At 41.2% G+C, this 72,089-nt stretch overlaps 2 long non-coding RNA genes across 2 annotated transcripts; one reads left to right on the forward strand and one right to left on the reverse strand.

The window, feature by feature from the left end:
* The first annotated feature begins 11,254 nt into the window (after positions 1–11,254).
* LOC122459843 lies at positions 11,255–26,465 on the forward strand. The gene is made up of 3 exons (XR_006280797.1): positions 11,255–11,265; positions 12,256–12,266; positions 26,288–26,465. It is a non-coding gene; the product is annotated as an uncharacterized LOC122459843 (long non-coding RNA).
* A 14,543-nt stretch (positions 26,466–41,008) lies between these two features.
* Positions 41,009–50,533, reverse strand: LOC122459973. Its single transcript, XR_006280967.1, has 3 exons — positions 50,406–50,533; positions 49,801–49,857; positions 41,009–41,290 (listed from the first exon to the last, which is right to left on the reverse strand). It is a non-coding gene; the product is annotated as an uncharacterized LOC122459973 (long non-coding RNA).
* Between the last annotated feature and the right edge of the window lie 21,556 nt (positions 50,534–72,089).

Here is a 72,089-nt window from a genome sequence, read left to right on the forward strand (position 1 = left end):
TCCTTTTACACAATCATACAGGGGTCTAGCCCACAGTCCAAATTCCGGGATTCATATCTGACAGAATCCCGCCATGCCCAGGAAGGCTCTGAGGCATTTACGATTACTGGGAATGGGAACCTGGCAGACAGCCTCCTTCCTGTCATTGGAAAGCTGACGCTCCCCCTGCCTTATGTGGAACCCCAGGAATTGTACCATCGGGAGGGCAATTTGAGCCTTGCTTCTCGATACCCGATATCCTCGGAGGCCAATAAAATTCAGGAGACCCACAGTGGCTTTGAGGCATGGGGTTAGGCCCACTGTAGCAATTAACAAATTATCTACATATTGAAGAAGAAGAGCCCCCTTCTCGTTGTTCCACTTTTCCGGATCCCTGGCCAAAGCCTGGTCAAAAAGGGTGGGGGAATTTTTAAATCCCTGAGCCAATACTGTTCAGCATAGTTGCTTTTTAATCCTTTTTGTGTCCTCCCACTCGAAAGAAAAGATTCCTTGGGACGAGGTATTTACGGGAATAGCGAAGAACGCATCTTTCAAATCGAGGACTGAAAAATGGGTATACTGGCCTCCTACAGAAGCGAGCAAGGTATACGGATTCAGAACCGGGGGTGCAGAGTTTTAACCCTGCCCTCAGATCCTGTACCAAGCAATAAATGCCATCAGGTTTTCGTACGGGCAGGATGGGAGTGTTCCAGGCTGACTGGCATTCCCGGAGGATTCCATATGTTAGGAACTGATCTATAGTGTCCTGTAAACCTTCTCTGGCTTCCCTCGCAATTGGATACTGTTTAACTCGCACCAGGCCTTTTCCTGGCAGGAGCTGAACCTTAACAGGGACTTGATGGGTAGCTTTTCCTGGGACCCCCACTGCCCACACTAGAGGGTACACCCGGTCTTCCCACAGGCTCCATTCTGGGGCTTGCATAGCTGAGGGCTCAACTGTAAGGGTCATGATCCATGCATTCTCGGGGAGTAGGGTAAGGGTTATTTCGTCTTGAGTAAACTGCAAGGTGGTGCCTAGGCGACAAAGCAGATCCCGTCCCAGCAGAGGCATCGGGCACTTGGGGAGATAGGACTATATCTCACAAGCTGGTCTATTTCCGCTGGGGCATACACTGGGCACTTGGTGCCTCTGCCTGTGGCGCCCACCACGGTAAGGGAGTCTACTACTGGCAACTGAAGGGGTCGATTCACAGCAGTTTGCCACTCCAGAGTCCACTAAAAAGTCTATTTCCAAACTTCCCACCCACATCTTTACTCGGGGTTCCGGGGGCAGGGCGGTCCGTCCCCCCTGACACCCCTATTCCTGTTCCTCCATTGCCATCATAGGGGCGCCCCCCTTTCCATTCCTCTCTGGGCACTCATTCTTCCAGTGTCCCTCTTGTCTACACAAGGCACACTGGTTGCGACCCAGTCGTCTCTCCTGCGGGCCCAGACGTCTGCATCCACAGCCCTTTCCTTCCCAGCCACTTCCCATAGTGCCGGTCTGTACCGCCGCGACCATCAGTCTAACTTGCTTTTTCTCCTTTTCTGCCTCCCTTAGACTATAAGCTCGGTTTGCAGTCTCTAAGATTTGTGCCATGGTAATGCCCATTAGATCCTCTTTTTTCTGTAACTTTCTCTTAATATCGGGGCTTCTCTGCTCATGAAAATTCCCTTAATGATTGCCTCAGTTTCCTGATCATCGGGGTCTGCATTGGTGTTCTGTCGAATAGCGTCCCGAATACACTGTAGGAAGGCCCCTGGGCTTTCCTTTAGATCCTGCATTACCTCATACGGTTTTGCCCAATTATTATGTCGGACAGCTGAGTGACGGAGTCCATGCAAAAGCGACTGCTTATAGGTGGTAAGCCGGGTCATACCCGCAGGATTATTTGGGTTCCACTTGGGGTCTACTCGGGGGACCTGCTCATCCAGGTCAGGGACATTATTACGATCCTGGTCATATCATCTCTGTGCCTCCTCCTTTGCCTTGGACATGACCTGTTGTCGTTCGACCTCAGACAATAAGGTGCACAGGAGGACGTTGCAATTGTCCCAATCCGGCTTATAGCTGCTAAGGCAGCCCTCAAAAACTGAAATAAACCTACTCGGGTTGGTGGAAAACTCCCCTGCCTGTACTTTGAAAGCAGCCAAATCCATAGGGTTAAAGGGCACATGGGTATAGACCTGCATAGTCGTGGCCGGACGCTCACCCGTGCCAGTACGGGAAATCTTAGTTTCAGTAAGGAAAGGATATAAGCCCACTGTAGGGGCCCTATCAGGTGGGGGCATGGGGGCCGAAGGGGACACCGGACCTGCCATCACAGTTGGGGTGGGGGTCTGGGGACTAACATTAGCCACTACCGAACCAGTCGGAGTCAAATTACATCGCTGTAAGACATCTGATCGATTACACAAAGCCAAAAACAAGTGCGCATTCAGATGTTCATTCCATTTCCACGTTCGCTGACAGAACAAATGTAACTGGAGGATCATATTGTAATTAATTGACCCTCCTGGTGGCCACCGCTCCTGGTCCTCTAGTTGATATTGAGGCCAGTCAACTGTACAGTATTGTTTTAATTTATTCTTAGTCATCAGATCCGATCCAAATACCTTCCAATTTGCTAGGATACACTCTAGGGGCGTACAATGTGCCCTCCCTCCCGGGCTCTGTCCCTGTCCCATGCCTACAGGGTAACTCTGGGCATCCCCAGGTTCAAAACAGAGCAGACAATTCGGATTTCAAAAGGTTCCTACCTTATCCGAAGGTCCGGTTCCCCACCGTCGCACGTGGCACTTCTTCACTTATCAGGTGCGTTGCACCGTTGTGCCCTACGGGGCTGGTTGGGCTATGCCTCTCCGAGGCCCCTGGGAATCACACTGGTATGCACTGGGCATCGATCGGAGTCCTCACCTCCTTCTGATTCCCCTCTCTCATAAGGGAAAGAGAGGGGAGAGGATCTTTTTTGTGTCTGTTTATTTGACCCAAGGAACCCCCCTGTGCTATGAACTGGAGGGGAAGGACAACATAAATGACTGACAGTGGGGTCAGCAGAGGGTGTGTGGTGTGTGTTTGTGTAACATTCACTCAGGTTATAGGAGACCCTGGTGTAAAATCCCCCTCTGCCTATTAAGGAGAAAAGATTTGAACTGGGGTTTCCCACTTTCCAGGTGAGTGCCCTAACCAATAGACTATGGGATATTTTAATGTGGGGCTCTCTCAATCTGTTCTGTTGAGGCCCTTCCACTTTGATTAAATAATTAATTAAATATGCATTAAAGCAGAGACAAAGTGAGAATGATTCTTTAGTCCAGTGGGAGATGAGTTCAAATCCCTGCTTCCCATCAGCCAGAGGGTGGAAATAGATACTGAGTCTCCCACATCCTGAGTGAGTGCTCTAACCACTGGGCTAAAATTTATAAGGTGGAATGGGTACCACCAACACGTCCTCCTCCAGCACTGGTGGCATTTTGTATGGGGCCCAATCTGTTAGGTGGCCTCAGTAGATTGGCTACTGGATTGGCCCCTACAGGCCAAATGGGCAAGGCAACACCTAGTTTAAGGATGCTGCCTGGGCTTAGTTTTAGGCCTAGCTGTGAGAACCATGTGCATGTCTAGTGGCAGATTTTTAGGTAACTAAGTTTCCAGTGATGAAATCCCTTAGGAGGCTGTGGAAGGTTAGGCAATACAGGAGTGGGGCTTTTGAAGATTTAAATGTATATGCCTAAAGTGGCAAAACGCACCTAACTCCCTCCGTAGATCTAGCCCCCAAATTACTAGTTGCTTTTGAAAATCTTGGCAATAACACCAAATGTTAAACTCTGCCCTATTCAGAAATTGACTGTATCTCATCTTTTGCAGCTATCCATAAAACATACGTGTTCCTAAGATTTCTGAGATTGTCATACTGAACACAGAACCATTAACTATAGTTTGTATTTATGTTTCCTTGCTTTCAAGCTTGTACCTGTAAAGCAATTGTGATTCAAGCTATGTTACTGTTAAATATGTCATTAATAATTTCAGTAAGACATTATATCTTACCCAATACAGACTGTAAACATTTTATGTCATTAGGTAATGCAATGAGGCTTTTTTACACCATAACAGCTTTATTTATGTACTGTGATTTGCATAATTAGCTGCTAATGAGGCTCTAATTTTCACTGCTATAAGGTCTAGATATCCATTCCTCTCTCAATGAATTCATTTTTGCTGTCTCATTAACACAGTAAAATAACTGAAAATTGTATATTAATTAAAGGCTAAACTACCTCTAGATGGAGTCATTAAATAGGCTGATAAGCTCCAAGGAAAATACAAGAACTTTCTTTGTCAGTCAAGGGGAAAACATGAAAACTAAAATGGCCCACTCCATATGGTGAAAGAAAGGATGGTATATTATTATTCTCGTTTGTTTTTCCTTCTTAAATTATTTATTTTGTAATTGCCTGGTAGCCTGGAAAGGAACAACCATGAAAAGAGTGCTTTTTCTAAGAAGTTTTTAAAATTGCTTTACTATTGAAATAATTTCATTCAATGTCTTCCGCTTACAAGAACAAATTTGGTGGCAATGAAAAAATGTCCTTTTATCCGGGAAGTGCCAAAGAAACATCTCCAGTTTCAGACTCCTTAAACTTCTCTTTGTGTCCTCAGCAGTGTTGACAACCCCAAGAGTTAAGAAATTGGGTGATGCCCAAAAAAATCATGAGATTAGCTTAAAATCATAAGATTTTTAAAAATAGAGTTTGGGTCTTTTGATTTGCGTCTTTAGGATTCACATTTCCCAGCCTTTCTTCACAACCAAGAGGGCTAGAAGCATACTTTAGATGATTCACAGGTTTTTGGTATTTTTTTTAATACATCACTTCAAGACACATGCAATAAAATCATAAGTTGGCAGGACTGCCCCAGTTTCTGATCTCCACAAACTCTTTAAGAAATCAATCATGTTACACACTTAAATTTATAAATTTGTGGTCTAAAGAGAGATGAGAGAGCAAGCTGTTTTGAAATACATACTCAAGAAGAAAAAGACTTCCACCTTAGTTTTACATGAAAAAGATAAAGAATCATTTTTGCATGGTTTTCCTGTGGGGAAAAAAAATGATTACTTTGGCTGACTTACTTTAAAACCAAGTCTCAAAATAGGGTACTCACTAATAGGAATTGACAAACTGACCATGAAGCCAAAATAAATAATGCATTTAAACAATCAAACGAAACATAACAATAAATATTATTTAATACCAAATGTGCTTTTCATAAGTGAAAGAATCTGTTTGTTTAGGGCTTGTCTACATAGTAACCCCACTAATGCAGTCTACAGGCATGTGATTTCTATCACACTTATTTGTTATGCACTAACTGGTCCATGTAGATCTTGCTGTTGCATGCTACAGGTTCCCTACTGCTCTTTAGTGTACTGTGCACTACATTAAAACATGAGGGAACCATTAGTACACACCAGCAGATTCTAAACTGACCAATTAACACACACTACTTTGCACTTTAGAGGTTGCACCCCCACAATGTACATTGCCACACCGTGTAGCACTTACTTTGCTTCAGCCCCTACTAACATGATTTGGGACCTGCCCTTTTGAGAGATCAGCTCTCTCTCTCCCCCTCTTTCTATGCTGTAGCAGCTCTGATCAGCATAGCACCCAAGCGAGACTCCTCCCCCACATAGTTTAAAAGAAAAGAAGATGGTGGTAGGATGCTCTTTTGTAAGTCTTCATAGATTTTGCTTACCTTTTTCCAAAATGACCCACGTCTTTTACTTTCAGGACACTCTCCATGGCCCATTTCTTTTGCCTAATGATTGATGAGATGTATCATGATCAGTGGAACTGGAATCACACAACCCAAGTTCCCTGGAGGGACTGTTACTAACGGAATGTTAGTGGAACAGGGAACAGGAATTTAGGCTGGAAATAATACAGCCACATGGACAGAGAAGTCCACAGGGTTTAATAAAGTTCCATTTTTATAGTTTCATAGACTCCAAGGCCAGAAGGGATATTATGATCATTTAATCTGATCTCCTGTATCACACAGACCATAAAACTTGCTCCAAAACAAGTCAAAGAGCAGATCTTTTAGAAAAAAATCCAATCTTGATTTTAAAAATTGCCAATGATGGAGAATCCACTATGACCCTTGATAAATTGTTCCAATGATTAAGCGCCATTCAGAATGTGCACCTTATTTCCTGTCTGAATTTGTCTAACTTCAACTTCCAGCCATCAGATCATGTTATATCTTTCTGCAATCCTGAAGAGCCCATTATTAAATATTTGTTTCCCATATAGGTACATGTAAATTTTAATCAAGTCACCTTCTCCTTCTCTTTATTAAACTAAATAGATTGAGCTTAACCATAAGGTACATATTCTAATCTTTAATCATTCTTGTGGGTTTTCTCTGAATCTTCTTGAATTGTGGACACCAGAACTGGACACCATTTTCCAGCAATTGTCACACCAAGGCCAAAAACAGAGGTAAAGATATTCTCTCTACTCCTACTCAAATTATCCTATTTATGCATCCCAGGATTGCAGTAGCTTTCCTGTCCACAGTGTTCCACTGGGAGCTCATGGTCAACTGATTATCCACCCCAGCCCCCAAATCTTTTTCAGAGTCACTGCTTCCTAGAATAGAGTTTCCCACCATGTAAGTGTGCCCTACACTCTTTGATTCTAGTTGTACACATTTACACGTTAGCATATTAAAAACACATATTGTTTTCTGAGCCCTGTTTAACAAGTAATGCAGATTGCTCTGTATTAGTGACCTGTCCTCTTCATTATTTACCACTTCCACAGTTTGTGTCATCTACAAACAATATCAGTGATGATTTTATGTTAAATAGCATAGAGCCAAGAACTGTCCCTGCAGGATCCCAGTAGAACCACCCCTAATTGATTATGATTGCCATTTACAATTACATTTTGGGAACTAGTTATTAATCCATTTGTGCAATTTAATCTGCATTCAGCTTCACTCTTCTGAAATGAAACGTGGTGACAGCATCTGAGCAGGCGAGTTCTCTGCAGTGCAGCAGCTGGCTGAGTGAGCCACAGAACTCTAAGCCACCAGGAGCCCAGGATTCTGCAGACATAAATCTAGTCCCACAATGGAGTCAATGGAAGGAGGAATTCCAGCTATGCACAGGCCTGGCCATGCAGGAAGATGACCACAGCAGGAAAGTAAAACTATTATTTTACCTTACTGTGGAACAAGACAGACAGATCTGCAGCACACTGACACTCACTACTGCTTGAAGCCTCACAGTATTCCTAGGAGCTGTGGGGTCCTATTGTTTCCGCAAAGCAGAATCAAACTGTTGAGCAACACTGTTTTTTCACTATAGCCCAATCTGAAGGGAGGAAATGGATTTGTATGTTACTGCCTTATGCACAGCGACTGCTAAACGACTGTGTTGCATCCAACTGCTCCTTTGGAATTTTTATCCCCCTTCAGACAGGTTTATTTTAAAGGTGAATGGAAACTATTTTACAAGAAGTAAATGTAAGATCCCAAACTTCCCTGTGGGGCAGGGGATATAGATGCATTCCCTTAGTGAGATGCACTTACTGTGGGAGACAGCATGAACAGGTAAAGGAAAAGGGCACCACACTAGGACGGCACTGCAAGGAACGTAGCAAGGTGAACCATTTTAGCAGTTTGTACAAGAGCAGAGGAAGGTCCCAGAAAGATTCAATCAGACTTGTACAAGAGGGGGAGAACACATCAGACAGAAGTAATGACATCATGACTCTCTCCTTATGCTGGAGAGTGTATCAGAATCAGGCTGTCAGGACAGAACAACAAAGGGACAATACCAACCTCCATGCATGCAACAATGTTAATATACCTAGGCCATTTCAGCTGAATAGTGGGGACTTCTGCAGAGGGATTTCTCAGGGGAGCTGGACTCAAAGTTGTTTGTAGTGGTGGAAGGTAAGCATCATGGAAACTTGGCCATGTTTACACGTGCCGGGGATCGACGCTGCTGTGATTGATCCAGTGGGGGGGGGGGGTCGATTTGGCGAGTCTATCTAAATTTTTAGGGATCTAAATACATTTAACATTTTGGCCCATAACACATTAAAATCTGTGTAAATCAGTCAGTGTACTTCTTTTTCACCTTGGCTGATGCTACTAGATTTTTAGCGTTCTATGTAAATTTATGGCTTAAAAAAAAACAAATCAGAAATGTATCATTATAAAATGCTGCAATCACTTGAAATACATATCGAAATCTCCCTTCATATTCATTTTTAGATAGTCTTTTTCCATGTTTATGGTTGGGTTAAACCTCTTTGAAACAGGGATAGAACCACCGCCTTTCATTTAAAATAGTTGTAAGAAGCCATTAAGCTCTTATACATAACTAGATAACTGAAACAATAGGAACCTCCACCTCAAAACATGGGCACCTCACCTCCCAAAACAATGGCCCATGCAAGGCACATGTGGGTGAAGGGGTTTTGCTGGTTTTTGTCCTGTGAAGGTTTGTGTGTCTGAGAGAAATGTCAGGAAGACCAGAGAAGCTGAGAAAGAAGGCAGCATGGAAGCACCAGACAGCCTGAATAAGTGCTGGAGCACAGGCGCCAGCTTCTAAATTTCCCCAGGGATACTCACCCCCACTCAGCCCCAGGCCCCCTCCCTATTCTATCGCTTCCCCCAAGGCCTCACCCCCGCCCTGCCTCTTCCTGGCCCCACTCCACCCTCGACCCACCTCTTTTCGCCTCCTCCTGAGTGTGCCCCATCCCCACTCTCCCCTTCCCTCCCAGCATCTCCTGTACATTGCTGAACAGCTGTTCCGCAGCGTTCCGGAGGCGCTGGGAGGAGTTGATCAGCAGAGTCTGCCGGCATGCAGGAGTAGGGGAGGGACAGAATCTTGGCTGCCGGCAGGTGCTAGCCACTTGCTAATTTTTCTCAGAGTCAGCACTTATGTGCGGGAGCATGGCCCTGAGAAAAGCCTAGAGAAGCGTAAACCCTGGTCTACACTAGGTGTTGAGGTTGAATTTAGCAGCATTAAATCGATGTAACCCTGCACCTAACCACATGATGAAGCTCATTTTTTTTTTGACTTAAAGGGCTCTTAAAATCGATTTCCTTACTCCACCCACAACAAGGGGATTAGCGCTGAAATCGGTTTTGCTGGGTCGAATTTGGGGTACTGTGGATGCAATAAGATGGTATTGGCCTCCAGGAGCTATCCCAGAGTGCTCCGTTGTGACCGCTCTGGACAGCACTCTCAACTCAGATGCACTGACCAGGTAGACAGGAAAAGGTCTGCGAACTTTTGAATTTCAATTTCCTGTTTGGCCAGTGTGGCAAGCTGCAGGTGACCATGCACAGCTCATCAGCAGAGGTGACCATGATGGAGTCCCAGAATCGCAAAAGAGCTCCAGCATGGACCGAACGGGAGGTACGGGATCTGATTGCTGTATGGGGAGAGGAATCCATGCTATCAGAACTACGTTCCAGTTTTCAAAATGCCAGAACATTTGTGAAAATCTCCCAGGGCATGGACAGAGGCCTTAACAGGGACCCAAAGCACTGCCGTGTGAAACTTAAGGACCTGAGGCAAGCCTACCAGAAAACCAGAGAGGCAAACGGCCACTCCGGGTCAGAGCCCCAAACATGCCACTTCTATGGTGAGCGGCATGCCATTTTAGGAGGTTCAGCCACCACTACCCTAGCCGTGTTGTTTGACTCCTTCAATGGAGATGGAGGCAACATGGAAGCAGGTTTTGGGGATGTGGAAGATGATGATGATGAGGTTGTAGATAGCTCACAGCAAATAAGCGGAGAAACCGGTTTTCCCGACAGCCAGGAACTATTTCTCACCCTGGACTTGGAGCCAGTACCCCCCAAATCCACTCAAGGCTGCCTCCCGGACCCACCAGGTGGAGAAGGGACCTCTGGTGAGGGTACCTTTTAAAATACTATATAAGGTTTAAAAGCCAGCACGTTTAATGATTAATTTGCCCTGGCATTCGTGGCTCTCCTGGATATACTCCCAAAGCCTTTGCAAAAGGTTTCTGGGGAGGGCAGCCTTATTCCATCTACCATGGTAGGACACTTTACCACTCCAGGCCAGTAGCACGTACTCGGGAATCATTGTAGAACAAAGCATTGCAGTGTATGTTTGCTAGCGTTCAAACAACATCCATTCTTTATCTCTCTGTATTATCCTCAGGAGAGTGATAACATTCATGGTCACCTGGTTGAAATAGGGTGCTTTTCTTAAAGGGACATTCAGAGGTGCCCGTTCCTGCTGGGCTGTTAGCCTATGGCTGAACAGAAATGTTCCCTGCTTTTAGCCACGCGGTGGGGGGAGGCAAAATGTGACCTTGTAACGAAAGCAGATGTGCTATGTATATAATGTTAACAGCAAGGTTTACTGTGAAAGTGTACCCATTGTTCTATAAAATGTGTCTTTTCAAATACCATGGTTCCTTTTTTTTTTTCCTCCACCAGCTGCTTGTGTTTCAAAGATCACAGGATCTTCTCCTTCCCAGAGGCTAGTGAAGATTAGAAGGCGAAAATAAAAACCGCACTCGCGCTGAAATGTTCTCTGAGCTTATGCTGTCCACCCACACTGAGAGCACAGACGAATGCATGGAGGCAGACAATGTCAAAGTGCAGGAAAGCACAAAATGACTGGGAGGAGAGGTGGCGGGCTGAAGCGAGGGCTGAAGCTGAAAGGTGGTGGCAGTGTGGTGAGAGGAGGCAGGATTCAATGCTGAGGCTGCTGGAGGATCAAACTAATATGCTCCAGCATATGGCTGAGCTGCAGAAAAGGCAGCAGGAGCACAGACTGCCGCTACAGCCCCTGAGTAATCAACCACCCTCCTGCCCAAGTTCCAGAGCCTCCTCATTCAGACACCCAAGAACTTGGGGGGGGGGCATCCAGCCACCCAGCCACTCCACCCCAGAGGATTGCCCAAGTAACAGAAGACTGGCATTCAGTAAGTTTTAAAGTGCTGTGTGGCCTTGTCCTTCCCTCCTCCACCACCCCTCCTGGGCTACCTTGGTAATTATCCCCCATTTGTGTGATGAATTAATAAAGAATACATGAATGTGAAGCAACAGTGACTTTATTGCTTCTGCAAGCAGTGATCGAAGGGAGGTGGGGAGGGTGGTTAGCTTACAGGGAAGTAGAGTGAACCAACTGGCAGGGGGGTTTCATCAAGGAGAAACAAACAGAACTTTCACACTGTAGCCTGGCCAGTCATGAAACTGGTTTTCAAAGCTTCTCTGAGGTGCACCGTACACTCCTGTATCATAGAATCATAGAATCATAGAATATCAGGGTTGGAAGGGACCCCAGAAGGTCATCTAGTCCAACCCCCTGCTCAAAGCAGGACCAAGTCCCAGTTAAATCATCCCAGCCAGGGCTTTGTCAAGCCTGACCTTAAAAACCTCTAAGGAAGGAGATTCTACCACCTCCCTAGGTAACGCATTCCACTGTACTCTTCTAACCGCCCTGATGTCTGGCTGTGTGTAACCAGCAGCCAAGCGATTTGCCTCAACCTCCCACCCTGCCATAAACGTCTCCCTCTTACTCTCATAGATATTGTGGAGCACACAGCAAGCAGTAATAACAGTGGGAATAGTGGTTTTGCTGAGGTCTAACCGAGACAGTAAACTGTGCCAGAGCGCTTTTAAACATCCAAATGCATATTCTACCACCACTCTGCACTTGCTCAGCCTGTAGTTGAACAGCTCCTGACTACTCTCCAGGCTGCCTATGTATGGCTTCATGAGCCATGGCATTAAGGGGTAGGCTGGGTCCCCAAGGATAACTCTAGGCATTTCAACATCCCCAATGGTTATTTTCTGGCCTGGGAAGAAAGTCCCTTCCTGCAGCTGTTGAAACAGACCAGAGTTCCTGAAGATGCAAGCATCATGTACCTTTCCCAGCCATCCCACGTTGATGTTGGTGAAACGTCCCTTGTGATCCACCAGTGCTTGCAGCACTACCCCTTGCAGTTTATGTACTCGCTGGCTTGGTGCTCCAGTGCCAAGATAGGGATATGGGTTCCGTCTATGGCCCCACCACAGTAAAGGAATCCCATTGCAGCAAAGCCATCCACTATGACCTGCACATTTCCCAAGGTCACTACCCTTGATATCAGCAGCTCAGTGATTGCATTGGCTACTTGCATCACAGCAGCCCCCACAGTAGATTTGCCCACTCCAAATTGATTCCCAACTGACTGGTAGCTGTCTGGTGTTGCAAGCTTCCACAGGGCTATTGCCAGTGCTATCGCTTCTCAACTGTGAGGGCTGCTCTCATCTTGGTATTCTTGTGCCTCAGGGCAGGGGAAAGCAAGTCAAAGTTCCATGAAAGTGCCCTTACGCATGCAAAAGTTTCGCAGCCACTGGGAATCATCTCAGACCTGCAACACTATGCGGTCCCTCCACTCTGTGCTTGTTTCCCAAGCTCAGAATTGGCATTCCACCACATGAACCTGCCCCATTAGCACCATGATGCCCACACTGGCAGGGCCGTGCTTTGAGAGAAGTCTGTGTCCACATCCTCATCGCTCTCGTCACCGCGCTGATGTCGCCTACTCACCCAATTTTGCCAGGTTCTGATGCTGCATATACTGCTGGATAATGCGTGTGGTGTTTAATGTGCTCCTAATTGCTAAAGTGATCTGAACGGGCTCCATGCTTGCTGTGGTATGGCGTCTGCACAGGTAACTCAAGAAAAAAAGGCGCAAAACGATTGTCTGCCCTTGCTTTTATGGAGGGAGGGAGGAAACGGGGGCCTGACGATATGTACCCAGAACCACCCGCGACAATGTTTTAGCCCCATCAGGCACTGGGATTTCTACCCAGAATTCAAATGGGTGGTGCTACCCGCAGTGCAAAGCTCTGGAAGTCGACGGTTGCCTCGGTACTATGGACACAGTCCACCGACTACATGCACTTAGAGCATTTGTGTGGGGACATACACTCGACTGTGTAAAAACACTTTCTACAAAACCGACTTCTATAAATTCGACCTAATTTCGTAGTGTAGACGTAGACTAAGTGCTGCTTAAAAAGGGCTTGGGGATGTGAGCAAATAAACTGTCTCCTGCTGTTTGATTCCTCTTGTGTTCAGGGAAACAGCATCTTGTACATTTTTTGTAAATAAACAGGATTGCATCAGAGATACCCAACTCCATCATCAACTTCCCTAACAGAAACAACCTGCAAGACTCCAGTCTGGCCAAAGGAATGTCAGGAATGTTGTAAAGTAGCTCTGAAAATTAGCACAAAAATCCATTTGTCAACAAGTGACAGTGTGATGGTTCCTTCCCCACTCTGAACTCTAGGGTACAGATGTGGGGACCTGCATGAAAACCTCCTAAGCTTATTTTTACCAGCTTAGGTTAAGGTACAAACTATTTTACCCTTTGCCCTTGGACTTCCACTGCCACCACCAAACGTTTGACTGGGTTTACTGGGAAAAGTGTTGTTTGGAAACGTCTTTCCCCCCAAAATCCTCACCAAAACTTAGCATTCCCCTGCCTGGGGAAGGCTTGATAAAAATCCTCACCAATTTGCATAGGTGACCACAGACCCAAACCCTTGGATCTAAGAACAATGAAAAAGAGCACTCAATTTCTTACAAGAAGAATTTTAATATAAGGTAAAAAGAAACACCTCTGTAAAATCAGTATGGTAAATACCTTACAGGGTAATTAGATTCAAAACATAGAGAATCCCTCTAGGCAAAACCTTAAGTTACAAAAAGACACAAAGACAGGAATATCCATTCTATTCAGCACAGCTTAATTTTCTCAGCCATTTAAAGAAATCATAATCTAACACATATCTAGCTAGCTTACTTACTAAGTTCTAAGACTCCATTTCTGTTCTGTCCCTGGCAAAAGCATCACACAGACAGACACAGACCCTTTGTCCCCCCCCCCCCCCGCTTTGAAAGTATCTTGTCTCCTCATTGGTCATTGTAGTCAGGTGCCAGCAAGATTACCCTAGCTTCTTAACCTTTTACAGGTGAAAGGATTTTTCCTCTGGCCAGGTGTTAACCCTTCCCTTTATATTTATGGCAGACAGTGAATAAGTACAAGTCTGACTACAAAATTTAAGGAAGTAAGGGCACAATGTCTAAAGTGCTAGTAAAAAAAAAGACACTGCCTGTTGTATTTTAAAGATGAAAATTTATTTACACTTTCTGGAAATTTATAGTAGAAATATATAAGGAAAACACCAAAGAGCAGTTCTTCACACACAAGAATCTCTTTTGGACTAATTCACATCTTCCTTTACAAACACAGACTTCTGGACTTCACAGCTTTACCTCACTTCTTGGCATAAATTGAGATCAACCCAATCCAGTGGTGATTCTGTAATATTGAGAAGTGTAATATACTACACCCCTAAATGTCAACATGAATTCTGTTCCTGACCTTTGATTCAGGCACTTCATCCTGATCTACTTAATGTGCAAGGTGCCTTAAATCTCTCGTGAAAGCTTTTCCTAATATTAAATTAAGTGAAGATATCTCCAATGCTTAGCAGCTGATTTCCCCTAAAGATGAAAATCCAAAGTAAGCCAACTTAATTAAGAATTAATTCCATTTAAACCACAGCTTGAATTGTTCATTTCTACTTCAGTCCCTGATCAATTATTTGTGGCATGAAGTTATCTACCAGACATGGGTGCAAATTAATTAAGATGACAAAAAGTAATTTCACATACCTTGTCAGATTCCATCCTGTTTTTTTAATTTCTGTGTGTTAATAAAATGTGTTAGCCTCTTTATAAGGCTTTCTGTTATGACTTCTCTATTTCTTTACATAGACCAATATTACCAACTTCTTTATTATAACACCATCTATTTCTCACTACCTGGCTCCAAAGGATGAGGTTTTAAAGGACATCCTATGGAACTCCTCCCACAGGAGGCTGCTTAGCCAGCTGCTGAACAGGTGCAGAGAACCTTATAGAATTCAACATCACTGTAATAAATAAATAGATAAATAAGTCTCTGATCAAGCAATCTTATTGCTCTTGAACAAAAAGAAGGAACTTCAACCAACTACTGGTTATTTTCATTTTGGAAAACTAACACGGTGTTTTGGCAGCTAAATATACCAGGAAAGCTAGCAAATCATCTTGGAAAATATTCACCACAGAAGGCTCTGGAACTAAACTTCTAGTTCCACAAGTGGGAGTAGGGAAAGATCATAACAGTGATATGCTGCGAGTATTTTAACAAATGTTTTCCTCCTTAGCTTGTTACAAACCAATGTAATCTGATGCACGTACTTGTAGAGAAGAGGAGACAGAGTGTAGGGAATCAGATTTTTTTCCCCTCATAACCAAGGAAGAAGGCAATATTACTGGGCAAACAAACATATGAAGCTGCTCTTTTTACTGAAAGTGTTTTTTTCTGAAAAACATGCTGAAAATACTGACAATATGGCAGAGTGTTCAACGTATATAACTTAAAGAGAAGGAAAAGACTTTAGGGTGATCTGGGGCTTTTCTCCTCCAGCAATGTTTTTTAAAGTTTCTACCATCTGGCACAATCTGGTCCACTATAAAGGCAACAAAACTGCCCTTTTTTGGGGGGGGGGATATTTTTCTCTCTGTATATTATAATTTCCAGGATGATTTAACAGTCAACAGACTAGGCTCAACTCCATCACAGACAGGAAAAACCATCCCAAATTTCTCTTCAGCATGGTGACAGATTTTTAACAAGAGATCTATGGAAACCCAAAATGGATTTTTCCATTCTTGAGTGGCTCTCTGACAAACATATGCATCTAGTAACTAGTAATGAGAAACTACAGCACAGTCAAGATATTAGGGCATGACTCACAGGTTGAAGAAAAGGGCCACACTTTTCAAAAGCCAGAGCCTTAAGCTAGGCACCTAAATCCATATTTAGGCAGCTAAACATTACATTTTTAAAGGTGCCTACATTATTTAGTAGAACAAGTCCTATTGAAGTCAATGTGTGCTTGTAAATCACTTAAGCATTTTGGACAATCCAGTCATTAGATGCCTGAATATGGACTTAGGCCCTTAATTTTAGGCTCCTATTCTTGAACATTGTGTCTGTTATCTGTAATGTTTGCAGCTCATACCAATGCAGAGCTTATGTATACATTGAGTTTTTAAGGACAAGATCATCAGTTTGGAAGCCCTAGCAAGTTCAGCATTTAGACAGCCTAGCCATCAGTGCTATAGCGTAACCAGTGCTGGTGAGAATATTTTTCTAAAATTGCACAATGCAGACAAAGCCAAACATGGAAGGCTAGTTAGAGGAACTCGTGCTCACAAAACAAACAGGTAGTAAAAGTATCGATACAGATGGCCTTAAGTATTGTTTTGTTCTCATGATTAAAGTCATTTTCGTAGCTCAAATATTAGATTTTGATTAGATTGCTGTACATATCTATGTGGTATAGCAATAACACTACTTTAAAATAATACTGTTTGAGGAGACATCCAATGCAAAGAATCTCTTTACTGAATATGAAGGTTGACATCCTGGACTCCTATGGAAGTTTTGTCATGTTCTAAGGCCCCCCAAGACCCATGCATGCAGCCTTAATAGAGTCAAAGAGGCTCTGAAATGGTGCAAGGTCCTACCCATTCAAGATAAGGTCCTTGGTCCCCAAACCCACATGCAGCAATGAGGTACTCAATATCAGCAGGCTTCTTATTTTTGCCTGGCAGAGGGAAAAGTTGATTTGCTGAAAATACTTTATAAAATTCTTCAAAAGATGACACTTCTACTCACAGGAATTGGTTCTGTTGAAATAGTCAGTATTTGAGCTGCTTTATAATCTTAAAAATAACTGCCAAAAATATTGATAGTTATCTCCAAAGGACCAAAAAGAGGAAAGACAGGTAAGAAAATCTCTTCAGAAAGGCCTTCTCCTAATACCAGGACTTGAAAAATGTGCCTGATACATGCTAACACAAGGACTGAGCCTACTCTTCCCAAGGTGGAAAAATAACTGTACCACTCTACTCTTTTCCAACTCACACGTCTTCCTGTTCCTAGTCACATGATTTGATTCATATTTAGTTTCAGGGAATAAACTAATTGCCTAGGAAGGAATTCCCCTCTGTCCACTGTTGAGCACTGCACAAACAACTAGCTATGTTAATGGAATGATTGTTAGAAAACAAATTAAGAAATTAGAATGAAGTTGATATTTTTCACAAGTAATTCTTATCCATGTAAGAAGTCCCATTGTCACATGATTAGTCCTTGAAAAGTCCCATTAAATCTATAAGGTTTATTGTGTGAGTAAGGATTACTTACACGGGCAAAGGCTGAAGGGCTGGTTCCTGAGTAGTTAATTTTAACAAAATTAACATTAATGTAAGAATTTCAGGATGCATATATATGCATTAGCTTATGAGAACTCAGCATAACAAATGTTCTTATATTTTCACTGCAATTTTTTTTAAATCTAATAGGCATGCTTCAATGATGATATTACCTCTAGACTCTATGCAATCTTTATCTTGAATGAAGATCAACCCGAGTACAATGTTTATCTATTTATGCTCAACATTTTTAGTTTATGTAATTTGTTAAATGCATGTCACATTATATGGATGGTTCCAATCTTGCTTTTATTGAAGTCAGAGGAAAAAATAACCATTTATTTCAATGGGACTTAAAATTGCACAGATTAATTTATTCTGATGATAGTAAGTATGCAGAATATTGAACATTACAATTTATCAGAAACTTAACTGCATGTACATAAAGAGAAAGTAAGCAACGATTTATGGCTACTTAAATTCTAGATACAGCTAGGAAAGCAAGGGCCAGATCCTCAGCTGATCTTAATAGACAAATATGCAGCTGAGGATCTGTGCCTTCAGCATTACTGTTATAGGTAGTCATTGTGTGTATAGTTCACAATCACTAACACAATTTATATTTTTGCTTGGCACTATAATTTTTGCACTAAAATGGAATTACCCTTTAAGCCATGGCAATTAAGGTTATACTCTTTAATAAAGTTCTCTCTCTTACCATCACATCCTTGACATACATCCTCCTTCCCAAAAATGTCGTCATCTATGTTCACAAGAATGTACCTATCCAAGGACAATGTGAGCTTTTTCCCTGACAGGAAGGGGATGGTATCTATAAAGATTAGTTTGTGCAGGCAAAAATTCAAGTTGTTGCCAAATACAATTACTGAATCCCATCATGAAATCCCAAATCTCAAACAGTAGCATGTAAAATAACTCCAGAAATACCTTGTGGGACTTGTCCCAGTGATTTTATTTGAGCTAATATGATTAAATTAATGTGAAATGGTTAATCTGGAAAATTGTCCAGTCTTTTCCAGCCAGTGCCCCATTACAATTTCTGAAGCTTTGATAATGTGAAGTAAAGGAGAATGGTGGTTTACACAATAGTTCTTAAGGCTTAAGTTGTTATACAGGTGCAATGGAAAGCCTTTTACTTGTGCACTGAGCAAACTGTCCTCATTGGCTTTATGAAAACCAGGCATGCCAACACTATAATCCACACACTATCTGTCCAAAATGTTTCAGTGCCATAGATCAATATTTACATATTTTAAAATATTTTCCGTAAGTAGTGCATATTTCCCCCTTCCTTTACAGATAAGGCTTGGAATGTTACCTTTGCCAGTTGCAGTCTCCATGTTATACTGAAATCTATTGGATTCTAGGATTGCAATAATGTCCTGTCCCAGCTGTGAATACTGGTTGTCCACCAACACCAGGACCACAGGATCAGTTCTAGATCCACCAATGGGTTGATCTCTTTTCATTTCAGGTAGACGGTACAATAAAAATCTTGATATCTCCACATTCCATTTTTGGGACAGTCTTAGAAACTTCTATTTCTTGCTTGTATCCATTGCACAAATACTAAACAGAAACAACAATGCTTGCCCTACAAAATAAGGTCAAAAGACCAGTCAGTCTTCAAACATGTCTAGCACAGTGATTTCAAACCTGTGATATGTGGACCCCTACAGTCTGCAGACTATGCCTAATATTTCCAAAGGGGTCCACACCTCCATTCAAAATTTTGTAGGGGTCTGTAAATGAAAAAAAGTTTGAAAACCACTGGTTTAGGAAATCTGAACAGAGATTTCATGGTTTAGGACTTTCACCTGCCTATCTTGATAATTAACTGTTTTTTGAGGGAGGAAGGACATGTTTTGAAACCAATCCTTAACAGCTCATGTAACCATTACAGTAAGTAACTGATTTTTTTAAAGTGAATTTGATATATTATCCATAAGTCCCCATTTTCAGTTCGCATATGCTAACTATGCATGTCATAGTACAATCTCTAAGCTTGCTATATGATATTGTGATCAGTCTCTCCATTACATATCAGGTAGAAATTAAACTTAGAAGAATTATCCAGATTTCCAATGGCAATATCTGAAAAGAAAAACACAACTGTATTCATGTTGCAAATAGATTAAAATAACCAATAAAAATGTAAAGTCTGCTCTCATACTGAAAATTAAGAGTAATTGCTAAAGGTATAAAATAGTGAGCTATAATGAGACCAAAAAAAATTACAAGCAGTTTGAAGTTTCATTACTGAATAGGAGTATACAAAAGACACTGTAGCAAAACTGCGGCCATCTAAGTCTTAATGGGATGTCACCATTCAGCATACTAAACCCTGATCCAAAAAAAATCTGCTGACGTTAATCTGACCCTTTCTATTGACTTCAGTCAGGCCCTATGGCCATTTGGAACTTCGTGGCAGTAGCACTAATAAAACCCTGGTTCCTCTGCTCCAGGAGCATAATGGTGGTACAGGGGAAATCTCCATTAGCTGTTGGCATTAGAGACCCATGACTAAAAGTTTAGTAGTTTTGAATCCATCCAACAGAAAGGAGTGGTACATAGACATTTACACTAACCTACAGCAGGTTTAAAAATGGTGAAAAACTTATGAAACATTTGAATTTAAAATAAAAGTGGTCAGCTCTGTACACAGGTCAAAAAATGGAAGAAATTTTTAACTACTCCCCACCCCAAAACCATACAAAAATTGTTGGCATTTGAAAAATTCAAACCATGTTTGACCTGCCCTATGCTAATCAGCTCAAAGATCCAAGGACTTCTGTTTGGGCTGGGATCCTCTCTTCCTTTTTTATACAGGGGCTACCACAATAGAAATAATAAAGTAGTTGATTTGTTAATACAATCCCACTAAAATATACAAGGTGTATCTTTGGGACTGCTTTGTAAATGAATAAGGATATTGCATGCATCTAATGAAGCTCAAACACATGCACATCCTTAAACGCCTTCCAAAGAAGCAATCCATTAGCTGGAACAAGCAGGGACCATACTAGGACTTTTCTTCTCGGGTCTATTTTCATCTGCTTGAAGATTCCCTAAAGTTTCCTGAATTAACCTAAAGCCTTAGAGTTTGTGGGTCTTCACACAGTCCATCACCCTTCAGCTGTTTCATGCCCTTCATGCTCATGCCCCTCCAGGTGCATCTGGATATAATCAGTTGTACAGCACCTGGTCATTGCTCTCTGCACAGTCCAACAGCCACAGGCACCCGTCCTACAACAGCAAGCTTCCCAATACTGAGGAGTTCAGAGATCGACCTGCAGGCATGGCTGAGCCCAAGCCCCCAACCCTCTTCCAGCCTTGTGTCTGGAGTGATGGAACCTGCATGAAAAGGGATAGCACAGAGATGCAATTTAAACTCCAATGTTACCCTTAACTCTGCTTAGCCTCTTCCTCCTCCAGCAGGTACAGAGCTCAAACACCCTGGGCATCGTAGGGAGAGACCCTGTGGAAAATTTCCGACTCTCTCCTGGCTCCCTCCAGATCCTTGGGCTCTTACTGTTCCCAAGAGTCTAGTTGCTTTTCAAAAGTTTCCATAATCTGCGGATTTTACTGATGCTTCCCTGCCACCATGAAACGTAGCAGCCCTTGCATCCCTTAGTTCACACCGCGGTATACCGTGGACATCATGTCCTCCTCCGCAGCATTGGTCCTATACGGCAGCACCATGTCCCTAACTTCATCTCCCCATTCACAGACAATTTTACACTTCAGAAAAGTAACATGACCCCCCAAAAGTGCTAGAGCAGAGTATGAATCTCCGAGGCAAACTGTTTCTTAGACAGTGAAACTAAGAAGAAAAAATAACCCTTCAACAGAAAGCAAAAAACTCTAGGCAAGTCTTCATGTCACCAGCTGGACAGGAACTGCTCCCCTCTGCAGTCTCCCTAATTTTTGTACCAGGAAAAAAAAAAGAGAGAGAGAGAGACTTTTGCATGCAGCAGCTATGATAACTTCACCCTTCCTAGAATAAACCCTTTCTTCATGGAGCCCACTTAAAAGAGTCAGCCAGCTTGAATGATTCAGTTTTCTATTCAATATAATTTGCAATGCATCTCACCCTGACCCAACAATTACACCAGGACACATTGACGGGGAGAAAAACTATTTCTCTGCTCTAAAACCCTACAGCAGCTGCTCGATACAGTGCCCTCCCCCTCCTTCAGACTGTTCTCTCTCTCAGCATGTCTGTTTTGGGCAGAGACAATTCATGCAACTTTTGAAAGTGCTGAAAAACACCAACTGAAAAGAAAGCAGGACCAACCTTTTTAAAAGAAAATAAAAAGAGTACACATGTTGGCACATGCACCCACACATACATAATTATTCACAGCCTTTAGACAGATCCATCAGACTGGAAGGGTAGTTCCTTGTTATTTATTTGAGCCCTGGGAATGACAGAATGTAGACTACCATGTGGAGACATTGGCCATAGTCTGATACCATTTATAGCAGTGTAAATCTGGACTAACTTCATCAAATTGAATTGAGTTATATCTGTGGTGCAAGGGACAGCAAAATTTGGCCTATGAGAATGTTACATATGAATATATTTTCTTGGAAGGAAATTCAGAGATCATACATTCTTCTCACACCCATGTGATTGATTAGGTCCTTCCCAAGGATCTTCTGGATCTGTCATGGTGCTGGTTGCACCATTTGCTTTCAGATTTACACAGCTTCTTAGCAGAAACCAATAAATGTCACTTGCTGCTACCAAGACAGACAGCTGAAGATGGGGAATAATGGGGAGCCTTCAATCTGAAAGAGTAAGTAGTGATTCAAGATTGATGTGTAACTAAATAAGATAGGGCCTGCAATTAATCTAATGCTTTTCCAAACAATGCAGGCTTTTTCTTTGTTTCTGTGCTACTCGTGAATATGTAAATACTTTAAAATTATACATCTTTTTCTTTACATTACAGGTAAAACAGCAACAAAATGGGACATATATTTGTAAGGAAAAATACAAATGGAGCATTAAATCTTTGGCACTATTAGCTGCAGGTCTACTGTTTTACTGGATGTTATTTGTAGATACCCCAACACAGATTTTAGCCCACCCCCCCCCCCACAAAAAAAGCAAACCACACACCACCACACACAAAGTCTAGCATGCATAAATTTCGTCACTAGTTATGTTTGAACAGAACCTGCCTCACATAGTTGTCAGTTTTTTGACCTGATGGCTGGACTTGAGTAGTAAGGTGTTTTGTTTTTTGTTTTTTTAAAAAAGTATAATGCATGCTTGTTACGGGGCAGAGTGCTTGAGAGTATGATGATGGAAAGAGTTGGCAACAAAAGTACCTTAGCCACAAGCATGACAGTACACAGGAGTAAAAGGCAGAATTTAAATCAGAAAGGAAACTCTAGACGCTGGAAAAGTGCTCATTGTATTATATCAAAAAATTTATTGGGAACACTGTGATTCATTAACCTTATGAAAGACACAAATCTATTGGAAGGGCAAGGGATTAATCCAAAACACAGATATACAATGGGAGAGTGGATAACAAAATGCAGTAATGCCGATACAGACTTAGGGGTGATACTGGACAAGTAATGAGATAGGGAAGAAGGCAGAGCAACAATTGTGGTAGCTCCTAGATTATATTTCTTCAAAGCAACTTTAGACCTGGAAATATTACTGAGAATGCTCTGGTCTGACTCATCAATGATCTCCTCCTGCCCCTGGACCAGAATCAGGATCCCATGGTCTCTGCATCAAGCTGGACCTAAGTTTTGCACCAAGACTTAACTTTCTGCAGTAGTTTCAGATTTTTTTAAACGTTTCCATTAAATTAAAGATGACTATGAATAATATAGGATAGTATTTTTTGTACTATTCAAATTGGATTAAATAGTTTGTTACTCCTTGTCATAAATATAAAGGGAAGAGTAAACACCTTTAAAATCCTCCTGGCCAGAGGAAAAACCCTTTCAGCTGTAAAGGGTTAAGAAGCTAGGACAACCTTGCTGGCACCTGACCAAAATGACCAATGAGGAGACAAGATGCTTTCAAAAGCTGGAGGGAGGGAGGAAAAAAAAGTCTCTCTCTGTCTGTGAGTGTGATGCATTTGCCGGGAACAGAAAGGAACGGAGTCTTAGAACTTAGTAAGTAATCTAGCTAGATATGCATTAGATTCAGATTTCTTTAAATGGCTGAGAAAATAAGCTGTGCTGAATGGAATGGATATTCCTGTTTCTGTGTCTTTTTGTAAATTAAGGTTTTGCCTAGAGGGATTCTCTATGTTTTGAATCTAATTACCCTGTAAGGTATTACCATCCTGATTTTACAGAGGTGATTCTTGTACTTTTCTTCTATTAAAATTCTTCTAAGAACATGATTACTTTTTTCATTGTTCTTAAGATCCAAGGGTTTGGGTCTGTGTTCACCTATGTAAATTGGTGAGGATTTTTATCAAGCCTTCCCCAGGAAAGGGGGTGTAGGGTTTGGGGAGGATTTTTGGGGGGGAAGAAGTTTCCAAGTGGACTCTTCCCCGATTATATATCTGTTAGACGCTTGTGGTGGCAGCAATAAAGTCCAAGGGAAAAAGGAAAATAGTTTGTACCTTGGGGAAGTTTTAACCTAAACTGGTAAAAATAAGCTTAGGAGATTTTCATGCAGGTCCCCACATCTGTACCCCAGAGTTCAGAGTGGGGAAGGAACCTTCACACTCCTAAATTTGTAATTTTTCAACGTGCTGCAGTGATTAGTATTGAATTTTAAATAAATTATATAAATTATTGAGGGAAGCAGGAGGATTTGACATCTGGAGATGAGACAGTTGGGCATTTTGGAAAGTATGAGAGGCTGTTTGCATCTGTGGAACATATACCTTAATTGGATATTAAAATGACAGCACTGAAATAGTTAATGCAACAATGGCATTTGCATCTTTAAGTCTCAGAGCCAATACCACATAAGTAAGACATTTCACAGCTCTCAGAGCTATTGTTTCAGGTTCTAAGACAGACATCATTGCACTGGTTTATACTCAGTTTATTCATAAACTTGGATTCTAGGACACCGTTCTGGAAAAAGGTAGATACTTCAGTAAATTCTACAACCATAGAATGGCAGCATAGGTGGGCCCTTCATCACTCCTTGTTGATTGTAGACTACAGTTGTTTTTGACCTAAGTACAGAGATTAGTAGAGGTACAAGGACACACCCTTCATTGTTCAATTTTCCTCTCAGCAGGGCCGGCTGTAGGATTTTTGCCACCCTAAGCAAAACAATTTTTGGTCATCCATTTTTTTTTGTGGGCCCTGCCCCAACTCCGCCTCCTCCCCCAGGCATGCTGCATTTCCTGTCCCTCATTGCTTCCTGTGGCCCCCCCCGCAACTTCCCACCTTAACTCCGCCTGTGCCTCTGAACACGCTGCTGCTCCGCTTCTCCCCCCCTCCCCAGGCAAGGGAGAAGGAGTGTGTTCAGGGAAGCAGGCAGAGCGGAGGCGAGCTGGAGCAGTGGGGGCACATTTCTAGGGGCAGCATGGCCGGCGCCAGAATGCCGCCCCTAGAAATGTGCTGCCCCAGGGTGGGGGGGAGTGCAGGAAGCAATGGGGAGGGAACAAAAATAAAAACTGCTCTCCACCCCAGCTCGCCTCTGCTCCACCACCACCTCCCCGAGTGCACCGCCGTTCGGCTTCTTCTCCCTCCCAGACTTGCCACACCAAACAGCTGGGAGAGCGGGGGGAGAAGCCGAGTGGCGGCAAGCTGGAGCGGCAGGGGCGAATGCCACCCCTAGAAATGTGCTGCCCCAAGCACCTGCTTGTTTTGCTGCTGCCTAGAGCTGGCCCTGCAAGTTTCTGCACAGTAAAGCAGTTTTCTGTTCTATAACTCCTGAGGCGTACACACTACCAAGCCACTTAGTGTGCAGAAACTGCACAGTTGTAGCGCTTTAAAAAAAAAAAAAAAAAAAAAAACCAAAACACCACACACCCTGATGAGAGGCATAGCCTAGAGCTTTCTGAACCTGGGCTACAGCGCCACGGTGCCAGAGTAGACAACGTGGCGATTACAATGCTGCGATTGGCCACCGGGAGGCATCCCACAATGCCTGTTCTCACCTCTCTGGTCACCGGTTTGAAATCTACTGCCCTGCCCTCAGGTGACCAACTGTAATCCCCACCCCATACATTCCTTTGCAAATTTGAAAGTCCCCTTCCTGTTTGCTCAGTGATGCGTGCAGTGGTTTCAGCACATCTTTCCAAGTGTCCATGCCTGCTTCATGCAGCAGGCGATCCCCTGATTGGAGCAATGCCGAGCTGCTGGACCTCATCAGTATTTGGGGAGAAGAGGCTGTCCAGTCCCTGCTGCACTCCAGCCACAGAACTTATCATACCTACGGACAGATTTCATGATGCATGATAGAAAGGGGCCAATGACCGGGACACATTGCAGTTTAAGATAAAAGTGAAGGAGCTGTGGAATGCCTACCACAAGGTGTGGGAGGCAAACCGCTGCTCTGGTGCTGCATCCATGAGCCGCTGGTTCTACAAGGAGCTGGCCGCAATACTCGGTGGCAACCCCACCTCCACTGCAAAGGCCCCTGTGGATACTCATTGGTTCGTGTGCCAGTCGAGAATGGACCGAGCCAGGAGGTGGAAATCTTGGACTAAGAGGGAGAGGGGGGACAGGGACCCAAAGGATAACTTGGAGGCCAGAGATGCATAAAATCAAGAGCTCTTTTCTACACCAGAGGAGCCTAGTCAGTCACAGTAGTTGGATCTTAGCGAAGCGCAAACAGGAAAGGCGGCCCTTGGTAGCGAATCTGATTTGGGGAATTACTGAAGCAATTTGTTAGGGGCAGGAGGGTTGCAGAAAACAGGATTATTGCCCACCACATGCCTAATTGGATCAGCAGAACAGGCTGTTGATAGACTCCCTCACTTCATGGGAATCTCCCTCAGAGATCTCCAGGAAACTCTCATGGAGATACTGGGCAATCTGCTGCTGCAGGGTCCTCAGCAGAGCTGCTTTGTTTCTTGTCCAATTAACGGTAACTTTCCTGCACTGCTGTGCCATCACGGGGGGTTGGGGTGGACCATTGCTGCACACAGGTGAACCGCATAGGGGCTGGGACAGAAGCCGCAGGCTTGGAGAAGACCCTCCCTTGATTCCCTGCTCACCCTCAGCAGTGAGATATTTTCCATAATGATCACCTCCTGTGGAGAGTGTGAGGACAGAAATGATCATCAGGCCCCCACTACAGTACTGGCTCTTCCCAAGAGCTGTGTGCCCAGTGTACAGCAGGGTCCAGGAAGAGTGATTCACCCTGCCTCTGCGGCTACTCACCATTTTGGGGGCATCATGGCTCATGTGTGCTTACCTGGGGCCAGCTAGGTGTGCGAGTACTGGCTATGTTTTAAAGCACTGATACAGTGTGGTCTGTGTTTCAAACACTACTGCTTCTGTAAAGTGTTGCGTTTAAACTTCACAGCGCTGACCTTGGGAGCCCAGCCTCCCCTTTTGTTATCAGAGGTGGAAAGGCTGTGCAAAATAAGAAAGCGGCCACAAAGAACTAAGGAGGACTTTCTCCCTGAGGTTATGATGCACTCTGCCGCTGAGAAATAGGAATTGAAGGAGTGGTGAGACAGCGAGAAGAGGGACTGAAAGGAGAACATGGCACGCCAGAAAGAAGCCATGTAGTGGCTCTTAAACGTTATGGAGAGCCAAGCTGACACACTCCAGGCAATACTAGTTCTTCAAACTGAGCAGCTCCACACCTGCCCTCCCTTGCAGCGGCTGTCACAAAACTCTTTCCTATATGCCCCCACTCACCTCCCCACAACCCTCTGATTAACCTCCTGGCTCCAGTCTACCTGCAGCATTCCACTCCTCCCTCCTCACAATGCAGCACTGTGGACTCCCACTACGTACTGCACACTACACCCATTCCTCAGCAGTTTTCCCCTGCTGAAGTACAGAACCTACTGCACTGTACTCCAAAGGAGAAGGTTGGGTATGATCCCTGGACATATGCAAATCTGTAGCCATCCCAGGACCCCTCCTCCTCCTCCTCCTCCTCCTCAGGCCTTCCCTTTCCCTATACCCCATCCTCCTCCCTGCTGATGATTTTTCTCATTTGACTCTCTCCTCAGATTGCTTAACAAACAATTCTTTTATTAAAAAACAATCTTTATTCTACTAAGTGAAAGCAAAAAGAGCACTGCAAAGCAATATACAATTATGTTAAGGCCCCTTCTTGCATCATGTGTACCAATCACCTCCTAGCATTACAAGCACTGAAATCCCAAGCATAGCAACAAATATTAGTGGCTTTCAGCTTCAAATTGCTGCCTCAAGGCATCCCTGATCCTCATGGCCCCATGCTGTGCCCTCTAATAACCCTGGTCTCTGACTGTTCAAACACAGCCTCCAGGAACTGAGCCTCTGTGGTCCAGCCCTCAGTGAAGCTTTCACCCCTCCCTTCACAAATATTATGGAGCATACAGCATTTGGCTATAAGCATAGGAATTGTCATCAGCCATGTCCAGCTTCCCATACAGGCATTGCCAGCAGGTTTTTAAACAGCCAAATGCACACTCACTGGTCATTCTGCACTTGCTCAGCTTGTTATTGAACCACTCCTTGCTGCTGTCAAGTTGCCCCATGTACGGCTTCATAAGGCTGCAAGGCTTCATTCAGGGGTAGGCAGGGTTTCCCCAAGATCACAGTGGGGATTTTGACTTCCCCTACGGTGATCTTCTGGTCTGGGAAGAAAAGTCCCTGCTTGCGGCTTCTTGAACAGGCCAGTGTTCTGAAAGATGCGTGCGTCATGCACCTTTCCGGATCAGTCTGCATTAAATGTCTGTGAAATGCCCACAGTGATCCACAAGCACCTGGAAAAAACATTGAGAAATACTCCTTGCAATTAATGTACTCTGTGGCTCGATGGTCTGGTGCCAGAATTGGAATGTGCGTGCCATCTATTGCCCCTCTGCAGTTAGGGAAGCCCATTTATGCAAAGCCATCTACGATATCATGCACATTGCCCAGAATCACGGTCTTTTGGAGCAAGATGTGATTAATGGCCCTGCACACTTCCATCAACACGACTCCAACGGTTGACTTTCCCACTCTGAACTGGTTAGTGACCGATCAGTAGCAGTCTGGAATAGCCAGCTTCCACAGTGCAATCGCCATGCGCTTCGCCAGCAACAGGAAAGCTCTCATTGTCGTGCCCTTCCACTGCAGGGCTGGAGTGAGCGCATCACACAGTCCTATGAATGTGGCTTTCCTCATGTGAAAGTTTTGCAGCCACCACTCATCATTCCAGATGTGCATGACAATGTGATCCCGTCACTCAGTGCCTGTTTCCTGAGCCCAAAAGTGGCATTCCACTATGGTCAGCACTTCCGTGAATGCCACAAGCAATCTCGTGTCATAGTTACTTCATGTGGCGAGATCAATGTCATACTCCTTTTGCCTTTGCAGTTTAAGGAACACCACCACTGCCACTCGTGGTAGTGACGTATTTGTCAGAGCGAGAAACATACTGGTCAGCAGTTCGGGATCCACTCTTGCAGCCTGAAAGAGGCAGGGCACGGAGTACACAAACCATTGAAAGATGGCACCAAATGTGGTTGGAAGCACAGGGACTGCTGGGATGCAAAGCAATGCATCCTAGGACATTGGAACCGGACCCAGGATGCCCCGTGAACCGCTTCATGTTCCTAAAAGTCTTAGCAGCATAAGAGAAAGAGATGCTTTGTGGGATGGCTGCCCAGAACGCACCGCTCCAAATAGCGCTGCAAATGCGTGTGAACATGCTATTGTGCATGCGGCCGTCGGTGTGAACACACAGTGGTTTTCCTTCTGTGCTCTCTGAGCGGCACTGTAACTTTGCCCATGTAGATGTGCCCCTTGTCCTGGTTTACAAACACAGTTGCATCAGCTTCACTAAAAGGTGTAAGACTGCATTGATTAAATTAAACTAGCGCAGCTTTGCATGTGAACACTCATACATCAACTTAAACCGAGCATAGAGGAGCTTGTCTTGTCAAACAGCTAACAGGGGCAAGCCAAACTGATGCATGCCAGATTTACACACACACACACACACACGTTACAATTGCAGTAGCTCAATGCAACACCACTCCTTTAGTTAAGCTAGTGCAACTGCTGTATGTACGTTAAGCCCCAAGAGAAAACCCCAAAGGTGATATTTGATTATTGCCCTGAGAGCGCTCTCCTGTACGCTACTCCCAAGTTGTCTTCAACATCTAACACTCCTTATGGTTGTTACTGCTGCTCCCGTGGCAGTGCATATTTGGAAGAGTGAATACCTAAAATCTGAAATTTGGTCTAAGGTGCCAGATTGTCTCGAGTGGCCTCTGACCCTAACAAGGAGTTTGACAAAAGATGTTTGTATACAGTAATTTTTACCTGGCTCTTGGCTAAAACAAATTTTGAGTAGTGGAGCTGTTTTAGTCTGACTACAAAGTAACCAATCTGAAGAAAAAAAAAAAAAAGATGCCACAGGCCTCAAATCTTTGACAGGACAAGTTTTTGAACTGCACATCCTGAGGTGGGCTAGGAGCACACAGGACATCTTAGGAAACTGGACAGGCTAGAATAAAATGTCTGCCCCATGGAGTAGTTTTTTGCAGGCTGGAAGCACGGTATAGACACCTTCTGAGGAGCTGCAGCATATCCCTTGGTGAACATAATCTTTGTATACTCCTAAAACTTATTCTACATTGCCCTGGGCTGTGAAAAATTTCACATCTTGTGCATTTTAGTTAGGTCAAACTAATCTCCACAGCAGATGCAGCTAGACGGATGGAAGAATTCTTGCATTGATTTAACTATCACCTCTCAAAAGGGGAGGATTTACTACATCAATGGGGAAAAAAAAACCCAAAAATCTCATCCTTCTGTTGCTGTAGTGTCTAAACTACAGTGCTTCAGCAGTGTAGTTGAAGTGCTGCAACTGTGCCACTGTAGCACTTGTAGTGTAGACGTACCTTTAGGTTAAGCTACTAGGAAGTAATTCAAGGGATCTGAGTTTGATGTCTGTGTCTACTCCAGACTTTGTGTGACCCTAGACAAAGCCCACTGGAGCCTGCTCCAAAACCCATTTAAGTCAATGGCAGATTTTCTATTCTACTTCAATGGGCTGCAGAGTAGACCCCTAAATTTCTCTGTGCCTCAGTTCTGCAACTGTAAAATAGGGATAATAGTTCATCCCTATTTTGCAGAGGAGTTGTGAAAATAACTCACAAATAACTGAAGTGTTCACATCTGTGGTGAGACACGCTATTGAAAAGTTTATAAATAAAACAGTCTGGCATAACATTGAGTCCCATAATTTCTCTCATCAGGACAGGTAGTAGATAACATGCTCATATTGACCTTCAAGCAGAAGGATTTCAAGGGCTGAGAGAAAAAGCAAAAAGCATAACTAATTTCTGGAGATTACATATACTCTTTCATGTGAGAATTCTCTCTCTAGCTGCAGAAGTAGGAAAAGAGGAGTTTCGTACCGTTCCCACTGGGGATCTAGAAATTTTTGCTTCATATCCTATCACCATCTCAAACCCATTTCCTCATTCAGAATCATACTGTGCAATTACAGTCCCTTAAAAATAGAATTAAGATTGACAACTTGTTTATGATCAAACCTATTATAGGTTTCAATAGGAGACTAATGAACAATAATTTTTTCTTACTATGTTATCAGTCTACTGTCTTATTTGAGTACATAAAATGTACTGCAATAAATAAGTAGTTCTATAAGAAACACACATACAAATTAGGTCAGATCCTCATCTGATATAAATCAGTATAGTCACACTAAAGTCAAGAATCTAGAACAATTTGCACCAGCTGAATTATTCATGTCAGTTCTGCTTAAGGGGTTTGTACTGCCATCCATAATGTTTGAAAACTTTCCAGGAAGGGGGAAAGAGGAGGGAAGAGAAGGAGAATTGACATAACACCCCCACTGTATTTCATAGAATGTTTAGTTATAACTAATGCTGTGCAACTTTCTTTCAGAGATACCAGTTAATCATAGTTAACATTATTTGTACTACCAATAATGAGTAACTGTGTCTATAGGTGCAAAGCTTATAGCGGAACCAAATGAATACAAGCTGACAAGAAACATTAATTATTCATTCATTAATTATTCATATCAATTGTTCAATAATTGTGAATGTAAAGTGTTCAGCAGTATACAAAACCAGAATGGAGACAATCTCTTCCTCGAAGAGCTTACATCTTAAAAGACAGATATGGAAAAGACAGGTAGCACTGCTAATGACTGGTATATTTATATGCGTTTGTCTAGTTGTTGTTGGGTTTTGTTTTTCCAGGCATTGTGGCAGAAGTAGGTCTTAGCGCTCTTTACTAAAGATTTAGGACTTGTCTACACAGCCTCACAACATGCACTAACATGTTGTGCTGTAACTGCCCCACGTAGACCCTGCTACATGAACTAGGTACCTTTCTAAATCTCAATGATAATGAACTCCTAAATGTTTTGGGCAGTGGGCCTTATTATGCAGTCACTATATATAAACAATTCCCATTGAAGTATGTAGCATTTGTTTATATGTAGTGGTTGCCTAATCAGCCCCCTGCAGTTTCCATTCAATATTGAATCCATGAAACCACAGATTTAATACACAAAAAGAACAAAGCAGCCTCTTTGGTTTTTCTCCTCTTTATGCTATGTACTGATGAGGACTTAAGTTGTTTCATTAGTTATGAGATGGTTGATATTTTCAGTCAGCTTAGTGATATATAGACTGATCAGTAGGACCCTACCAAATTCACAGCCATAAAAAAAAAATGCATCAAGGAACATGAAATCTGGTGTTGTGTCTGCTTTTACCCTAGACTATACAGATTTCATGGGGGAGCTCAGCATTTCTCAAATTGGAGGTCCTGACCCAAAAGGGAGTTGCGGGGGGGTCACATGGTTATTTTAGGGAGGGGGTGTCACTGTACTGCCACTCTTACTTCTGCGCTGCCTTCTGAGCTGAGCGGCCGGAGAGTGGCAACTGTTGGCAATGTGCCCAGCTCTGAAGGCGGTGCCCTGCCAGCAGCAGCACAGAAGTTAGAGTGGCAATACCATATCATGCCACCCTTACTTCGGCATTGCTGCCTTCAGAGCTGGGTGGCTGGAAAGTGGCTGACTGAGGGACCAGCTCTGAAGGCAGCAATACCATATCATGCCATGCTTACTTCTGTGCTTCTGCTGGCAGTGGCTCTGCTTTCAAAGCTGGACTTCTGGCCAGCAGCTGCTGCTCTCCAGCTACCCAGTTCTGGAGGCAGCGCTGCCACCAGCAGCAGCCCAGAAGTAAGGGTAGCAGTATTGCAACCCCCCCTACAATAACCTTGTGACCAACCCTCCACCACAACTCCTTTTTTGGGTCAAGATCCCTACAATTACAATACCATTTCAGATTCAAATAGCTGAAATCATGAACTTTACAGTTTTAAAATCCCAAGACTGTGAAATTGATCAAAATGGACTGAGAATTTGGTAGGGCCCTACTCAGCAGATACATACTGTAGTGAAGTGAAGAATCACCAGTGCAGTGCCTCTTGCTGGTTATCTTGGGAATTAGCTCTTTCCAGCCTTTGGAGCTCCCTCTGCAAGCCAGGGTCTCACCTACCACTGGCCCCATGTGCCTCCGGGACCCCAGTGCCCTTTACCCTGGGGTTCTGTCCCAACAGTACCCCCATACTCTGGGTCTCCCCTCCCAGGGGAATTCCCAACCCTCTAAACACACCTTGCCTCAGAGGCAACTGCTAATCATCATCTAACCCCTGGTCACTGGGGCAGACTGCAGTCTAATGGCCACTCATCATTGGCAAGGGGTTAGGACCAGTTGCCTCAGCCTATTTCCAGGCTGCACCTCTGTAGGCCTTCATCAAGGCCTGCAGCTTGGGGGTTTGCCAGGCTAGAGCTCCCCAGCTCCCTTTGCTCTTCCGCAGCACTGCTCTGCTTCAGGTACCTTGCTCCCTAACAGCTAGCTCTTCTTACTCCCAGGCTAGCAAGAGACTTCTTCAGCTCCTGGCCCCCAGCCCTCTTATAAGGGTCAGCTGGGCCTGGATTGAACTGGCCACAACTGTGGTCAGCTACTCACTCAGCTTTTCCCAGCCACAGCCCTCTCCAGGGCTGCTTTTAACCCCTTCAGGGCCGGAGCAGGGTGACCACCCCACTACACATACAAAGCTTGTTTAGCTTATCTTTCAAGGTGATGCATCTGGTGCTTTCTCTCATTCTAGTTTTAATGCCAAGGGACATGATGAGAGTAAAGGGACAAAAGCAACCCTTCTCATATCCCTCTTTGAAAGCAGAATATAATTGTTAGCCATCCCATTCATCTGCAAGTAGGCAGAAAGATGATTATATAATAAGCATATTTGCTTAATAAAAGGAGCCTGCAAACCCAAACCCTTTTTAATTAAATAGCCTCTCTCATCATGATCCAAACTAAGCATTCTAGCACCCAGGGATAAGTCATGCTACTAGCTCTTCCAATTGACTAATTCAATCAAAACTAAATCCAGAGACTCAGATTCCAACCTGATTGGTTTGGAATTTTCACAAGGGATATTGGGGGAGAAAGGAACCCTGCCCCTCAGGCCATGGAAAGTCTGTAAAGCTTCCCCTTAGAGGCTACTTCAGCTCAATAGCTGAAGTAATTCAGTCACTCTCTGTCACAGGCTGGTAGGGTTCTTTTGTTGATCCATCCTTTTAGCATGTTTTAGTATCCACGAAAAGAAAGTGATTGATTCATGTTGGCTCTTCTGACAAAAGCAACTGGTATCCAGGACAGGGGAGACTTTATGGAGATTTATGGATTTGTTTTTAAACCAAGTTACTCATATGGCCAAACTGCTGGAAGATCAATAGAAGACAGAAGGGATCATTTTGATCATCTAGGCTGATCTCCTGTATGATATACAAGCCATACAATTTCCCAGTAATAATTCCTGCTTCATTTCCAAGTCCAAGTCCTTCTTCAGATTTTGGTTGTGGGTTCTCTTCTGTCTGGAGAAAATCCTAATTTCAATCTGATTTGCTTGGATTGCAAATACTTGGCTAACATGCAACCTGAGATTTAATTTCTGCATGGTGTTTGGCTTGCAAATAAGATGTTACCTTCTCTACTGCTAAAGATGTATTTCAGTGTATTATTTCCAGACCTAAAAAGGTATTCTCTATTTTTCCTCCTCATTTTTGCTTGCTCTAACAATGGTTCTGCACTATTAGCTATATATTAAGGTGATGACTCCACAGTATGCTCCGTGCCTCTCTAGAACCATCAGATGCTCCTATGTGGAAATCTGTGGACATAGGCCTCCAGGGGAATTTTATGATAGGGATGAAAAAGAAGGTGCTGAGCTAGGAAGTAGCTGCTTTCTACAGTATGTGCCCTTACCTACTTGGATTCCTACAGGTTATGCATCTTCCCAGTTCTACCACAGACTTCTTGTGTGGCCATGGGTAAGCCATTTAGATGGTTTGGGTATGTCTGCACTGAAATTAAAAATCCATGACTGGCTCATGCCAATTGACTCAGGCTCATGGGGCTCAGGCTCATGAGCTGTTTAATTACCATGTAGATGTTCAGACTTGGGCTAGAGGCAGCCCGGGTTCTAGGAGCCTGTGAGGTGGGAAGATCCCAGAGCTCAGGCTGCATCCTGAACATCTACACCACAATTAAACAACTCCTCAGCCCAAGCCCCATGAGTTTGAGTCAGCTGGTACAAGCCAGCCACAAGTTTTTAATTTCAGCGTAGACACACCTTTAGAGCCTCAGCATAATACCCCAACCTTACAAGGCTATTGTGAGGATTCATATATTAAAGATTGTGAGGCGCTCAGATGCTACAATAATGGGGCCATACAAGTACAAATCAATAGATATTTGGGAAGGTGTTGTTGTTTCTTTAAACAGTAGCAACTGTGGTTTGCACAACTGTGGGGGAATTAGCCAATGAGGGAGCCATCCATGCTTTAGGAATGGGAACAACAGGACTGCTATGCAAGATTCACAGGTTTTGGAGATCAAGCTGCTATGCCCTATACATTCTATGGGGAAAAGGGTACATGTCTTCCTCAAGGAAAGAGGAGATAATAGAATCTCATGGAGTTTCCTGCCCCACTATATATGAATCTTCCATGGAAGATAAAACAAAGCTGTGAATTACTTTTTTTTTTTAAACAAAAATACCCCAAATTGTTTATATGTCCTACTTTGTGTTCTTAAAAGACACCTAGGCCTAGGCTAAGTGGAGATTCCTCAGGCATTTTTTCTGTTTTTTCAGAGATCCCTTTATACTGTATTAGAGCAGAAATAAATCTCCAGTGCTGACTGATCTCTCTGGTTTCCATTCATTCCAATTTTATATGCACACGTGAATAGTCATATGTCATTAAAAGATCTATAGCAGTGAATATTATCCACACAAGGATCTTATTTGAAGTGAAAAAAATTAATTTGTTCTGAAATTAGCTCTATGGAGTTCAGAAGAAACAAAAATTCAAGTGTCATGTCAATCTCCAGCTGCCTGAGACTTTTAAAGTATTTTTATAGATAATATTTTGTGCTTTTGAGAGACATACCTAATTTTAGACAGGTGATTTATGGTTACCTATAAAAAAGTAAAATCTTCATTGACCAAATGAGGGCCCTGGGACCAGTGGTCCATGTCATTATAGATACTATGGCTCTTCCCTAGGCCACTTATGGTCTGCCACCAAACCTCATCTTTCAGCTCTCAAAAACTTTTGGAAAAACACCCATCATGGTGAAATGTTTAAAGTTATTAACACACAAGGCAGTGCATAGTAGCTTAAGTGAAGAAATTAAAAGCCCTGCACCACTAACAGCTTCAGCGAACCATGCTTCTCTGTGAACATGTCAAACTTGAAATAAATAGCAATTTCCCATTAGGAATGCCAGTGCCAAAATCTCACTTCCAAATGTTTCCATTTACCACCCAGAAAAACCTGAACCAGACAGTAGTAAGTAAAATACAAAGTGGAAATAAAACACCTTACACAGACATGGCATCTTCCATAGTGCCAACTCAATCTGGATTCCCTGCCTTTATTGCGACAATAGAGAAATTTCATTTCCCAAAGTGGACTGCTCTACTGAGTGTGTATTTTCATTGAAAAAGTAACCTAGAACCTTTCTAGTTGAAGAATCCCGTATCAAGGAACTCATAGTTTGAATTGTACCTTTCTCAGATATCCAATGTTAACCTGAGCATCCCAGTTAAGGAGGCATGAGTACATGCTGCTCTCTGTATTATTTTTAGGATACCAAGAGGGGCTTCAAATAAGTGGTATAGAAGGGACTGATAAGAAACAACACTATAATGTGAACCTTTTCTATGGCCCATTTCCTGTCAGATTCAACCTCTAGTAATTTGTGGATCCAGTTTTCTGCAAACTGAATTCCCTCCTTGCCCTTAGCACCAGCTCTCACACCCAATATCCTGAGATACAGATAGAAAATACGGTCCTCAATATCTTCTGGGTCTTTGAAACTCAATTACATTAGCTTCCAAGATGCCCATTCTTTTTTCATTAGAGAATACCAAATCCAGAGCATTCATATCTCACCTTAGTTTTCCTAATTTCAGGATAGGGATAGCCACACATTCAGCTTTTAAATATTCATTAGTAGATACCTTCTCCTAGATTTAAATACTGAAATTTTCATTGGACTCATTTTAACTCAGGTTTTCAGACTAAGTGGTTGTCAACAATACACTTATAGGTTACACAGCTATTACCATGTATAGGTATGTGATGTACATCGTTTTATTCACAGCTGGTGAAAATAAATTCACCTCAAACAACATTTTTGGAATTTTCTTTTTCATTTGAAATCAGAATTTACAGATTCCTGCATTCTCCTGCATTATAATTAAATATACAAGCTTATGACGACCACATTTGTAGTTATCTAGAAAATAAGAGATAGGTGGTGTCTTTGAGGAGTGAAAGCCAACCTCTAGCACCATGTTCTTAGTGCTGCTATTCATAGTAGGAATACTAGTGTAATCATATGAGCACAACTTAATTTAGCACTGTAAATGTCTTAGATAGATATACATACCTGAAGGTCAGGTGATGTGCTCAGTGACGTAGCAGGGATTTCTGGAATCTCCCACTTTTGTTCTAGTTTTACAGCAAAAATCATGTAAAAATACTCCTGACTCCTCAAAAAAAAAATAAAAAAGGAAGGGTGAAGGTATTTTTGCAGGGAAGTATGAAGATTCCTCATAGAAAATTGCTTCAAAGGAAAGAAGTAAGCAAGCAGTGAATGACATGGTGGCAGCTTCTGCTGCTGCTGACACAACTGAAGTAGATGTCCCCAAAGAGCACTTATCCACCACCAAGGAAGAGACATGTGTTCAACTTTACACGCTGTGACTAGTCCCATTTAAGTTGATGCATATAGTTAAGCATATGCAAAGGTCTTCTCAGGATCAGGGCACAAGGTGGCAATAATAAATAATTCTGAACTATAATATTACTGCTAATTGCAATTCTGTCCTTAAGGCTACATTTGAGAAGCTGGAGAGTAGATAGAAATGCTGAGTAGCAAAATATTACAGTAGCAAAAGCTGTTCAAGGATATGAAGAAACTGTCAGCAATAGGTAAACAAAATATATTCCTAATATGCTTTCATTATTATGTTTGCCTAATTAAGTTCCTTATCAGTGATGCTTCAGATAACCAAAACATAATTTGTTTTTAAGAAATGAAACAAATAATTCTGATACCTGCATTGAATATATTTTGCACAATCACTTAAATTATTTCCATGGCATACATACAACTCTAGTCCCTTTTGAGCTTTCTGTAACCTGAAAATTTGTATTTACAAATTTGTATGTTTGTACATTTGTATGTTCTATTTGGGCAGGGAAAGCAAGAAGAGGATGGCATCACCACAGTTATATTTCCCTAACTCTGTTTGATTCCATGTTTATGAAAAATGTTTTGCTTTTACAAGCACTTCAGAAAAATGGGAGAATTCCATCTAATTTCTGAAAAAGTCTCCTGGGATTAAAATATTATCCATAGTTTAGAATTTCTTGAGAAGCTAGACAGTGCATCTGTGAATTTTAACATTATCAAACATAAAGAGATATAATGTACTAGCAAAACTTCTAGTCAAATGTAATCCAATACAATATAATAAGGGTTTATTCCAGGCAAAATAAAGCACTGTAAGAATAATGAGAAGCTGGTCAAAATATAGAAAACAAATGCAAATCTGTAAAAACATTCCATGACACTGTTTTTGCCTTTTATCGTGTGTGTGTGTGTGTGTGTGTGAGTGAGAAAACGTTAATATTTTCACATTTTCCAATCAGCTATAAAACAGCATTACATTCAGTAAATTATTTATCATACAACTGCTTGCCCTAGAGACAGAAATAAGAACCAGCCACAATAATCTGCCTGGTAGGTGGGTGCACAGAGGAGAGGTAAATAGCCTTCCTCCTATTGAGTTTGCATAAGGACCAGCCACAATTGCAGCCTGCACCATCCTAAAGACAAATCTATGGTCTGTGTTTAACAAACACATTACTTCTATTTTGAAGACCATTTCTCTCTTCAATCTGATTTAGGTGACTAGAGGAGCCCTCTGGGCATGGATTTTCCCTTTGCAACATGGAAAGCTTATTGCTGCCATCCTGGCAGCTTGCTTGACCCTGCATAGATGACATTTATTGGAGCACCATACGGAAGGTGATTCAGAGTTCAAGGGGATGGGCTTGGAGCACAGAGAAGTCGGTCTATTCTGTGGCTAGATTTCTATGTGGAAATCCAGGCAGAAAATACAGCTGAGATCTGTTACCTCCCTGAGGGTCCCCTCTGTGGCTACACCTCAACTGTTGCAAGTGGATCCATCAGCTATCATGGAAAGAAAGCCCAGCAAGACTGTAGCCATAACTATGGGACTGAGAGGGGATGCAGTTTCCAAAACCCAAAACTACTAAACCATTACATTTGAGGAAATCTGTGACAAAAAACTTTAATGTTTTTTCTCCCCTCTCTTAGTGGCCTCCTGCGTCCTCCCCCGACTCCCAAATGGGTGGGAGCAATAGGGAGGAAGTGATGTAGTTCTTTGTCAATATTTTTCATTTTCACCGACTGAATTTTTCTCTTAGAAGACAGGCTCAAGGCTTGCTTGAGGGCAGCAGAGGGAGGTGAAAGTGTTTTGTTTTCTCTTTGTTTGCTTTCTCCTTCTTCAACCACAATTTTCTTCCTATTTGGATTCTCTTTGCAGTTCAAGCACATTGAAACTGACACTAAACTGACTAGCAACCACACACCACCCAACAGAACCACTAACCCAGGAACCTATCCTTGCAACAAAGCCCGTTGCCAACTCTGTCCACATATCTATTCAGGGGATACCATCATAGGGCCTAATCACATCAGCCACACTATCAGAGGCTCGTTCACCTGCGCATCTACCAATGTGATATATGCCATCATGTGCCAGCAATGCCCCTCTGCCATGTACATTGGCCAAATTGGACAGTCTCTACATAAAATGACTCCAGTCGTCATTACACAAAGTAAAACTATTTCCCCATGGTATTTCTCCCTCCCACCCCACCCCCCACTGTTCCTCTGATATTCTTGTTAACTGCTGGAATTAGCCTACCTTGCTTGTCACCATGAAAGGTTTTCCTCCTTTCCTCCTTTCCCCCCCCTGCTGCTGGTGATGGCTTATCTTAAGTGATCACTCTCCTTACAGTGTGTATGATAAACCCATTGTTTCATGCTCTCTGTGTGTGTGTGTATATAAATCTCTCCTCTGTTTTTTCCACCAAATGCATCCGATGAAGTGAGCTGTAGCTCACAAAAGCTTATGCTCTAATAAATTTGTTAGTCTCTAAGGTGCCACAAGTACTCCTTTTCTTTTTGCGAATACAGACTAACATGGCTGCTACTCTGAAACCTAATTTAACAGAGTTTCTGAGACTGCATTCCTGATCTGTTCCCGGCAAAAGCATCACACAGACAGACAGACCCTTTGTTCCCCCCCCCCCCGTCCCGATTTGAAAGCATCTTGTCTCTGTATTGGTCATTTTGGTCAGGTGCCAGCGAGGTTATCTTAGCTTCTTAACCCTTTACAGGTGAAAGGGTTTTTCCTCTGGCCAGGAGGGATTTTATAGCACTGTATACAGAAATGTGGTTACCCTTCCCTTTATATTTATGACAGAGGCTTTCAACAGACTCTTGTTGTAAGAGTTCCAACTTATCTGCTACTTCCTTTTGTTTTCTTCAAATCCCCCTACCTGAAATGCAGAAACATAATTCTAATGAACTGTTATAGCCAAGATTTTACTCATGCAACCCCCTTCCCTCACCAAGATACATTAAGTCACGGTGTCATTTGCACATTGGATAACACTCACCATATCTGGCAATAAATATGGTGCCATACAGAGTAGTACAATTCTATTTATTGCGGGAAGCACATATTGACTTTTGTGCTTTTAAAACTACAAGTATGGCATTGATTTAGTGTACATTTTGCATTTAAAATTATGATGTTTGTCAAACCAAAGAAAGGGTATTCAATTGTTTAAGTTTCTTTAAAGCAAGGCTGCCCTCAATATTCCAATACTAATTTGTTTCTTGCCAAAAACACTTACCTAAAAGTGAATGAGTATAAGCTTTGTTCTATAGTTGCTAGTCTTTTGATATAGCAGTGGGAAAGATGAGGCAGCCGGGAACCTAGTTCTCGGTGGTGTTGATCTAACATATATTGCAGTCTGGACACAATGCATGTACACCAAGAACCCTGTGCCTTTGTCAGGGATGTGGCTGGAGCAAAGAAATGACTCCCCCTTTGGCTTTAAGTCTCTTACACACTTCTTTTCCTCAGGTTTTCCTCATCTGTCAAATGAAAAACAACTTTAGCCTATAGTGGTGTTATGAGGAATATTAATGTCTATAAAATTGTATCTATAAATATACAAATAGAATAAATATAAATATAATGTTAATGTCTATAAAATTGTATGTGGATGCTAGAGATATGATGTTTGGATCAGACCTTCTGCCTAAAGGGCACAACTGAACCGCAGAATGCAAACAATCTTGAACTTGGAGGTTGAAATCAGGAGCCAAACTTTCGCAATCTTTGGGGATGTTGAGACTGAAGCTATTGTAAAGGTAGATTTGAATAAACTATTATACAAACCCAGACCAGGAGCTCAGAGCTAGAGCTGTGGCTCAGGCCCATCTCTACTGTTAAGGGATGCGCTGTACTTGCCAAAAGAACAATGATCAGAATATCAGACAAAATAGGCTCCATTGATATAGTTAATAGTCCACTTCTATTTCATTAACATAGTATTTGAAATTTAAAATTGTAATTTCAGGACAACCTGCTGATAGAGTCTAAAAAATTTCAGGTTTCAGAGTAGCAGCTGTGTTAGTCTGTATTCGCAAAAAGAAAAGGAGTACTTGTGGCACCTTAGAGACTAACACATTTATTAGAGCATAAGCTTTCGTGAACTACAGCTCACTTCATCGGATGCATTTGGTGGAAAAAACAGAGGAGAGATTTATATACACACACAGAGAACATGAAACAATGGGTTTATCATATACACTGTAAGGAGAGTGCTCACTTAAGATAAGCCATCACCAGCAGCAAGGGGGGAAAAGGAGGAAAACCTTTCATGGTGACAAGCAAGGTAGGCTAATTCCAGCAGTTAACAAGAATATCAGAGGAACAGTGGGGGGTAGGGTGGGGTGGGGGGGGAGAAATACCATGGGGAAATAGTTTTACTTTGTGTAATGACTCATCCATTCCCAGTCTCTATTCAAGCCTAAGTTAATTGTATCCAGTTTGCAAATTAATTCCAATTCAGGAGTCTCTCGTTGGAGTCTGTTTTTGAAGCTTTTTTGTTGAAGGATAGCCACTCTTAGGTCTGTAATCGAGTGACTTGAGAGATTGAAGTGTTCGCCAACTGGTTTTTGAATGTTATAATTCTTGACGTCTGATTTGTGCCCATTCATTCTTTTATGTAGAGACTGTCCAGTTTGGCCAATGTACATGGCAGAGGGGCATTGCTGGCACATGATGGCATATATCACACTGGTAGATGCGCAGGTGAACGAGCCTCTGATAGTGTGGCTGATGTGATTAGGCCCTATGATGGTATCCCCTGAATAGATATGTGGACAGAGTTGGCAACGGGCTTTGTTGCAAGGATAGGTTCCTGGGTTAGTGGTTCTGTTGTGTGGTGTGTGGTTGCTGGTGGATTCTGGGTGGACTCCTCCTGAAGGTCGAAACAGCAGCCTGGATTTCTACATAGAGTGCTTCCGCCGACGTGCACGAGCTGAAATTGTGGAAAAGCAGCATCGCTTACCCCATAACCTCAGCCATGCAGAACACAGTGCCATCCACAGCCTCAGAAACAACTCTGACATCATAATCAAAAAGGCTGACAAAGGAGGTGCTGTCGTCATCATGAATAGGTCGGAGTATGAACAAGAGGCTACTAGGCAGCTCTCCAACACCACTTTCTAGAAGCCATTACCCTCTGATCCCACTGAGAGTTACCAAAAGAAACTACAGCATTTGCTCAAGAAACTCCCTGAAAAAGCACAAGAACAAATCCGCACAGACACACCCCTAGAACCCCGACCTGGGGTATTCTATCTGCTACCCAAGATCCATAAACCTGGAAATCCTGGACGCCCCATCATCTCAGGCATTGGCACCCTGACAGCAGGATTGTCTGGCTATGTAGACTCCCTCCTCAGGCCCTTCGTTACCAGCACTCCCAGCTATCTTCGAGACACCACTGACTTCCTGAGGAAACTACAGTCCATTGGTGATCTTCCTAAAAACACCATCCTAGCCACTATGGATGTAGAAGCCCTCTACACCAACATTCCACACAAAGATGGATTACAAGCCGTCAGGAACAGTATCCCCGATACTGTCACGGCTAACCTGGTGGCAGAACTTTGTGACTTTGTCCTCACCCATAACTATTTCACATTTGGGGACAATGTATACCTTCAAATCAGCAGCACTGCGATGGGTACCCGCATGGCCCCACAGTATGCCAACATTTTTATGGCTGACTTAGAACAATGGCTTCCTCAGTTCTCATCCCCTAATGCCCCTACTCTACTTGCGCTACATTGATGACATCTTCATCATCTGGACCCATGGAAAAGAAGCTCTTGAGGAATTCCACCATGATTTCAACAATTTCCATCCCACCATCAACCTTAGCCTGGACCAGTCCACACAAGAGATCCACTTCCTGGACACTACGGTGCTAATAAGCGATGGTCACATAAACACCACCCTATATCGGAAACCTACTGACCGCTATTCCTACCTACATGCCTCTAGCTTTCATCCAGATCATACCACTCGATCCATTGTCTACAGCCAAGCTCTACGATATAAATTTGCTCCATCCCTTCAGACAGAGACAAACACCTACAAGATCTCTATCATGCATTCTTACAACTACAATACTCACCTGCTGAAGTGAAGAAACAGATTGTCAGAGCCAGAAGAGTACCCAGAAGTCACCTACTACAGGACAGGCTCAACAAAGAAAATAACAGAACACCACTAGCCATCACCTTCAGCCCCCAACTAAAACCTCTCCAACGCATCATCAAGGATCTACAACCTATCCTGAAGGACGACCCATCACTCTCACAGATCTTGGGAGACAGGCCAGTCCTTGCTTACAGACAGCCCCCCAATCTGAAGCAAATACTCACCAGCAACCACACACCACACAACAGAACCACTAACCCAGGAACCTATCCTTGCAACAAAGCCCGTTGCCAACTCTGTCCACATATCTATTCAGGGGATACCATCATAGGGCCTAATCACATCAGCCACACTATCAGAGGCTCGTTCACCTGCGCATCTACCAGTGTGATATATGCCATCATGTGCCAGCAATGCCCCTCTGCCATGTACATTGGCCAAACTGGACAGTCTCTACGTAAAAGAATGAATGGGCACAAATCAGACGTCAAGAATTATAACATTCAAAAACCAGTTGGAGAACACTTCAATCTCTCAGGTCACTCGATTACAGACCTAAGAGTGGCTATCCTTCAACAAAAAAGCTTCAAAAACAGACTCCAACGAGAGACTGCGGAATTGGAATTAATTTGCAAACTGGATACAATTAACTTAGGCTTGAATAGAGACTGGGAATGGATGAGTCATTACACAAAGTAAAACTATTTCCCCATGGTATTTCTCCCCCCCACCCCACCCCACCCTCCACTGTTCCTCTGATATTCTTGTTAACTGCTGGAATTAGCCTACCTTGCTTGTCACCATGAAAGGTTTTCCTCCTTTCCCCCCCTTGCTGCTGGTGATGGCTTATCTTAAGTGAGCACTCTCCTTACAGTGTGTATGATAAACCCATTGTTTCATGTTCTCTGTGTGTGTATATAAATCTCTCCTCTGTTTTTTCCACCAAATGCATCCGATGAAGTGAGCTGTAGCTCACGAAAGCTTATGCTCTAATAAATTTGTTAGTCTCTAAGGTGCCACAAGTACTCCTTTTCTTTTTAAAAAATTTCAGGAGCAGAGCCTCATCTAGTGTAAATTGTAATACTGTTAGGTACAAGGATGTGGCAGTATTGCCTACTGGTCAGAGCAGGTATTCCAAGGAAGGAAACAAAAGTGAGCGTCAGAACCAGAGTCAGAGCCAGGAACCTGATCCAAGGATCAGAACTAGGTTACCGGGTCTCAGGGAAGGCAGGAGCAGGGCTGGATCCAAGGCAGGAATTAGTTTGGAACAGGACTGGAACACAGCAGGAGCAAATACAGGTGCAGGCAAATGCTTTAAGCACATAGGGCCCTAATGCTGTTGCTGGTAGTAAGAGCAGATCTGCTGATCCCTTCAGCCAGTCACGTGGTTGGGCCAATCAGACAACTCAACTACGGTCCGGCTGCACTCATTAGACTGCCTGTAGGTTGAGCTAGCAGGTAAGCAGTCTAGCTGTGGGCCCTTACTCCTGACATATAGTTCCATTACTTATATATTGCTGACAAAGTGATTGGTAATGATATAAAACAACATGGCTTTTTAACAGTTAGAATAATTAGCTTGTTTATCTGACCATTTGAGCTTTTACACGGAGCCATAGCACATTTCATTCTACAATATACTGCAAATAAGACAGTGTGTGGAAAATCACTGTTAAAAAATAGTAGCAGGCTAAAATTCTTCATATTTTCTTTACATTCCTGTCATGGACTTTCAAGTATTCAATGGACAACCCATTCTGCTGTTAAATTTCAAGGTTTATTCTGTTTTTTTTGTTTGTTTTGTTGTTCTGTTTTGTTTTACCATAACTGGAAAAAAATTTATGTTAAAAAATAATAACAAATGTGATTTCAACAAAGCATCAGCGATACAATAATGAAATTCAGGCAAATAAGATGCCCTCTTGTGGTATATTTCATCCACTCAATCTATAGAGTTTCTGTGCCAAAATTCAATCAGGGAATATGTATCTGGGGTAGTCAGATAATCGAGGATACCTGTATTAGTTATAAAACAACAAGAGGGGAATAGTAACAGTTTACTAACAAAACAGGAGATTCTAATTTACTATAGCTTTCTGAATAGTCTTGACTAAATATTACATATTGTAATTTAGAGATCCTCAAATATTTGTTTATATTATGAACAGGGATCTATGAATAAGAAAAAGAGTGAGTTCAAAGTATTGTTTATTACAAAAGTCACAATTCTCAATTCATCTTGTGTGTGTGTGTGTATACACACACTAGATGTTTTGGCAGTGGGCACTTGAAAATACTTATAATGGACAGACATACAAACAGACAGAGGTAAACACGTAAAAACTAGTATTTGTTCAGCATTAAAGCTCAGTTCTATTATAAAACATGACACCTCCTTACACTGATTTGCTACTCAGGTGCATTCAGAATCATACCTGATTAACTTACTAACTAAAATAAATGGCTACTACTTATACTTTGTGTTAGCACTGCAGAGCTAACAGAGTTCTAAGAAAGTGAAGTGGATTCTATTTCTGTTTTAACAGAATTAGTGTTAACTTAAGGCAGAATCTTCATGATCAGTGATGCATAAGCCAGAAAAAAAAAACCCAGCTTCAGTTTTCAAATTTCTGGCTGAGTCTGTAATGGTAGGAAGATCTTAGATATAATCTTTATAAATAATAAATTGAACAGAGACCATATGAGGTCATTGAGAACAATAAATATAAAAGCCCTGAATGCCATCTCTACAGAGTAAAAAAAGGTAGAATCACAATTTAAGTTGAATGTAGCACAAAAAAGGGAAGAAATTCCAGATAAGAAGATTGCTTTTACAATGTTAATATAGCCAAATTATACACACTATAAAGTTTATTAAATATCATCTGCTACCTGACTACAGATGAGATTCCTGACATGGTATGAATTACCAGGACCTAATTTTATGATTCCACCAACCTTGCTGGTGTTCATGGGATATCAGAGACCAAAAGCAGGCCAGTAAGACGATGCATACATAGTTTTCCCATGTGACCGAAAATGCAAAAAAGTCTCCATCACAAAAATGAAGGTCAGGGGAAAGCCAGAGTGGGAGAGGAATAAGGCAGAAGGCTGAAATCCTAGCTCCACTGAAGTCAATGGCAATACTTCCTTTCTCCTCTCTTCATTGCTTTAGCTTCTCATTGCCAGATTGACAATCATTACCATGCTGAAAAAAACCCTCCCACAAATTAAAGAATTATCCTCAACCTGGGAGAAAGTCAGCAAATTGTAATTACTAATGACAAACAGGAAACTCTAGAAAATTGGTATTTAATGTTATGTATTACATGTTAAAGTACAGCAATAAAATTAGTAGCCCTGAAACTGATATATACTTTAACATAAAATCATATTGTCAAACACTATTCATGTAAAATATCTATCAAGGTCAGAGGTGAAAGTAAGCGGGTACGCCCTGGTATGGCATACCAGCAAAAGCCGGTGCGCTGTACCGGGGTGGATCGGCTCCCCAGGCGCAATTTAAAGGGCCCGCGGCTCCCAGCAATGGCTGGAGCCCCCGGCCCTTTAAATTACTGCCAGAGCCCCGCTGCCGGAGCCCTGGGGTAGCGGCAGCGGGGCTGGGGAGGAGAGTTAAAGGGCCCAGGGCAGTAACAACAGCTGAGCCCTGGGCCCTTTAAATCATCCCTGGAGCCCCACCGCTGCTTTTAAGGGCCTGGTGCAGTAGTGGTGGCCGGAGCCCTGAGGAAGCGGTGGCAGGGCTCCGGGGATTCATAGATACTAAGGTCAGAAGGGACCATTCTGATCATCTAGTCCGACCTCCTGCATAGCGCAGGCCACAGAATCTCATCTCCCCACTCCTACAAAAAACCTCACCTACGTCTGAGCTATTGAAGTCCTTAAATCATGGTTTAAAGACCTCAAGGAGCAGAGAAGCCTCCCTCAAGTCACCCATGCCCCATGCTACAGAGGAAGGCGAAAAACCTCCAGGGCCTCTCCAATCTGCCCTGGAGGAAAATTCCTTCCCAACCCCAAATATGGCGATCAGCTAAACCCTGAGCATATGGGCAAGATTCAACAGCCAGATACCCAGGAAAGAATTTTCTGTAGTAACTCAGATCCCATCCATCTAATATCCCATCTCAGGGGATTAGTCCTATTTACCCTGAATATTTAAAGATCAATTACTTACCAAAATCCCATTATCCCATCATACCATCTCCTCCATAAACTTATCGAGTAGAATCTTAAAGCCAGATAGATCTTTTGCCCTCACTGCTTCCCTTGGAAGGCTATTCCAAAACTTCACTCCTCTGATGATTAGAAACCTTCGTCTAATTTCAAGTCTAAACTTCCTGGTGGCCAGTTTATACCCATTTGTTCTTGTGTCCACATTGGTGCTGAGCTGAAATAATTCCTCTCCCTCTCCTGTATTTATTCCTCTGATATATTTATAGAGGGCAATCATATCTCCCCTCAACCTTCTTTTAATTAGGCTAAACAAGCCAAGCTCCTTAAGTCTCCTTTCATAAGGCTTGGGGCTGGGCTCCGGGTCCTTTTAAATCGCTGGCCCTGGGGTAGCTGCTCCTTTTACCTCCCATCAGCAGCCCGGGGGGGGGAGGGCGTGTCAAAAGGGGCAGGGATGTTAAAGCGCTGCCACGGCCGTGCTTTAAGCAGGGTCACGGCAGCACTTTAAAGTCAGTGGTACGGGCCGGTACAGGCGGCCACTTTTTACCGGTACACTGTACCGGCCCGTACCGCCTTACTTGCACTCCTGGACCTATGTATTTCAGAGGGATATTCCTGCACACTTGCAAGGATTTTGTTATGAGAGCTCGTATTTATAAAGCTAATGCTCTTCAAAACTTTGCACATACTTTATGATACCCTGCCAGATACCAACCAGACATGTAATGTCTATGGAGGCCCTAATATTTGCAGCTTTGAATATTCCCAGATGGAATAGTTAGCTACTATTTTGTATTCCTGTTACAATGTTTTGCACATGAATTACTTTAAAATCATTCTGAGATTCATACAGGAATTTGAAATGATACAAAATGTAGTTATTCTCATGAGTAATTTAGGCATGTCATAATCATAAATTGTTACCTTATTATTTTCATTTTATGATTTGTGACAATAGAATGGATTACTTGTGACATTAGAATGGATTACATCTGTATTGTTTTCTGCTTTGCTGATGATTTTTGTCATAGGAATGAAGATGAGAACAAGAATGAATGAAAATCAGTTCTCATTCTTCAATGTAAGCCATTTGCATGACAGTCTTAAAATTGAAATGAGTGGAGAAAATACAACACACATTCAATTCTAGTAACAAGAATTGCAGCCTTAATGCAAAAGTAATATAAAATTAACTAATTTATATGACAACTTCATTATAATCTTTTAATTCTATCCTACAACATCTGAAGGCAAGCAAAAGATTATGACCCTGAAGTTGTCAAAATAATGACTGAGATTTATACCTTCCTCTCCCAACCCCTTGTTACAGTCTGTGTCATTACAATAAAATATTTTGGTGCAATTTTTTGTTCTAGTTTTAAGCCTTGACAGAAGAATCTGAAGTTTTATGGGTCATTTTTAACATTCTGTATTTGGTTCCACTGGTAATTCCTACACCTATTCCTATCTATGAGCACAACTTCCTGAATACGTGGGTATAGGATCACAGAGCTAGCCAACTGTAAGGTAGAATATTAAGATAATTAGACCGCCACCTCTTTGTTGTCCGGTATGTTATAATATTTTACAGAATATGCAGACATACCAATTCTGATAAATCATATTGTGATACATATAGGAAAGGAGGTAGAAAATGGCAAACATAATAAATACTTACTGTTGTTTTAAAGTAATATCCGAGTCATTTTCAGATGCCTTCAACTGATTCCTGTAACTGATAAATGGCCAAACTGAGATTAGAATCCAACATTCCTGTATATTCCAATAGCCGAGTAAGAGAATAGCTTGATGAACTACATTTTAAATAAATACCACACCCCCAGTATAACTGGATTTCCCAACAGTGCAAAATACAAGGAGAACTGTAGGGGACCAGGAAAGAGCACAGCAGCAAAGCACTTCTGCACTAAATGGCTCTGAGATCTGTCACAATGTCAGGGTAACTGTACCTCTTAACCCTCTGTAGTGTGCACAAGGGATGCCCCTTAGGTCTCAGGCCTTTAGCCGCCACATCGCTATAGCGGGGAGCTGTGTTCACTCCAGGAATTTAGGCTTCCATCCCACCCTCCACAATTCACTGTGATTTTCACAGCAGTCTTACCTTAGTTCAGCTCCTGCAGTTTTGTTTTCTCTTAGGAGGTATGACAGTGTTACCAGAGAGAAGCCAGCCTTCAAAAAGCAAAGCACATTTATTTTTAAGAAATAACATTAGAGAGAAAACATTATAAAACAATAAAAGGTCTACCCGCATGCTAAACTTACCAGAAATCACCATCTTCTACATATGGAATCTGGTAGGGTTTAAAGTCCTTCAAACCCTTCCTGCAGTGCTTGCCCTTTTGTTTATAACCTCACGTCAGTTTGAGCTGGCCATTTGATCACAAGCTCTTTCTTTGTCTCCTGGGCCTCTTGAACCTGGTCTGAACCAATATATGCAATCCTTCCCAGGTTCCAGGACTTCTCTGGAGTTGTTTATCTGTTCCAGGTCTGCAGTAACTACCCCCAACTGATTTTAGTTCCTGAATGGAGCACAAGAAGCCAGTATAGAATTCCTTGTTCAGAGAGGTACAGATAACATTTATAAAGTTAATACTGTTAATATAAAGGTAATATTGCATGTGTTTATAATATCTGTCACAAGATCTGTGAATATGTTAAGGGAATCTTCAGAATCTTTTTGTTTTTCTCCCAAAAGGGAGTTAACTGACTCCATTGATGGAAGAAATAAAAAGGAACTCAATGTCAGCATTAAATCCTGCAAGATCTCTGGATTCTGAGGTCCAATTGACTTAAATTGCAAAGGGAGTAGATGCTGCACTGTAGATCTGGCCCCTCATTTGTAAAGCACTCAGAACCTAAGATATGAAAACCACAACAAAAATGTCAGATATTATTATAGTTCTTTCCCACTTGTTTGCTAGTATGCTTGAAGAGCACAGATCCTTGAAGAGAGTGCCCTAAGAGCATCAAGTCATTTTATACAGACAAACTTAGTTCCTTCACGGAAAATATGTACCCAATACATCATTTTAATAAATATGTACCCCATATTCATTTTAATAAAAAGATCTAAACAATGTCAATTAAGTGGTTTTTTTTTCCAAATATTGTACTGAATTTGCAAAATACCATAGAGAATATGAGCAGCACAGAGAAAAGAAAATCATAAGAAGATGAGAGTTAGCTTATAGTTAATAGACACATCTTGTGAAGGACAGAATGAAGAACTGCCTCAGAGCAGGTTTCCACAGGAAGAATTCTGGGAGATGCAGAGAGAAGGCCTGCAGGGAATCCTACACAACACATTCTGCAGCAATAACTTCTGCCATCCTGGGAGAGAATCCTGTGTCTGCTATTCTTTGCACCAAACTGTGATCTCACCTCCATTTTTGGGTGGCTAATGCAACTAGGATGACCAGATAGCAAGTGTAAAAAATCGGGACGGGGACATTTTTTACTGAGTCATTTTGGATAAGTCATGAAAATTCTGATATCATGAAAATTAACAAACATTAGCTACATTATTTGGTTAGATAGTTGTTTTGCCTAAGTCATAGTTGTGTGTGTGTGTGTGTCCCAGCATTTCCACACTTCTACTTAAAATGTTCGTCTTTGTTAGTCAACTTTTGCTGTACATTAAGTGTAACCAATGAGTCAGAGGAGCTTCTGCAATTTCTCTGCTACATTGTGAATTTGTGTTTTTGTGTGTGTGTCCCAGCATTCCTACAGTATCACACACAGACACACATACAACCCTCCCCCCCCCACAAATTCACAATGTAGCAGAGAAATAGCAGAGAAATCTTACTCATTTGTAACACTCAATGTACAGCAAAAGTTGACTAACAAAGACAAGAACATTTTAAGTAGAAGTGTGGAAATGCTGGGACACATGCACACATACAAATGACTTAGGCAAAACAACTATCTAGCCAAATAATGTAGCTATTGTTTGTTAATTTTCATGTCATCAAAACTTTCATGACTTATCCAAAACATCTCAGTAAAAAAAAAATCTGTACTCCCTATAAAAATCATAACCACTGATGGCAAAGAAACCTAATATTAATGTAACATTTTCTCCATCAAGTAACCAAATTTAGTAGGGCTCTTTGTTAGAAAAGGGAAAAATAAACTTGCTGCTGTATGTGAGCTAGATTTTGTTCCATTTTTCTTGTTTGCAGGGATAAAAACAGAGAATCATAGCTTGGAAAGGTAATCTTTCTTTTCCTCTCCTACATATCATCTTTGCAGTTCAAATAACAGCTTGGTTGTTAAAAATAAAACAGAATAGCTATGCCATATAGTATTGCATCTGGGTGCTATCCAGTTCCCATGTGTTCCATCTGCACTATTAAATTTGGATCTAGCTCAGGGATAAGCTAGGTTATGTCCATCATAATAAAATTTAAACTTGAAGTTCACTGCATGCTTATTTCTTCTTGAATTTATATGCATATGGACTTATGACAAGAAAAATCTATTCTGAATAGAATGTGTTTATAACCAACAAGATAGTCTATAGTGGGTTTGATTATCCGACATTTGGGGCTGAATTTCAGCTGCCTCTCAGACTGTTCAATAATTAATTAACATCTCAAAATCCATTCTGCTTTTGTCCAAAATTTATCAGAAAAGAAAATTTAAAACAGTTTGAAAACTGAATTATTTTAACTATAGGGACATATGAATTAATGTCATATTGACATATTGACAATATGAATTAATTCATATGTTGGAAAACAAAGGTTTCTTATATTTTTGGGACAGAATAACATGCTGCTTTGCATCCTTCAAAAAAAGCAAGGGTGCTGAGCCTACTTAGAAAAATTAGTTTAGTGGTATTTAACGCTTCAAATTACTGCCTTTTAAAAACAGCCTAACCTGACAATTTATATTCATGAATTGTGCACGTTCACCTAAACACTGCTGTGATGTGCAGCTTGCTACCCTCCATTCTGCTAACCAAAGCTACTGCCCAGAGCATCAGAGAGTGAAGTTTTGGCCCTGCCTCCATCTTCAGGGTACTATGTGCCCTTGCAAGAATAGGGAATGATTGGAATTCATTTAGTCCCTTACATGTCTCATGTAAAGGGGAAGCAGGCGATAGAGACTCTTTACTCCCTCTGCCTTACTGGGAACTATCTGCTTTAAAGACCAGGCAGAATTTAGCCCAAACTTAGCTGTGGCCAGTAACATGTACACACATGCATTTATAATCTCTCTGAATATATCCATCCGTGACAAGCCTTCTGGATGGGGGGGAAGTGGTAGACATGGTATATCTTTACTTTAGCAAAGCTTTTGATACTGTCTCTTATGACTTTCTCATAAAAAAATACCTAGAGAAATATAATCTAGATGGAGCTTGTCAAGGTTCCTTCCCCACTCTGAACTCTAGGGTACAGACGTGGTGACCTGCATGAAAGACCCCGTAATCTTATTTCTACCAGTTTAGGTTAAAACTTCCCCAAGGCACAAAGTCTTTGCCCTTGGATTAGGTAAAACACTGCCACCACCAAGTATTTTAGACAAAGAACAGGGAAAGGACCACTTGGAGTTCCTTCCCCAAACTATCCCCCCAAGCCCTTACACCCCCTTTCCTGAGGAGGCTTGAGAATAAACAAGATGATCACAAACCCCTTGGATTTTTAAGACCCAAAAAACCCAATCAGATTCTTAAAAATCAGAACTTTATTAGAAGAACAAAAAAAGATAAGAGACCAAATCTGTAAAATCAGAATGGAAGATAATCTTACAGGCAGTCAGATTTAAAACATAGAGAATCCCTCTAGGCAAAATCTTAAATTACAAAAGACACAAAAACCAGAATACACATTTCCTCCAGCACAGAGCATTTACAAGCCAAAAAAACAAAGAAAACGTATTGCATTTTCTAGCTAGATTACTTACTAACTTTACAGGAGTTGGAAGGCTTGCATCCTTGATCTGTTCCCGGCAAAGGTATCACACAGACAGACAAAAACTTTTTCCCCCACTCCAGATTGGAAAGTATCTTGTCCCCTCATTGGTCATTTGGGTCAGGTACCAGTGAGACTACCTTAGTTTCTTAACCCTTTACAGGTGAAAGGATTTTGCCTCTGGCCAGGAGGGATTTTATAGCATTGTATACAGAAAGGTGGTTACCCTTCCCTTTATATTCATGACAGAGCTATTATAAGACGGGTGCAAAACTGGTTGGAAAACCATTCCCAGAGAGTAATTAACAGTGGTTCAGAGTCATGCTGGAAGGACATAATGAGTTGGGTCCTGCAGGGATCGGTTCTGGGTCTGGTTCTGTTCAATATCTTCATCAATGATTTAGATAATGGCATAGAGAGTACACTTACAAAGTGTGTGGATGATACCAAACTGGGAGGGGTTGCAAGTGCTTTGGAGGATAGGATTAAAATTCAAACTGGAGAAATGGTCTGAAGTAAACAGGATGAAATTCAATAAGGACAAATACAAAGTACTCCATTTAGGAAGGAACCATCAGTTGCACATATACAAAATGGGAAATGACTGCTTAGGAAGGAGTACTGTGGAAAGGGAAGTCATAGTGGACCACAAGCTAAATATGAGTCAACAATATAGTGCTGTTGCAAAATAGCAAACATCATTCTGGGATGTATTGCAGGAGTGCTGTAAGCAAGATATGAGAAGTAATTCTTCTGCTCTACTCTGTGCTGATTAGGCCTCAACGGGAGTATTGTGTCCAGTTCTGGTTGCCATATTTCAGGAAAGATGTGGACAAATTCGAGAGACTCCAGAGAAAAGCAACAAAAATTATTAAACGTCTAGAAACATGACCCATGAGGAACGATTGAAAAAAAATGGGTTTGTTTAGTCTGGAGAAGAGAAGACTGAGAGGGGACACGATAACAATTTTCAAGTACATAAAACGTTGTTACAAAGAGGAGGGAGAAAATTGTTCTTCTTAACCTCTAAAGATAGGACAAGAAGCAATGGGCTTAAATTGCAGCAAGGGTTTAGGTTGGACATTAGGAAAAACTTCCTAACTGTCAGTGTGGTTAAGCACTGGAATAAATTGCCTAGGGAGGTTGTGGAATCTCCATCATTGGAGATTTTACAGAGCAGGCAGGGCCGTCCTTAGGATTTATAGGAGTACTTGTGGCACCTTAGAGACTAACAAATTTATTAGAGCATAAGCTTTCATGAGCTACAGCTCACTTCTCATGAAAGCTTATGCTCTAATAAATTTGTTAGTCTCTAAGGTGCCACAAGTACTCCTTTTCTTTTTGCGAATACACACTAACACGGCTGCTACTATGAAACTTACGATTTATGTGGCCCTATGCAGTAGTATTAAACTGGTGCCTCTATGCCCGATGGCAGCCCGGAATCGTACCTGTGGGAGGAGGGGGGAGGGACAAAGCATCAAAGGATACTGAGCCGGATAATCACAGTTCTCCACAGAGAGCACTGTACCCTCTCCTTCTCGTCCTCTGCCTAAGGAGACTGCAGTGCACACTGGGTGTGCGGGAGCCGACCCGTCTTACCTGCTGTCGTGGGCAGCGGGTGAAGCTGCTGCTTGGGGAGGTTAGCTCCTCAGACCACCTGTGGGCCCGCCCATACTCCACCCTTGCTCTGCCCCAGGCCCTGCCCCCACTCTGGCCAGGCCCTACCCTCTCCCCACTGTCTTCCTCCTCCTCCCTGAACACCCACTTCCATCCAAATCCCTGAACCCAAATGAAGCAAATGACATTTGAAAAAAAAATACTCTTCTGCAATTTCTTTCTAAAGAAAATGGAGCATGTTTTCCACTGCATGCAAGAAGGTGAAAACTGGAGATGCAGAAGGTATCTAATTAAAAGCATAAATTTGGGATTAAAAAACGTCAATCACAGGTTTTTGATATACTCTGAAATTTGTCAGAGATTTATTTGCAAAAACTTTGTAGTAAGGGCAAGTCAGCCGTCCTGCTGAATACAACATTAAATATTATGGAATACATGATGCAGCTCTTCTCTGTTTTACATTTTCTTAATCAGTATATCTACGCTGATTTTATATTTTAAATGTACCTTTAAGCTTTCATAAAATAATCATTCCAGATTACTACATATTTAACTCACTGAAACAAAGATTATTTTAAATTAATCAATCACAGAAGTTTAGTGTGTTCATAACAATGTTCGTTGCTTTTAGAAAAAGGGAATACTAATTTACTTTGTGTGATTTCCATAACAATAGACGTTTGTGAAATTTCACCAACTTTAAAAAATATTGTTTCCAAAGATTTTAGGAACAACAAGGGATTTTATATCTTACTAAGGTACTGATTTTGCTAGAGGGTTCTCTTGAAATTAGTTCATCAAATAGTCAGAAGTAAAGAAAGGGAAACTCATTTATCCAACTATCTTGCAGGAAAGGAGTGTTGTCCCTTTACGGGCTCTCTTTAGGATTTTTTAGAGATGTGATTTTATCACCTTCAGCAACACACTAATGAAATATTTTAAAGCAGATTTTAAACTAAGGTCCTGTAGACTAACATGTTCTGAGTAAATATTACAATAATGCACAACTGTTTGTCAGTAAATTCAGAAACTGACAGTATATACCTGGGGGTTGGCAAATGCCTGTTAAATGGCTTCATTACCACTTTAAGAAAAGGAGTACCGGTGGCACCTTAGAGACTAACAAATTTATTAGAGCATAAGCTTTCGTGAGCTACAGCTCACTTCATCGGATGCATTTGGTGGAAAAAAAAGTTTTTTTCCACCAAATGCATCCGATGAAGTGAGCTGTAGCTCACGAAAGCTTATGCTCTAATAAATTTGTTAGTCTCTAAGGTGCCACCGGTACTCCTTTTCTTTTTGCGAATACAGACTAACAGGGCTGCTACTCTGAACCTGTGATTACCACTTTAATGACTCTAACAGTTTCAGTGTTGTGCTAATAGGTCTGGCAGGCTGGAAGACTTTTTCACTGTTAAGTTACTAGATCCCTTCCACAATAAGAGTCACCAGGCTGCAGCAGCTAGCTTTGGGAGCCTGCAGGAAGGGTCAGAATAGGGATAGGAAGAAGCAGAAAGGTGGACACTAAGACCCAGGTGTGCCCCAAATTTTTGAGTGCCCTACACAGCCAGATATGCTGTGCTGCTTATGCCTAAGGATGGCCCTGAGAGCAGGTTAGACAAACACCTTTCAGGAATGGTCTAGATACTTAGTCCTGCTAAGTGTGCAAGGGACTGGACTAGATGACCCCTCAAGGTCCCTTCCAGTCCTATGATTCTATTCCTAGCCAACATCTCTATTCTTCTAAAAATCTACCCTCCCTGCTGGTTCTAGGGATCTATTAACATATGTTATAGACCTAGATTATATCTTCATTGACAAGCAGGTTTTTACTGTGGGATAACTAGCACATTACCTATCTTGCTGTAAAATCCTAGTGGCTACAAAGCACTTTAGTTTTACATTGAGGTAAACTAAGCAAAAAGTCACCATGGGCAAGTGGTATATCTGACCTCACCTAGTTACCTCTAAACACTACAAGTACCTTGACTCTACCTAGGATTTACCAGTGAGCTATTATTGGATGTTAGTTAGCTTGCTGTCAATAAAACAATTTTCCATATATGAAGACAAAGTCTATCTTTATTTTAGGAGTACAACCTGGGGAAGAGTGGTTTTTCCTTCTTCCCACCCTTTAATCCAGTGTCATGTGCAAGCCAACAGAGATGTTCCAGTAGTCAATAGTTAATGGGTCAGTATGGCCCTTTCCACTGTAGACTTGAAGAGACCATTTGTGTTCTGCTGCCTCCTATTTCTCAAAGGTATGTTGCTTCAAATGACAAAAACTGCCCTCAGATTCCAAAATACTCTTGAGACACAAAAATCATATTTTCTAAATAGGTTCAGCACCCTTGCTGTTTTAAAAGATACAAAACAACATGTTATTCTCTCACAAACAATAAGGGGGCCCAAATTATCACATATTTGAAATATATAAATCCTAATTTGTCATAATAGCTTAATTCTAGGTCTGATGCAAAAGCATAAAACTATGGCCCCAGTTCAGCAAGGTAGCATAAATCTAACTTTAAGAATAAGAGATGCCTTCCACAATGTGAACATTGCAGAGAGGAGCCAGCCAGAGACTCCAGCTGGTGTGGACAGAAGCAGCCAAAGCAGGCACCTTTAGTCCTTTGGCCATTCCAAAAACTTTCTACAGTTTTGACTAGACCTTTTCTGCCCTTTGCAGACTGGCTGTTTCCTCCAAACCTCCTGCTCATGGGTGGCGGGTATCGAAGGCCAGGGGAGGATAAGCCTCCCCAACCTAGGCCGTGGCCTCACCCATGCTCTGCCCCAAGGCCCCACCCTCACTCCCCCTCTCCCCTGAAGCTGGCGAGGGCTCAGCTCCCACTGACAGCCAGGAGCTTGGGGCTTGGTCCAGCCAGGGGACAGGCTGGTGCTCAAGTCAGCCAGAAACCTACGGGTTGGGCTAGCGGCTGGGGCCGGCATGGCTGCGGTAGGGCACTTTTGGCCATGTGGAAGGGAGGAGAAGCTCCAGTGGATGGGGGAGAGGGCCTATGGCAGAAGGAAAAGGAGTACTTGTGGCACCTTAGAGACTAACAAATTTATTAGAGCATAAGCTTTCGTGAGCTACAGCTCACTTCATCGGATGCATAGGGGAAGAGTCGGGGGATAGCCTCCCCAAAGAGGAGGTTCACAAGCTGCCCATGCTACTGCTCCACCTTCTCCTCTCTTACAGTCTCTTTTTATCTCAGCTTCATTTCACACCTGCACCATCTTGTCCCCTGACTTGTCCCACTCCTTTCTTTCTATGTGCTAAACCCCTCCTAAGTAACACCCCCGAACAAAACCATGCACAGTGAAACTGACATGACATTTGCTACCATCACATAGTTTATGCTGCTTGTGTGTTAAATACCAACTCTCACCCTTTGTCTGTCTTGTCTATTTAGATTGTAAGCTCTTTGCATCCGAGACCATCTATTAGTCTGTTTGTACAGTGCCTAGCACAATGGGTTCCCACTCTAGGCTGGCCCTTAGGCACTATTATAATAAACATGATTAATCAAAGTCCCTTTAAAGGCAGGTTTCAGAGTAGCAGCCGTGTTAGTCTGTATTCGCAAAAAGAAAAGGAGTACTTGTGGCACCTTAGAGACTAACAAATTTATTAGAGCATAAGCTTTCGTGAGCTACAGCTCACTTCATCGGATGCATTTGGTGGTACTTGCAGGATCACACTCTTAATCAGTTGCATTTGGGATCTTTTGGGGAGAATCTAAATATGGTATTTTAGAATTGTTCAGGTGATTATTTTGCATGGACCTGCATATTGATATGGGACTGTCTGAATCAAATATGATTTGACATCAGCTGCTAAATCGGAATCAAGCTGGTGGGTTGTACTCCTGGGAATTACTTCAGAGTTTGCCAGCAAAGACATTCAGTACTGTTATTCCATCATACTTTGGGATGCCACTGGAATATTAAAATCTTTGAAAACTGTAGGTTTAGGTACATCAAGTCCATTTATTAGCTCTGATTCCTGCAGACCACTGTTACAGATAGATCTTGCTAATAGCTAATGAGTGCATATGCATCTATTATAATTATAATTTTGCTGAAAAAATTGATGCCATACACCATGCCTTTATTCCAAAATGATATTTTTAAACATAAAATGCAATTTCACTCAAATGAAAGTGCTAGTGGTAGAATCAAAGTCCTAGTCACTAGTAGAATGGAGCCCTCACAGATTCCATTATATCTATCTCATAGGAGCAGTGATTCTGCCAAACTTTAACAGTGATGTCATTGAGGTGGTAAGTCAAAGGCTTTTAACCCAGAGCAGACAACCCTTTTACATAGAAAGTGGAGACTTTGAACACTTAGAAAACCTAACTGGTTTCCATTAATTCTTGGAATGGAGTATAATGATCATTTATAACTGTATACAAAAATACAGTTACAGATTTGTGAGATGTATCCAAATTGCTTGAGTATTACTGTAACGAAAGCGCTAATCCAAAATGTGCATTAATCATTAGGTTCTACCACACACCTGAAAAAAATGTTGGAAATGATCAGTTAGTGCAACCATACTTAGCAGGTAATTCAACTTATCTAGCTCTTTTGTATGAGTGCTAGTTAAGTGAAGTATTTGAAATATGGACAACAGAAGAACAATGTAAAATATTGTTGTTGTGTTTTAAAGAATCCAGATTTAAATGTGTTCAAATGCAATATGAAATATGAGAATACATTTCCTAATTTACTTGTAAGCAGTGCTCTTTCTAATGTTTAGCCACTAGTATAAAAAGATTGAAAATGAAAATATAGATACTTGGGGCTGAGAGAAGACAGGATCACCAAATTATTTTATAATTTTGTTTATGTCTGAGAACATTTTTAACAAGTAAATATTTGAAATATCCCCAATATTATTTTTACAAGCAAAGAGTCAGTGCAGATGGAGCACAGTAAAACTGTGTTAAACCCTACAGACCAGACCAAATTTTGTGTCACTGGAAGTCAATTAAACAAGTTTTAATTTATGTTTGGTATGGTAAACAGTAACACATTTAATTATGTCGATTAACAATTTTCTGTTATGCCTTTAGCACCAAGTCTTGCTCACCTTGCTTTATTTTTCTATGGCAATAGTAAATTGAGCAGGATTTGGCACTATGGTTATTTTACTGGTTTTTGCTACTGTCATCTAAATCATAAGTCACATCAACCACATGTGACAATTTGCTGCAGATAAAAGAAAGCTGACTGAACTATGATGAATGCTTTTTGTATGTGCTGAAATGGGATCGACAGTCTGGTTGGCTTCTCAGAAAGATTTCTCCATTAGCAATATTATAATTTCCATGATTATAAAAAACTCATTTTGCTGTAGCAATAAAACTGTAGTTTTATTTATTGTTCACTGTAATTTTGTTATTTCAGTCTAACACATTTATGTTCAAAGTGTAATGGTGGTTTTAAATTCATGCCCAACTTTCATTATCAAATTTCTTTTAATAGGAAGATTTCCTTTTTAATATCTAATATTTTCCTCAAAGACAAAACTAGTTCTGACCTTTTTATCTCTAACCACATGATGTAAAACCATATGAAGGACACTATGGTTATAAACAACATAAGAAAAGAAAAGAATGAAGAAGAAGAGAATAATGTGGACTTTCTTCATAGTTTGTTGAACATTCAAAGAGTCTTAAGAAATCAGTGGTTTTTTTGTTGTTGTTGTTTTTTTTTAATCTTTTGTGCATCCTGGTACCCTGAACAAACAATATATAGCAGATTCATGAAATGTAATTAATACTTGGCAGTTATATTACCTTTCATTTTGAAGATCTCAAAGCACTTTATCTCCCAGACAGAGGTGGTAACTAATTAATGTAATTATTATTGCGCCCATAATTACTTCCACTATAAACTGAACAACAGAGAGGTTAAGTGCTTGGCTCAAAGCCACATAGTATATATCAGTGCCAAAACCTCTGAATTTCAGGCTCCTGTTCTAACCACTAGACACAAACTTCTTGTAATCATTTAAAATGAACATATCAGTAATTGGTCATAATCTCTATTTAATGTCTATGTAAGGTAATTGTATTTCACTAGTCAGTACTGGTGAGGCCTCTGCTGTAATACTGTCCCCCGTTCTAGGCACTGTCCGGCATTCTAGGCACTTCTTCCATTGCTAAATCAGAAAGGTCTGAATGCCACTAATATTATATATATAAAATATTTGGAACAGCTAGGTCATTCGTTTAGAAAAAAAATAAATATAGATTTTCAGATAGATATATTTACATGCTATATCAGCTTTTCCTTTAAAACACCTTCATTGCAATTGCCAAAATTTGTTTAGTAGTAATTCATTGCGCTGATATAGTATCTTCCATTCAACAATCTGAAAATGCTTTACAAACATTCATGAATTTAACCACAAATTATCTCTGGGAGGCAGGGAAGTTTTATTATCTCCTATCTACAGGTGAAGAAATGGAATCATACAGGGTAAGTGACTGATCTTAATGTCACAGGAATATTGATTTCCATTCCTGAGCTATAACCACACAGTGGCATCTACTTTAATGATTTAGTTGGGGACTGGTCCTGCTTTGAGCAGGGAGTTGGACTAGATGACCTACTGAGGTCCCTTCCAACCCTGATACTCTATGATTCTTTGTGAAATCTCTTCCATAAGCATATAGAAAAGAAGTTCCCAGGAAGGCCGAGAGATCATATGTCTGTATCTGTTCTTTATGTACAATAGCTTACAAAGTGAAACTCTTTTGTATGACATAACTATGAGATTGTGCTGGAGTATTTAAAGTTGGGTGAGACAAAGATTACTAATGAGGGTTAACTTTCAATTTTATATAATATAAATCATGAGGATTTGTGATAATTGTTTAATACATTTTATTGCCTTCGATTTTACTGTGTCTCATTTTTAAAGATCCCAATTTGTTTTCCTATATTTTTTTGTATATTTTGCACAATATTTTTTTAACATTATAGTGGTTAGATTTTGTAAACACACACACACACACACACACACACACACACACACACACAGTTTCAGTCAATGACGCTTTTGCTATAGTTGTTTCTGGAATATAATGGTAGCAGTTTGTCAGCTTCCTTTTTCATACAGAAATAAAAACACTAAATTGCATTAAACACATGTTTATACACTAAACAAAATGGCAAATACATTAGTTGGAGGAATATTCTGATGTTACACACTTCCTTGCAATCTTCTAAAATTCCTGGGACTTTTCTGAACTGAAACCACAGTGATGGTTTAAAGAAAAATCCAGCTACATCATACCCAGACACAATCTGTGACCAGCTGGAGATTTTCAAATTACATTCACTGTTATAAAAACATTAAACATTAAATTGGAAACAACAACAACCTGTTATACATGGTTGTTACTATGGGTGACATTTTCAAGGCTTCCTTGGTTATTTGGATGTCCAGTTGGCATTCAAATCTCTTAAGTGGCTTGGAAAATTTCACTATAAATTTATATCCTGTGGAGACCAATTGATTGAGGCTCTGCCTTTATTAGGGAAAAAGTGCATTCTTACCTCAAATTAGGGAACTTGGGGTAAAACCTAGTTGAAGACAAGGAGTTTTTAGTTTACACATGAGTTCACAAGCAGAGATCAAACAAGAATACAGGAGATCAGACTAGATGATCGTAACGATTTCCAGCCTTATTGTTTATGAATTTAAGGATGCACTTTTTCTTTCTAGTGAAAACAAAACTGCAGAGGAAAGATGTTCTTATGAGTGCAGCACTGAACTGGAATTCAAGAGACCTGTGTTCCATTTCCAGCTCTACCAAGGATTTCTATGGGATTTTGCATAACTTTTCCAGGGAAAAGTAGGTTCTAAGAATAAGATCTATTTTCTTGGCTACATTTCTGCTATGCCTGAGCAGGTATCACCTTGCATTAGCAGATCAAAACTGTCCAAAAATTTAATTTTTTGGAAGAGATTGAAAAATAGTTTACTTTCTCTGTAGCAAGTGTGAACAACAAACTCCCAGTTGCAGTACAAAAGTATACACATACATTAACAACCATTGCTCAGCCTACATAGTCATAGAATCATAGAATATCAGGGTTGGAAGGGACCACAGGAGGTCATCTAGTCCACCCCCCTGCTCAAAGCAGGACCAACCCCAACTAAATCATCTACTGGGATGATTTAATTACTCCTGTCTATTACTTAAAATATAGGTTACAACAGAAGATTCCATTTTGTTTAACTAACAATTTACTTCTCAATGCACCCCATGTCACAGAGATCAAGCACTGCAGTTCACCCAAACCAAAACATACCGAATTCCAACAAAACTTCTTGGCTGAAACATTTTCCACACACACCTCTCTACCTCATAATCATCCAGCACTCTCACTCATAGGGTGACTACCAGAGATGTGGACAAAGGGGAAGCCAACTGCCTAAACTTCTTAAGGCCACAAGCTCTATTTTACTTTAAGTTCATGGCATTTCATGGAAGAGTATAAATACAGATCAGTATAACAGTGAGAGTAATTTGATTAGAGTTTAACTTGTGCAGGTTGGTTACTCTTTACCTCAGTTCCTCATCTGTAAAATGGGAAATATAGCTAGGGCTGGTTAAAAACATTCTATTGAAACTATTTTTCAATTAAAAATTGGGTTTTCAACTAAACAAAATTTATCATGAAAAAGAGTGCTTTCTGTGGAAAATTTCAATTTTTTACTCAAAAACCAAACGTGAAAACTAGATTTTATTATTCAAATTTCTGCTGAAAACAAATCAAGAGTTTACAAAAGAAAAAAAATAGTTTTTCAACCATCTCTCTATATATTACTTCCTCATTTCAGTGTAGTGATAATTAATAAAATGCTTGTGAAGTGCTTGGATATTTTAGACATTGGGGCCATGATAAGTACCCAGATTGTTTCTTTGAAACCAGCTTAGCAGGGTGAAAGGCTTGATAGTTTTTGTTCACAAGGCAGAATCACACTGGAATTTTTTATTTATTTACAGAAATCCCAGCATTTGAAACTTAAGAATTCTCTACTTAGACAAATAAAACTAGTTTCACTGAAAAGATAACCATCCATTAAGAACATTATTTTTCCTTTTTGATAGTAATATTGGATCACTAAAGTAAATAAATCTTTTAACTGCCCTGAATGTATCTTCAGGTTATTAGGGTCTCAAGGTATGAAAGCAAGGGAACTTCCCTCAGAATTATTTCCTGGAAAAGGGGGGAGAGGAGGGGTTGTTAATAAAGTAGGGTTGGTTTTGTAAGCTTGGGGGCCTTAAAAGATTTGAGAGTTCAGAGAGACAGATAAACATTTCAATTTTGATGCTTGCTCTTTCTTCACTCAGTATCCAAATCTTATTACTAAAATACTCCCACTAGTATGAATTATTTTCCAAAGCATTTATTTTAGTACTATGTTGATATTTGGCCTGATCTTAAAGCCATGTAGTTTCTGATGCAGCCCTGAAATTAAAGTCTGGATGCTTACACTTCCAACTTCACTGAGTAAATATTTCTTTCAAGTTACAGTAGCATGGGTGTTCACTGAAGAAAACATCAACTATTTTTAATAAACTCCTGCAGCATTAAATTAAGCCCTTTGCTTACCACATCTTTCTACAAAATAACTGGGACATTTTTAAGTAGAAGCTCAAAACAATTTGACAAGTCATGTGATACTAGATGGTGAATATAACATGGCCAAGAAGGGTATGAAAATGAACAAACCACTGCCAGAACTGAAGGAGTGTAGTTCTCCTGCCACCCCAGCATTCATAGGTGCCAGATTCCTCTGGGCCCGGAAAGTGGGGTAGGGATGTGCTCAGCCCATGGAGTCGGTGCTATGCCTGCATCCACATGATTTTACTTACTATTACACCAGAAGTGTTGTATGATCTATGCCAAATTGAGAAAAATAAAAATAAAAGAGCTGGATGTATTATGCGACCCTCCCTGCTGCTGCCACTGATGGGATGATAAATGTTTTGGGATCCAAAATATCCATGTCCCAAACTCCAAAGAGCCACTCCTTAAAAGGCAGAAAATCTTATTTATTATTCTTCCTTTGACTTATGCAAACCTAGGCCCCAATTTTTGGATGGAAAATGTCCATGTTACAACAAAATTTCAGGATTTCAAATTTTTATTTCATCCGTAATGTGGATAAAAATAAAAAAAAACTATGTCAACATTTTCCCCACAAAACAAGATTTCAAAAATGTTTCATTTTGGGTCAATCGGAATGTTTCATTTTTATTTTGATCTAGTTAAAAAAAAATCAAAACCTTCCCATTCCAAAATCATCAAATCAGGATATTCTGATGTTTAGTGTCTTTTCCAATTTGGTTTCAAAACAAAGTTGCCTAAAATTCACAAGATTTCACAAAAAAATAAGTTTAGTTGCAATGACATTTTCTGGCAGAAGATTGTTTCAACCAGCTCTACTAAGCACATACTTAAATCTACCCCTATTCAGACCAGTGCTCTACAGAGAAGTTTTCTCTTGTTTTAAATGTAATTCATCAGGTAAACCAGAAAGATAGACATATATCTACCAGAATACCTCTAATTAAATTTACCTTGAATAAAATGTTTTAGTAGCCATTTTCTCCCATATAAAGAATCTTTGGTTATAATTATGATATAGTAATATACTTATAATATTTTAAAATATATTCCACATAAAGAATCTGAAGTGATCCAATGGCACAGTTCTCCTGTTTTATTTTTCCTCTTAAAGAGAGGTACTCAGTGTGAACTTTTCCAAGGGACTAATCCATCCTAGTGCCAACCTCTATAAAGATCATTACAACATTAAAATGGGATCTCCTCACTATCTTCAAATTAAATATGAGTTGTATATATTTTTTCAACTGTTGCTTGGCATAATTGTGAATGTCAATTCGCCAGTGTGTAATATATCATCTTAAGTACCATTTTACATTTGTAATTTGCAGATCACAGTACACAAACATTAATTTCATTGCTTCTAATATTAATTTCTAAAACTAATTACTCTTTAGTTAAACACTCTTCATTTCTTTCTTTTGCTATAAGCCACTCATCCATCCCCAAAACATTGAAGCACTCTGCATACCAATGAGCTGTATGATTTATCAGCTGATTAATTCTAAACATTACTTATGGTTATTTCAACTGGCTGACACTGTATTACAAACCCCAAAATATACAATAAAAAGGCAGCACCGCACAGCTTATTTGTCAAGATTGGACAAATGCACCAAAGAATCGTTTAACTTTGATATTTTGTCATCACATTAATTAACGATGGACTCAAAAAACTCTTTAACAGATTACACAGAACTACATGGTGCTCTAACAAAGTATTTTAATTCTGTTGTATAAATCTACTATAATGAAAAAAAGATGACAGGCAAACCAAAAAAAAAAAGTCACATTAAAAAGTCTTAAGGATCATTCAGTCATTTCCTCTGTTTTAGATGGAAGACTAAACCATGTGTCACAGGGTATACTTACCTGGTCCTCTTTGGGGTGTGGGAAGGGACATTATAGCCTTGCGGCTGAGTCTGTCCAACCACCCTTAGCCTCAGGGCTGTGTAGTCTAGTGGCCAGAGTCAATATGGCGGCCCTTCCTCTCAGGGCTGCATGGCCTAGTGTAGGAGCAGGATTTATAATTGTACTATAAGAATTGATTTAAACTTCGATTTCATTCTGCCAGCCACCCTTTTTGAATAACAGGGCCTGAAGCCGCAATGTGAATTGTTTTAGTTATAAGATTTAGCGAGACTTAATTTACAATGTATTCTGTATGCCTTTGAAGGTTTCTGTGAGAGACTGTTTGTGTGAATGAGGAATGCATGCATCAGGAAAAGATAAGGTGTGAAAGCCATCACAAATGTCCAGATGGTCAAGAAAAAGTGAGAGACTTGAAAACACCAGGAGACAATCAGAAAATATCCATTGTATCTGAGGCTAAACATGTTAGCAGCTTTGATGACCTCAGAGGTGAGGCAGGCACCCCCGAAAGCGAGACAACAAATAGGAGACAACAGTGGGAAGCCCGACAATAACCATAGCATGGGGGGATGCAATACTTAAGTCCCTTTATGGAACTGGGCCAGGGAGACTACATGCTGCCTCTTACTTTTGGTCAGCCCAGCTTTCCTTCGTCATTCACTGTTATATGCCAAAGGAAACATTGCATGAACATTAGAATTTTAATAAGCTTCATGAAAACAAAGAGTATGTGCCAAGTTAATGTATTGATAATAAATGATGATAATACCTAGTCCAGCAAAGCAAATATGATTTTACTACAAAACAGATGCATCTCTGTGACAGAAGTTTAATTTCTACTTTGAGATAAATTCCTGAGGATTCTGAATTTTGTTCAGATAGTCAAATACCACTGTTTTCCATTACAAAATGCAGCTTATCTGGCAGAAATGACAAAAAACTTGAATTTTTGCAATAAGATCACTATTCATGTGCTTGCAAATACTCTCACTTCATGAAGAGTTCTGCACATGGTCATATGAAAACATCTTCAATCTAGATGAGCTGCTCCAGCTATAGTTTCAGAGTACAAGTGGAGTCAGCACTTGTAGGATCTCAGTACATTTGCCTGACCCCTGAGGCTGCCCTAGGATTAAAGAAACTTAAAGCTGGCAAATGCATCCCCTCCAGCCCCAGGTTCTGCACTGAGCACAGCATACCTGGGCCTGAGGACCAGACATAAGAACTTCTGCCTATTAAGTCTTTCATCTTTGACTATTGTAAAATTTGATTCTATCCAATGATCAAGATGTGATTGGAAGGAATTTTTCCAATGCTGGAAGTTAAATTCAATAGTAGCTGTGATCAAGCTACTGAGGCTTTGTGTATGCTTATATGTTCTTCTGTTAATCTTTTTCTGAAATGCTATATGAAATAATTAAAAATAATCCAATTGCTAATAAAAGTAAAATAAGGACAACATCGGCTTCTTGTTGCAACACAAATCTTCAGAGTAAGGTTGGGCAGAGAAAACAAGCTGTTCATCCTATCCAGTTCCCAAGTGTTATCTTACGTTGATTATGCATCCACAATGCTAAAGAGAAAATAATCTGATGCCATTAAGAATCAACAAAAAACCCATCAGAATGGCATTAACCTTTGCTTTCTTCAGCCAGACTCTTGAAGGACATTCTGATATATTCAATTCATTCTCCCTATTCTGCTCCTTGAATAAGCAAATGCCTCTAATAATTCCTGTGTCATAGAAAATGAAACAGAAATTTCTGCCAACACATAGCTAGTTATCTATAAGATTTAGATTACTTGAACTCTTAACTCCTTACTTGGAAACTAGGAGTGTACTCCAGTTCATCTTATTTATTATGTATTGTATGCTATTCTCCACATTCTGCAGCCTTTTGACAGGAGATGGCAACTTCAAAGTGCATTCAACCTGGAGGAAGCTGATAGGGCAGAGCCAGACTGTGGGCCCTGGGTCCCAGAAGGAAAAAAAGTTGTGCTTCTGGGAGAAAGTGGGTTTTACCCAGACTTAAGGGCCAGCCTGCCCTACATTTCCCTTGCAATTCAATTTAGCAGTAGGTAGCCTGTAAGCACATAAATCTGGAGTCTCAGTTGAACCCTACTTAATTAAACTCAGATTATGTGTTTCAATGTGCGCAATTAACATTCATGATCTCAGTTTTCAAATGCTAAGACTTACACAATACCAAAATCTATATTTGGTGCCAGGACAAGGCATTAGAGAGAGGCACCAAGGTGACAGGGAAAAGGTGAGGTAAAGAGAAGTCTATTTAAATGGAAGCTGCAATGTTCAACCTCTTCAAACTATTATTCCTATAATAGCACAACCACATTTAGTGAATATATTTGCACATGTAATTAATTATGTTGTATTTAAAAGCACTATTTATAATGGTAAATTCTCCATTTCCTACAAATCAAATTATTGAGGCATGCATTTGATTCTCAGATGATGTAAATTGGCTCCATTGGATTTACACTTAGCTAAGGGTTCTGGCCTGTTAGGTACCAAAAATAAATCAGGAAGAGGGAAAAAACAGGCTTTCCCCGACACCTTCTTAATGAGATATATAGAGGCAAGAAGGTTATTTCAGTTTTTAAGTGGAACAAATGTTTCAAAGTGTGCTTAAAGTCTACAGCAGAGAATCTGTAATGGTAAGGAATTAAAAAGGATTTGGATAGAAAATGAAATTGTTCATATTTTAGTGTGTATCGAATTAACGTTGCTGATTTATCCTCAGAAAAACTGATTCTTCATCTGCTCCTGTGTTTGTATTTAGCTGCATATGCTATTGCTTGTGTGGGTGATAGGGACCCAAGCCTTGACGTGCAGTTTCAGTATTGTAAATAGAAAAGAACATACCTCTTCAACTATTTGGGGTAGTGATGGGTTGGAAGCATTTACTAAGGAAAGCTATTCTAAGAAAGGTACAAAAAGTTAGAGCTACCATTTCATAGTGCCAATTCATGATCCCCATATTCCATACTTGTGTGGGTCTTGCCACCTCTGCTCAAAATAAAAATATCAGCAAGCTCCATGTTTCTCCCCCAGATCCTCCAAAGCCTTTGCATTGTCCAGGGTTTGTGCTAGAGAAGGGGATGGAGACTTGGCAAAACAGAAAGAGGAAGGTGAGTGCTGAGGTTAGGGCCAAGAGGAGATCCATTCAGTTTCTCTCTGACCTTTGGAAATTATTCAACAACAACAAAATATACAGCTTTTCAGCCAGTCTACCAAGGAGCCAAGATGGTGAGGAAAGCCACTCGGGTCCAGAGACATTGAGGAAGCACAGCTCCTTCATATATATGGCTGAGGAATCTGCTCATTTCCCTTTCCCACAGACATATTAGGCAGCACAAGCCTACATGTGCTCTCATCCAAGAGCCCTCCCATGCATTTTTTGATGGGAGAAAGAGGATAGCATGGGCAACAGTGTGAAGAGCCCTGAGGATCCCCCACTTCTTCTATTGACTGCATTCACCAGACTGTGATTATTATCTTTTCAAGCAAACAGAACACTTCAAAGCCAGCAATCCCCATTTTTTAATCAGACATAGCACCACTGTTGAGTGATACACATTACTTACCACTTCCACATTCCTGGATAATCTGCTTCCACAGTAGTCTCAGCCCCCTTGGTTCTGGAGGATATGGATTTTATGCCTTGTTCTGTTGGGCAAGATTGTGCTGTGGTTCTGTGCAGATATACAAGGCAGTAATGCCCAACATCACATTATCAGCTTCTTCCTCACTCCCTGCTTTTGAGAACTTTAATACTTTTTAATTAAAATTCTGCACAACCAAACAGACCAATTTAAAGATAGTCAATATCACCCATTCTCCAAGGCAGTGGAGTTTTAAGCTTACAGAGATATAAAATATGTCCTTGTCAGTTGAAGACCTCCCATTAAGGGTGCATAGCTTAAAGATCACAAACGTTTTATTTAATTTGAGGCCCATATTTACTCACAGATCATTATCCCCACGGATATAAAGTGCCTGGCAAATTCTAAATTGAAGTCAGAGCTTAAAGCAAACACTGATTTCTTGAAGCTTTTACTGCTCTGCAAAATGACATAAGGTGGTGAAAGCCTAACTATTTAATGAGAAAAAATCAGAAAAGAGAATTTATAACTAGCTTCCAAAAATGTGGCATTAAGTTTTCCCCTTTCAGACCCAAAATGAAAGTCTCAGAAATGATAATGTGTGAGATGCATGAATAACGTACATGTCCACCATCTGAGTCTACTATATTCCAGTTAGTACTACTCAGAGATTAATCTATCGGCAAAGGGAACAGTACTTTCAGAAATCATAAAGCATACAGAATATAATTCAAATCCCAAAGTTAGTGGGTGCCTATCAACTTTGGTAGCCTTTGGATAAGGCATGGAGTAATGTTTCATCTAGAGAAGAATGCAATGAGAGATAAAAATAATGAATGACACAGAAAAGTAATTTGAGGGGCTCTATTCAACCTCTCATAATACAAGAATAATGGGACGTCCACTAAAATTGAAAGCCACCAACTGTAAATGTGTATGTATATATATAATTTGTTCACATAATTAGACTGTAGAACTCTTTGCAAGATTATCATAGTGTCTAACAGCTTGGCAAGATTCCAAAAGGGACAGGAGTGAGATTTTCACCTCTGTTCTGACCCCTTTATGCCAGGTAAAAAGGCCCAAATGGAGCAAAGATTCTCTAAAAGGCCTGGAGCTGTCAAATGGAGAATTCCCCTGGTGTAGACACTGAGATACACAGCTGTCCTCCAAGCATCCCCCTTGCAAGCCTTGGTGGGGTCACAACACTTTGGAGATTCTGAGAAGTGTTGCCACACCTGGGACGCTGGGA

The sequence above is a fragment of the Dermochelys coriacea genome, chromosome 4, assembly GCF_009764565.3.
Source record: "Dermochelys coriacea isolate rDerCor1 chromosome 4, rDerCor1.pri.v4, whole genome shotgun sequence".
Classification (NCBI taxonomy): Eukaryota; Metazoa; Chordata; order Testudines; family Dermochelyidae; genus Dermochelys; species Dermochelys coriacea.